The sequence below is a fragment of the Camellia sinensis genome, chromosome 8 (genome assembly GCF_055761805.1).
Source record: "Camellia sinensis isolate YWXY chromosome 8, ASM5576180v1, whole genome shotgun sequence".
Taxonomy (NCBI): domain Eukaryota; kingdom Viridiplantae; phylum Streptophyta; class Magnoliopsida; order Ericales; family Theaceae; genus Camellia; species Camellia sinensis.
The window spans coordinates 114808546-114880634 of record NC_138968.1 but is presented as its reverse complement, the minus strand read 5'-3'; positions in this window follow the sequence as shown (position 1 = coordinate 114880634).

The window sequence follows — 72089 nt, the reverse complement described above, 5'->3', positions numbered from 1 at the left end:
AGCTTAGATTAGCTAGTTGGTGTTGTATTATTTATTCGGACCCTTCGTCGAAAGGGCCAACTGTTGTAATAAGTGTAAGTGTGCGTGTGTGTGATGCATGTCTTCCAACCCCACGTCTTTCTCCCTTTTATTTACCAGCTTATGATGGTTAGTTTTAGGGCATGTTTCAATTAGCATCCTTATGCTCGCATGATTGCATCCATTCATCTGTCTTGCATGCACCGGGCTCGGCGCATCATACTAACTGCATTGTATTTCAATTCCAAGTTGAATACATGTTATCTGTAACATCTCATATGCCATTTTAGAATAGCCGAACCTATCTTAGTTGCATCCTGCATGTGTTGCATTAGGCATCTCAGCATAGTTAGGATTCATGGATGATTTCTACTTATCTTCTTTCTTTGGCTCGGAGTACTCGGTGAGTGTTTATGCTTTAGCATCCTTGCATGTGTGTGAGCGACTACCATGATAGTATGCTTGCCATGAGGCTAACTGATTATGTGATATACCTGCCTGAATGCCTGTGGGTGAAGGTTGGATTACTTGAATTGGGACAATTCATTGATTGCGAGTTTTAAGCCCACTTGTGGGTGGCAAATCACCATGTTTTCTAAGCCCACTAGAGGGTGGCAAAATCCGTATTTTAGCCTACTTGCGAGTAGCAAACCGTTTTCAAAACGAATATGCAATGCTTTGTTCCAACTCAGGCGATCTAGTCTATACTTGTATGCTGTGTGCATCACATAGTAATCTTAGGCTAATACACCGGAATAAGAACGCATGTGTTTTCAAAACTCGATATCATGTTTAGTAATGGCCGATCTTTGATCGGGAAAGTGGGGGTGCTCTTTGTATGACCTTCCCCAATCGTACCCAAGTTCCCGAGCCGAGGCAACTTTGGTGATGACGGACACGTGGCCTTAGGCACGAGTCAGGGTTTCCTAAATTTCCCGAAAATAAAATATTTAGGTGGCGACTCTGTATCTGGCAAAGCAGTCCATGTTTGGCACTTCTTTCTAAAAATCAATTTTTCAAAACGATTTGCCAGATTTGGACTCTTTGGTGATTTATCGGCCTCGCATTGCACTTTGCGGGATTAGATTCAGAACCGTGACATTTGAGTCCGAACTGTAGTAAGCCCAATGAACAAAACGGGATTTTCCCGGGACGTTCGGGGGCATCCACACAAGGCATGCCATGGACCAGGAACTGTGTCATAATAGAGAAACATGTGACAAATACAATCTTCCATGGAGTTGAATATCTATCCCAAAATAGTACGGTTATCAATATCCCATTGTGCACGGGTAATTGGAATTCCTTGGGGACTTTTGTATAGGTTTACCAATTTCTATTGAAAAACTAAAATCAAATAATAACATGATTTTCTTAAATTTTAGGGGGACCATGGCCACCCCTTAAGGGGACCAGTTAAAGTTAAAGTTGAAATGTTAGCATTTTATTCATATATTATTAATAAGATTGATGAAATTTGTAATGTGAGTTATATGTGATATTATTTTTATTTTTATTTTATTAGCACTTATCTATATATTATATAAGTAAAAAAGAGTTTTTAGTGAGGAGTTATGTGAGAGTTCCAATATCTCATACCAATTTTCTTAATTTTAAACAATTAGGAAAATCTCCATTGACAAGCTTCCATTAACTATATAAAAATAAAACTCTAATTAGTTTATGATTTATTTGACACTCCCACATCGGAAAATAAGGAAAAAGTGAGTTATTTCACTTTTATAAAGTAAATATTATACTCCCATTTAATATTGTAGTATTGTGCATGTTTCAATTCAATATAGTTTAAAATTTTTTAATTAATAATTTGTGTAAGCTGGTTAGTCTTTTGACCTAGCAAATTAGGCTGAATCATTTTTGGTCTGATCGATTAGTTGGTTTAACCGTGATTTAGTGGTTTTATCAAAATATATTGGTTAGATTTGTTTGATTCGAAATAAACTAAAAATTAATTTGATTAAAGATTAAATGACTGAGATTGCTTGATTAGAAATAAACTTTTCATCCAAACAATTGTTAACTTTTATTTTATAATCACACATCAGGAAAAAAAAGGAAAAAGTGAGTTGTTTCATTTATATAAAATGAACCTTGTGCTCTCATTTAATATTGTAGTGTTGTGCATATTTCAATTCAAAATAGCTTAAATTTTAAAATTAAAATAGCATTTATATAACGGTTCCAGTTTAGACCCAACCCTTTACATGTCCTTAGATATGGAATTCCATACCTTTGACTGTTGTTTATAACCTCTTACTTTCATTGCTAGTTGAGTTTGGTTTTTTGGGAGTTACATGTCTTGTTTGAAACAGGTTGGGAGTTAGTTTTCAAAGGAGTTGCTGTCCAATTTTCTTCTTGTTCACTCGAGCGGTGTTTTGGTCACTTGAGCGGTCTTTGAGATCTCTCAGTATTTTTACAGATTTGCAAAACTTTTGAAAGTGGGGTATTTTCGCTCAAGCTGTATTTCTTGCGCTCAAGCAGTCTTTTGCAAGTTTAAACTTCTGGAAGGGAGTCATTGTGCTCCCGAGCGGTGTCACTTATTGTGTCTGATGCTTGAGCGGTGTTTTGGTTGCTCGAGCGGTCTGTGCGTATATCAGATCGGAAAATGGGAGATTTTATCACTTTTTCACTTCCTCTCTCTCTCTAAAACTTCCCAAATCCTAATTTCTTCACAGTCTCTCTCTCTAGTTCTTGCCTTAAAACCCCAAATACTCCCATTCCATTGATTTCTCCACCCTAGTTCCTTGGGGAAAAATGTATGGCTCGTAAAAAGTTTTTTTTAATCAGAGAGGATATGGTTTTTGACTTCGCCAAACTTTAACCCTTGCTCTCTTCTTCTTCTAATCTGGAGGTGAGGATTTCTTCAACCTTTGGTATGATTTTTAGCCTAGTTATTTGTTCATTGAAATGATTTAGTAATCCATTGATTTCTCCACCCTAGTTCCTTGGAGAAAAAGGTAGAGCTCGTAGAAAGTTTTGTTTTAATCAGAGAGGATATGGTTTTTGACTCTGCCAAACTTTAACCCTTGATCTCTTCTTTTTTTTTTCTTTAAGATAAGGATTTCTTCAACCTTTGGTATGATTTTTAGCCTAGTTATTTGCTCATTGAAAGGATTTAGTGATTTGGGGATTTTGGGTTAAACCTAGAGTTTGATTTTGAAATGTAAAAGAGAGGTTTTCAAATGGGTACTTGAGAAAGGTTGTGGGGATGTGTTTGTGGTTGTGACATGTTAAAAAGTAGAATTTCTTTACTTAAAGGTGATTTTAAAAGTAAATGAGGTTTGTTATTGTTATTTAGTTTATGAAAGAAAATGGAAAATATGTTAAGTTTTGAAAGGATGAAATGAATGTATCTGTTGATGATGAGGGTGGAGTTAGATATGTGATATCACTCCATTTTGAAAATGATGAGATTATATCTTTTGTTGAAAATTATCTGTTGAATAGAAATATCTGTTCTGGGCTATCGGTGGAAGATAGCTTTGATTGTTATAGAAATTACACGAGGATTAGGTGAATTCAAACTAATTATTCATACATCTTGCATTGAGCATTGTTTCATACTTAAGCATTAAAAATGTATTATTTTGAGAAAAATTGATGAATACCTTGGTGAATCTGGTTAGGGAGTGTGATTGTGTTATTTTATTGGCCTGTGTATCATTGGTGAAAGTCCAGAAACCCGCATGGTTAGGTGCCGATCCTTCTGGTTGGTATCGGTAAAATGGCTTTGGTAGTGCTTGCATAGCCTACTAGCAAATATGTACCTAGAGATTCCTAATATTTTGTATACACTGCCCTGTTTTCTGATATAAAAGGATATTTTTTGTAACGCCCTCAAAATTAACCCATTATATATATCATTGACATGCATTATTTAAAGAAGACAATTTATTAATTCATTCATCAGAGTATTACTAAATAAAGCATTACATGTAACATTGAATAAAATGCCTTACAGGCTTACATCTTTCCAAGCCAAAACTTGGATACAAAAATATAAGTTCTAACTCAAAACAAGAAAAGCCCTAGGCTTGAATGTTTACATGTACTAATAAATAAAGACAATTAACTAAAGGTAGTCTTCTTCAAACCAGAAGCCAAACCCTCCCAAGCTAAGTCCTTGGAGGTAGTTTATCACCTGAACCTGAAAATGATGTTCCCATAAAGGGTGAGCCACAGCCCAGTAGAAATATTCTAAACCACATATAAGAAATGAATAAAGCAATAGCATTCAACAGATGGTTAACCAAGATAATCAATTACTTCATTTTACAGCCTCATGACACTGTTGTCTAAGATACATTTTACTTTCCAACTTAATCAACATGGCTCAGAACCTGGCCGAACTTACAACAGTGAATTATATATATCATATTCACATTCTTCCAATATCAACAAACAAATGAGACTCATGCTCAATTCAAAACACTTCATACTTCCAGATTGATACACATTTTAGCGCTGTATCAATAAAACACTTCTATATAAATAAGCACACATAAAAGTGATGCTAATGGAGTCCATCCCCTATCTCCTCCCAAACAAAAATCCGGTTTAGAGGTCCATCCCCTATCTTCCCCTAAACCGTGGAGTACATCCCCTATCTCCTCCCACACAAAACAATGTATGCAAATGCAATGCTCAATCAATACACGTATCTTCTGTATCAATGCAATAGTCAAAATTAATGACTTAACCAATGTGATTAGTTTCAGTTATTCCTATTCCACATGCAATGTCTACAACAATCACGACTATCCTCCACCGATAGCCCAAAACAGTTATTTCTAAATTGAAAATAACTATGTCAACAATTCAATAGACAAATAATTCAAATTAACTGACTACGCCATTTAATCAATGAATTCCTCAATTCCATGAATTAAACTATCTTTTCCCAACTCCATGAATTATTTATACAAATTAATTTAATAATACAACTAGGGTTTTTCCCAGAATTTACCAAAGTATCCCCAACATATCAAAATACCAAAACTTAGAACAAAACCTATAAAATGGAGTAGGAAATCCCTACCTCAAAGAAAACAACCCAAATGGTGAAGACAGAGATGAGTGCCCAAATACCAAAGTGCTCCAAATCGCCAAATGCTCAGATTAAATGGAAGCTCTTGACTCACTCTATCTTTTTAATGAAGGATCTAGGGTAGAAATACTCCCTAAATGGATCAAATCTAAGAGAGAAGGTGAGTAGGGAGAGAGAGAAGTCGGACCTAGGGTTTGGAATCAAAAGAAGATGAAAAGGACTGATCAAAACCCGCTGCTGTATATATAAACTGGACAGGCTCGCTCGAGCGAAGCCTTTGTCGCTCGAGCGACCAGACACAGAAAATCTACGCTCGAGCCAAGGAAACCTTGCTCGAGCCAACAACCTAAAAGCTCGCTCGAGCGAAAGAAAACTCGATCGAGCGAAGAACTCAAAACCTCAGGTCTGTAAACAGACTCACACTCGAGCGAAGGAACCATCGCTCGAGCGAAAAACAAACTAACTCGCTCGAGCGAAGAAAATCGCGCTCGAGCCAAGAATGCAGAGCTACAGGTCAAAACTGGACGCCATCTCTCGCTCGAGCGACCAACTCCTCGCTTGAGCGAAGAACCAAAATCCTGGACAGCAACACTAGGTTTCTAAACCCAACCAACCTGAAAGAAACCTGCCCAACACATCCTATAATTCCAAATGAGAAAATAAAGGACAACAACAACAATTATACAATGACAGAATCTACGGAACCTGAGTCCGGATACAATAATCAAATGGGAAAAGACCGGGGTCGCTATATTTTTCATGAATATATATATATATATATAAAATCCTGGCATTGCATTATTTTGAGATGGAAATGTAAAACGTTTGACAAATGGCATGCACATGCATTCACCTTATGACTTCGTTAAGATTTATACATTGTTTTAAAGTATCTTTACCAGGCATTAGCTCATCCTATGTGGAAAACAACTTTGAAGTACTGATGATATGTCTTCACCAAGGACATAGCTTGGGAGCACTTGGAGCCAAGAGGTTCTTTTGTTTTCTTTTGATGTAATTATTTTTGTATAAGCCGTCACTACAAGAAATTGCACTTTTGGCGACTACTTTTAGCGACGACGTCAATTTTTCATAGCCAAAACTATATTTTTGGCAACACAATGATCAATTTCGGTGGTAAAAGTAGACCTTTACCGATGCAATTTACTACTGTTGCTAAAAAAAATAACATTCACTAGGCGCCAAAATTATTGGTCAAAAATTTTAGCTACAAGGCTTATTTTTTAGCAACACAATAAGCATCGCTATTTGTATGTTTACTTTTGGCAACGACAAGTTTCCGTGGGCAAATAGTTAAATATTTAGCAACGATAACACTATTCATCGGTAAAACTTTTATTGAATTGAGGTGATTTAGTGATTTGTGTTTTTATTATAACTTTTCAAAGTGTTTTAAATATTCTAGTTATTGAATTGTAAAATTAAAGTAATCATCGAATTAGATCACAAAATGAACTCATCAAGCCCAAACACACTCCTAAGTTGAGATGGTTAATTTGAGATAATCTAAACTTTTCCAAAGAATGTGGTTAGATTATCAATTTTAATATGTTTGGTTTTATTTTCAAAAACTTATTTTAGAATTTTTCTAAAAAAAAAAAAAAAAATTGGTGAAAAAATAAAAAAATACTTATTATTTTTGTATAATTTTATCTTTTAAGAGGTCATAAATAATTTTTAAAATTTTAAAAATATATTTTTGATTTTTATACTTCTTAAATTAGTTTTAATTTTTTTTGTATAACTTTATTTTTTATTTTATTATTATTATTATTTTTTTTTGTTGATCTGCCTCTACAATATAAGTCGATTACCCTCTTTCTCTCACTCACACCTCTCAAATTGTTTCTCACTCACGCCTCTACCCTTTTCTCTGTAGCTTTGTCTCCATCGCCATCACCGCAAGGGTTGCTAGAGCATCACTACAAAGTACCCCCAGTTGCTGGAGCATCATTGGTTTGTCTCTCAGGTATGCCCTCTATTTCGTCTCTATCTCTCTCTCTTTCTTTCTCTCCCCCTCTCGATTTCTCTATCTCCTTCTCACTGTCTCCCTCTCGATTTCCCTCTCTCTCTCTCTCTCTCTCTCTATCTCTGTTTACAAACACACACACACACACACACATATCTATATATATATATATATATAAATTTAAAAGTAACGATTTGGCCAAAAGCTTGAGTAGTTATTTCGTGACTAGAAGTAGTAAATGGATAAAGTAAAAATATAAATGGTGTTCCTAAAGTAACTTATTAGTCATATTTCTGACTAAAACAAATGATGTTTTAAAACAAACATTAGTTTGACAAATATGGACTTTTGGTAATTTATAGTTAATATGCATTTTACTACCATTAGCAGAAGTTAATTTTTCACTAGTTTTTTTCATAATACTTTGTAGGGAGTAAACCTTCTTGAATACAATTAAGATCAGCACCTGTATCAATTAAAGCAATGACATTTAATTCAAAATCATTAATAACAAGTTTAACTTTGGAGTACCATTTTTGAATATGAATTTTATTAATAAGATTTAATCTATTACTTTCAGAATTGGAGTGGTGTGATCGATTATCGAACCAAAGATTATCAGGGTTCGTATGTTCAGATTCATTGTCTAATTCACCAAGGGGAAATAGCATCATTTTGCTGAAAATTATCTAAACTTTTATTGATTTTTAATACAGTAATTTCGTCTTCTAAGCGTTCATTAGTTTGTTGTAAATCTTTGATTAAATGTTTAATTTGATTAATTTCTTGTTGTAAATCGTGAAGAGTAATTTCTTTGTGTTTATTTTTAAATCGATCTAAGGTTTTGGATAAACTAATAATTGGTTTGTCAATTTTTGGTTTATGATTAGTATTGAGTAATAAAGATTTTAATTTATCCGTATATTTTTGTTTTAATTCAGAATCTTCTAATTTACTAATTAAATCAATAAGGGCAGTTTCTTCTTGATTTTGTTTAGTAGGAACAATAAGTTGTTTAACAAGTTTACAACAAGTGTCATTACAACCTAATTCTATATTATTATCAGAAGTATCACTAGGTGAATGGTAATCAGATGAAGTATGATTAGGGGATTCATTAGAAGAGATATTTGGAGATTGGTTTAATTGAAAGATTTCAAATAATTGATTTTTTGATTCATTATTGATTTGGAGTTGATTAACTTTATCTTTTAATTTTTGTTTTCCTTTATATTTATTAGAATAATGACCTTTTTGACCACAGTTATAACACGTAATATCTTTATTAGATTTATATTTTGGATGTGATTTCTTATAATATTTCTTTTTGGGTTTAGTATAGAATTGCTCAGTGGATTTAGAAGGTGAATATTTCTTTTTATATTTATGGGAATATTTGGATTTATGGTACTTATGTTTTTTGCAACGAGAGGGGGCTACAGGAGGTAAACCGTATTGTTCACAGAAATTACCTAATTAATATTTAGGCTTATGTTTATCCTTGGCAGCTTTTTGACTAAGTTTAAGATCAATACACATTTTTAAACCTTCTTTTTGAATAGTACTGATTATGTCACCATAGGTTAAATTATCATATTCAATGACGCCAGTAGGTTGACTAAGCACATCTCTATTTTTGTGAGCAAAAAGACTAGGTAAACCATTAATAAATTTTTCTTTCCAAAATGATTTAGTACAATCTTCGCGTAACATAACGCGGGATGTAAAGACATCTTTATACCATCGAAAATCACTTAAGGTAGGGCAGGTAAGATTACTAAGTTGATCATGTATGCGAGAATATTTATTAGTAGGGGTACCTATGAAATGTCGAACTATGGTATAGATTAAAGTATTAACACCATCAGGTCTATAATAACCAATAGTTTCATCAAAGATAGGTAAATCATTTTCATCTTTTTGACTTGCATGTAAAATAGATTCTCTTTGATCTTCATTAAGATATTTTTCCCACCAAGATTTGAGCATACCGGTAAAACCAGAAGTAAGTAAAGAAACAATTTCAGGTTTAGTATAATCGGGGTAATTACTAAGATAACTATTTACAACCATAGATAAATGATTTAATTTTTGGAGGATTTGATCTTCACTAAGGCCATCAATATTCCATTCGTATAATTTTTTAGCAGATACAAAAAATTGATTATTTAGATTGGTTTCTTCGTATTGGAGATCAGGTGGAGTAGGGCGAGAATACCAATTTTTAGTATTAGTAGGATTAACTTTAGGATAATTAATTCGATTAAGAGTAGAAGATTGAAATTGTTGAGCTAAAATATTAATTTCATTATCAGTGGTATCATTTTCGGATTGAGTAGAAGAAATGTCTAAAGGAGGTTGTTGGTTTAAGACTGTAAGACCTTTTTCAGTAGATGGAGAAGCGGTGTCAGTAGATGGGGTAGCTGACTTAGTGAATAATTGTTCTATAGCTTTAACAGTAGAATGGTCCTGAGTGGTGACTAAACTATTTCGTTTAGAACGATTACTAGGTAGATTGAGCAAAGGTTGATCTAAAGATGGTTTGATAGAAGTATGGTTAGCTGAGTAATCATCTAAATTAGTTTCAAGCTTATCTAATTATTTACCAATTGTTTTTAAACATTGATTAGTATAATTGTTTTGTTCAATAACTTTTTTAATTTTAGGGTCAGTACTGGTTAACTTAAAAGGAGAGGCCTGTATTACAGATCCTTAATGTTCAATAATTATAGTGGATAAAGGAGGATGACTAGAACTAATAGTAGTATTGGGAGAAGTTTTCCATTTATGTTTTGTGATGGTATTAACTTTTTTATAATAATTTTCTAAGTATTCAAAGAAAGGAACTTCTATACTATGTTCAGTCATAAACTTGTACCATTTGTGAGTAATTTTGGATTATTGATTAGAATCATATTTATGCCGATAAGCATGACGTTTAGGTCGGTTAGCTTTAGATTTAAATTCAATATGTAATTTATCTAGGTCAGGAATAAAAGGTTTACTAATAGTCATTAATTGAGGATTGATTGGAGGTATAACTTCGAAATCAGTTTGAGTTGGAGAGTCTTGAGACTTAGTGTCGTCATCTCGTAGATGTGTGTGAGTAGAATAAGCTGGTTTACTTATTTGAGAGGTTGTGGAGTCATCAATTCCTTTTAGTTTACTATGTAAAGTATGACCAACATGAATTTGACTATTTTTCCTAAATAAAGGTGTATTACATATTTCATCTTCAGTTTCAGTATCAGTAGGTATACTAGAAGTACGATGACGAGAGGATTGAGATCGATTAAATTTAATTCGAACAGAACCATCAGTGAATTGTTGAATATCTTGGATATCTTGACTAGTGGATTGTTTTTTATTATGTTTATAATTTTCATTAACTGTAATCCATTTGGTCGGGGAGAGTAATATCTTTCCATTTAATCATTTTAGGAATATTTATATTTGTATCATTATTATTACTTTGAATCAATAGGGTTTTGTCTTTTGGACTTTTGTGTAAAGCTTGAACATTTAAATTAGTTTTAATACATTTGTAATAAACACGATATATTAAAGCAATATTATGGACTTTTTCTTTTATATTTGTAAAAGAACCATTTAACTGAATATTCAAAGTTAATGCATCTAATATATGTGGATCCCTAAGACTGAGAGTAAAATCAGGAAAGCAATTAAAATGAACGGGTCCTCTATGGAGGCCAGTTTCTGTCATATCCATTAAACTATCCTTATAATCAAGAAAACGAGCATCTCTTAAAAATAATAAAACAGAAGTATTTTTACCTTGTTGAGTTAATGGTTTGATTCCAACTTGAATTAATCCTAAATGAATAAAATTATGACCAGTGCGTAAATGACGTTTAATAGTATTAGCATCAAGTAATTGACATGTTTCTCTGGGGCGTTCTAAAGCATATACTTGTTCTAAAGTTTTAACATGGAGATTAACATTAAACATGGACTGTAAAAAAGTAGTTTTATAAATTTCTTTAACTGGTAGTTGTGGTATATTCCAACTTACATCAATTTTATCATTTTGTAGTTCAACATCTTCTTCATTAATTACCAATCCTTGATTACGTATGGAGGGCAAAGTTGTAGATCTAGAACTGATTGAAGAGTTACTTCTAAACAATTGACTCATTTTACCTTTACTTAAAATGGTTTACAGGGAGCCTAATACATTGTCTAAATTTATCATGTTTTCGCATACGATGTGTTCACACATACCCATTTCGGAAAACCCCAAAAATCCAACACTGCCTAACCAAAGGACTTACCTAGGACTGGGACGAAAGATGGGTGGCTAATAACAAAGTGGAAAGACACAGATAGAATTTTGACAGATGAAGCTGACCAGAAACAATTTAAGATAAGGGAAGTAGAGTAGATGTAGAAATAACAACACAGTAAGCAACTGAAATCAACATAACTTGGCTCTGATACCAAAAGGAGGCGAAAGCAGGTCAGAGAAAAATAGGAAGAAGAGGAAGCACTTAATGAATATACAAATGAATATACAACAATAACTTTAAACAACAACTAACCAAATAACTTGAAATATCACTTACAAATACAAAATACCTTTCAATTGTTTACTGGAAGGAACTGAGAAGAGTTGCTTCAATATACATAACTTGAAAGCTTGAAAGTAAAATTACAAAGATGATTATGGAGATAGGGTTTTTTGAGGTGAATGAGGAACTCTCAATTTCTAACTCTGATTACAAATGACTAATGCATTACAATTTATAGAAAGAAACTAACTATGCAGCATGTGATTCGAGCAGCTGGCAGTACAAGGAGAATGACAGACTGGCAAATACAAATTCATCCTAACGATAGATATAAAACTACATTCACCACACCTTTTGGTCATTATGAATGGAATGTCATGCCTTTTGGATTAAAAAACGCCCATAGTGAATTTCAAAATATAATGAATGATATTTTCAATCCCTTTTGTCATTTTTCCATTGTTTATACTGATAATATTCTTATTTTTTCTAAATCCATTAGTGAACATTGGAAACATCTTACTGCATTCTTTTATACAATAAAGAGTCATGGTTTAGTCATATCTGCTCCTAAACTAAAGTTCAATTTTTAGGATATGATATTCACCCGAATACTATTTTACCTATTAGTCGTTCCATTCAATTTGCATCTAAATTTCCTGATGAAATTTTAGATAAAACTCAATCACAACGGTTTTTAGGATCACTCAATTACATTGTTGAATTTTACAAAGACCTTAGGAAAACCTGTCAACCTCTTTTTGATCGATTAAAGGATAATCCTCCTCCCTAGTCCGCTACACATACTGCTATTGTCCAACAAGTTAAACAATATGTCAAGTCTCTTCCTTCTCTTGGTATTCCTACTGAAAATTCATTCAAAATTATTCAAACTGATGCCTCTGATATTGGTTATGGTGGCATCTTTCTCCAAAAAGTTACTCCTCAGTCATCTGAACAAATTGTTCGCTTTCATTCTGGTGTCTGGAATAAAGCACAAAAGAATTATAGTACTATTAAACAAGAAATTTTATCTACTGTTTTATGTATTAGTAAATTTCAAGATGATATTTTAAATCAAAATTTTTTACTTCGTGTTGATTATAAATTTGCTAAATATGTTTTAGAAAAAGATGCTCAAAATCTTGCTAGTAAGCAAATTTTTGCCCGATGGCAATCTATTTTAAGTATTTTTGATTTTGATATTGAATATATCCCCGGTTGTCAAAATTCTATTCTTGATTTTCTTACCCGAGAATTTTTACAGGGTGGATAATGCTAATTCCCTCTATTTCTTACCACAAACACTTCATTAAACATTACAAAGCCCTTGTTAAACATACTGCTTCTCGCCTTGCTTTTCTCAAATCAACCCATACTCCCACTAAACGTGCTCAGTACATTCAATACCATCGTATTAAAGCTCAACGACAACAACTTGCTCATTATATTAACTGCTTAAACTCTCATATTGATCAATTAGATGTCCTCAATGGATGCTAATTGATATTTCCCGATTTCATAGATGTCTCGTCCACGGCCTCCTTCCAAAGCCTTAGCCCCATCTAGTCAACCTTTTGTTCCTCCTTCCTTGGAGTTAGTCACCAAATATCATCCTGCTGAATTGGTCAACCGTTACCAAATTCTTGGTAATATTCCTAAACCCAGTTATACATCTGCATTGGCCACTGATCCATTTGCCTCCTCTAGTCAAGCAGTCACTCCATATCCGCCTAACCCTATTAAATCTGCTCGTTCTGATTATGTTCTATCTACTACTACAAATCTTTTCTTCAAAGAGCCCAGTCACAAATATTCCAGTGTTCTTGATCTAGTCAAATCCTATTTTCCTCCTGGATGGCACTTTGTTCCCTTGCATCCAGAAAAGTCAATCACATTTTATAAAGATATCCTGTTTAACCATCAATCCATTGTCATTAAACCAATTTATGATCGAACTTACACCAGTAAAATTGCGTACCATTCATTATATATTCACAATATTGTTTCTTTAAATGAATGGGGTTCCCCTTTCCAACTTCGTGATTTACCTGGTCATTCCCTTCAATATAGTTATTATGATTATATTGATGCTTGGTTCAAAGTTCTTTTATATCAAAATGAGAACAATAGTCATTCCTGGTTTCTTCAATTTGATCACAAATTCAAGTCAGAATTCGCTACTTGGTTTCTGCGATGGTGGTCTTATTAGTATGGAGCCATTATAGATATTTTCCCTTTAATTTTGATTGAACAAGTAAACCAGTTTATTCTACTCACACACATTTACGAGATGACGACACTGAGTCTCAAGACTCTCCAACTCAAACTGATTTCGAAGTTATATCTCCAATCAATCCTCAACCTAAAAACCGTTGTAACTGAGTTTTATCTAAAATTTCATCAGGAAATTTAGATGCAAATTCAATGGAACGACTAATAGGTAAAATACTATTCTGGTGAATATCATATCCTAAAAATCGAACTTTAGTTTGAAACAATTTAATCTTAGGAGCAGATATGACTAAACCATGACTCTTTATAGTATAAAAGAATGCAGTAAGATGTTTCCAATGTTCAGTATTGGATTTAGAAAAAATAAGAATATCATCAATATAAACAATGGAAAAATGACTAAAGGGATTGAAAATATCATTCATTATATTTTGAAATTCACTAGGGGCATTTTTTAATCCAAAAGGCATGACATTCCATTCATAATGACCAAAAGGTGTAGTGAATGCAGTTTTATATCTATCGTTAGGATGAATTTGTATTTGTTCGAAACCATTTTTTAAATCAAATTTACTAAAAATGACAGCTTGACTCAATCTTTTGATTAAATCTTTTTTTATTAGGAATATGGTATCTAATCCATTCTAAAACTTTATTTAATGGTTTATAATTAATAACTAATTGAGGGACACCTCGTTCTAATTCAGCATTTTTATTTACAAAAAAGGCAGGACAAGACCAAGGGGACTTACTGGGACTAATAATCTTATTTTTTAATAGTTCATTGATTTCTTTTTTACACATTTCAACTAATTCATGATTCATTTGAATAGGTCGAGATTTAGTAGGAATTTGTTTTTCATTAAAATTTTTAATGTAAGGTAATGTGACTACATGTTTTTTCCTATGCCAAAAGGCAGTTGGTAAAGTAGAACAAACAGTTGTTTCTAATTTAATTTTAAATTCTTCAATTTGAGATATATTAATAGGATCAGTTAATTGTTGTTCAATTTGATTATAATTAACTTCTTCTTTGAGATATTTTAACTGTCGAGTTAAACGATTAATAGATTGAAAGATAGAATAGTCTTTTAATTGATTTAATTCTAAAACTGCAGGGGGAGATAAAAATTTAAAAGTAACGGTTTGGCCAAAAGCTTGAGTAGTTATTCCGTGACTAGAAGTAGTAAATGGATAAAGTAAAAATATAAATGGTGTTCCTAAAATAACTTTATCAGTCATATTTCTGACTAAAACAAATGATGTTTTAAAACAAACATTAGTTTGACAAATATGGACTTTTGGTAATTTATATTTAATATGCATTTTACTACCATTAGCAGAAGTTAATTTTTCACTAGTTTTTTCATAATACTTTGTAGGGAGTAAACTTTCTTGAAGACAATTAAGATCAGCACCTGTATCAATTAAAGCAATGACATTTAATTCAAAATCATTAATAACAAGTTTAACTTTGGAGTACCATTTTTGAATATGAATTTTATTAATAAGATTTAATCTATTACTTTCAGAATTGGAGTGGTGTGATCGATTATCGAACCAAAGATTATCAGGGTTCGTATGTTTAGATTCATTGTCCGATTCACCAGGGGAAATAGCATCATTTTGCGGAAAATTATCTAAACTTTTATTGATTTTTAATACAGTAATTTCATATTCTAAGCGTTTATCAGTTTGTTGTAAATCTTTGATTAAATGTTTAATTTGATTAATTTCTTGTTGTAAATCGTGAAGAGTAATTTCTCTGTGTTTATTTTTAAATCGATCTAAGGTTTTGGATAAACTAATAATTGGTTTGTCAATTTTTGGTTTATGATTAGTATTGAGTAATAAAGATTTTAATTTATCCGTATAATTTTGTTTTAATTCAAAATCTTCTAATTTATTAATTAAATCAATAAGGGCAGTTTCTTCTTGATTTTGTTTAGTAAGTACAGTAAGTTGTTTAACAGGTTTACAACAAGTGTCATTACAATGGACTTCTCACCAATGGACTTAATTAGTTAAAGAATGGAATGGTAAGTTAAAATGGGTAAACAAAATTGAAACTAAAATTGTGCAAGATAAGAAATTGGTTTTGTTTTGATGCGTTCAATCGGACGTTAATTGAACACAAGGAAAATTGGGGCATTTCATACTCAAAGTGATGAAATGTGCCAAGTTTCCTAGGTCACCATTGCCCTTGATCATGCATGAAAGGGTGATGGTCTTTTTGGTCTCATTTGTGCATTTATTAACTTGTACATCTTGGTTCCTTAGCCATCATGCAATGAAATTGCTTGATTGATGGTTTGAGGACCAAGTGTATCACTCATTTAAGATGTTTTGATGATAAGGAGGGATACACAGTACAAACAACCTGTGAGAATACCCTCTTTTTGCCTTGTTTGCTCTCTGTTGCAAGAAAAAAAAAGGTGTCATCAGTGGCCGGCCGGCCACTGTTGCTGGCCGGCAGGCCATCACTGTTGGACGGCAACCTCTCAATGGTGGCCGACTGGCCACCAATGAATTTTGGGCAGTGTGCTTGTGAAGCATGGCAGAGTTGATCTGGAGAAGGAAAATACTGCAAGAATTGTGCAAATAGAGGCTTTTGAGGGCAGACAGTGGATGTTCTTCGGGTGAAAACCGAGCATGCAGGGGCCTCCCTCGTTTTCCGGGGCTAGTTAGCTAGTTAATTAGTTAATTAGAAATTAATTATTTATTTGTTGTGAATTAATTAGTTATAGCTAATTAGTTTGTGTTGTAATATTTAATTAGCTTAATTAGTTGTAGCTAATTAGTTTGTGTTGTAATATTTAATTAGCTTAATTAGTTTTAGCTAATTAGTTTGTGTTGTAATATTTAATTAGCTTAGATAGTTAGTTAATTATTCATTCAAGTTTTGTAATAATTGGCTTACTTAGCTTAGCTTAGTTAGGTAGTTAGCTTAATTCATTCAGACTCTCCTACGTGAGAGCGTGATGTAATAATGTGTATGTCTTCCAACCCCACGTCTTTCTCCCTTTCATTTATCCACTTATGATGGTTAGATTGTGGACATGTTTCAATTAGCATACCTTATGCTTGTATCTATTCATCTTGTATTGCATGCACCGAGGCTCGGCGCATCATTAAAACTGCATTTTCATTTCAAATACTTCGTTCGATACGTGCTTAGACCACATGTTATCAAAATTGACCTATATGCCACATTAGTAGCCGAGCCTAGTAATTGCATATTGCATGCGTTGCATTAGACATTTAACATAGTTAGGAATCATGCATATTTTTCTAACTCATATCTTTTTGGCTTGGAGTACTAGGTGAGTTTTTAGTGCTTTAGCATACTTGCATGAGTGTGAGTGATTGCCATGTCTAGCATGTTTGCCATGAGGCTAAATGCTTACTTGTTAAACTGTTTCAATGCTTGTGGATGAAGGCTTGTTGCTTGAATTGGAATAATTCAATGAATGTACATTTAAGCCCACTTTGTTAAGTGAAAAATTCAAAAAACTTTAAGCCCACTTGAGGTGGCAAAAAAAAACCTTTTTTGCAAAACAAACATGAAATTGAACTGTTCCAATTCGGGCAAAACTAGTTGTCGACCCGACTTTCTTCGCGCGCCCCCCTTTCAGAGAGGGCATGAATTGGTCTCCTACAGTTTGGACTTCTGTCACGGTTCTGAATCTAATCTCATAAAGTGCAATGTAAGATTGATAAACACCAAAGAGTCCAATCTGGAAAATCATTTTTGGAAAATTAGATTTTGAATCAAATAATGCAAAAACTGGACTGCTTTGCCAGATTACAGAGTCGCCACTTAAATATTTTATTTTGGAAAATTTAGGAAACCCTGACTCGTGCCAAAGGCTACGTGTCCGTCATCACCAAAGTTGCCTCGGCTCGGAAACTTGGGTACGAGAGGGGAAGGTCTTGAAATGAGCACCCCCGCTAGCCCGATCAAAGATCGGCCTCTACTAAGTATGATATGTTGTTTTATAAACACCTGTGTTCTTATCCGGTTATTAGCTAACTTTACTATGTGTAGACCGCCCGAACTTCCTCCACACGCCCCCCTTTCGAATAGGGTGCGAATTGGGTTCATGCTACTATAGTTCGGGAACTTGGGTACGAGGGGGGGAGGTCATAAAATGAGCACCCCCACTCGCCCGATCAAAGGATCGGCCTCTACTAAGCATGATATGTTGTTTTATAGACACATGTGTTCTTATTCCGATTATTAGCTAACTTTACTATGTGATGCGCATAGCATACAAGTGTAGACTATATCGCAAGAATTGGAACAAAATAACTCATGTTTGTTTTCGAAAAGTGGTTCGAAAAGTGCTACTCCCAAGTAGGCTAAAGCACGGATTTGCCACCCTCAAGTGGGCTTGAAAACATGATTTGCTATTTCGCAAAGTGGGCTTAAAACTCACATTTTGATGAATTGTCCCAATTCAAGTAATAAAGCCTTCATCCATAGATATTCATGCAGTTAAATCACTTAAGCAAATAGCCTCATGGCAAACATGCTATCATGGCAAAACTTACACTCATGCAAGGATGCTAAAGCGTAAACACTCACAGTGCACTCCAAGCCAAAACAGAGAACTAGTTAGAAATCAATGCATGATCCTAACTATTCAAGATGCCTAATACAACACATGTAATAATGCAACTAAATAGGTTCGGTTATCTAAGATGGCATATGAATGCAACAATTTGATACATGTATTCAAAGAGGTATTGAAATACAAAGCAGTTTGAATGATGCGCCGAGCCCGATGTATGCAACACAAATGAATGATGCAAACATGCGAGCATAAGGTATGCTAATTGAAATATGCCCCTAATCTAACCACCGAAAGCAGATAAATAAAAGGGAGAAAGACGTGGGGTTGGAAGACATGCACACACACACGCACACTTATTACAACATTGCCCTCGCGAAGGAGGGTCCGAATAAATAAGCTAACTAGCTACGCTAATTAAGCTAATTATTACAAACCAACTAATTAACTATGCTAAGCTAATTAATTATTACAACACAATTGAATAATTAGCTAACAACTAACTAGTTAAAGCAAGTAAACTGGCCTCGCGGGCGAGGGAGATATGCATGCTCGGTTGGCGTCTGCTCGAAAATCCATTGCTTTGCCGTCAATTGCCTCTGTTTGCACTCGCCTTGGTTTTTGAACATTGAACCAACCTCCACACTGTTTCTGCTCCAAAGCAGGATCACTTCTGCACAAAACTGGGCTTGTGGCCGGTCAACCACAAAAAGTGGCTGCCAGCCACTTTAACTGGCCGGTCGACTAGTTGGAGTGGCTGGTCAGCTACTTTAAGTGGCCAGTCGGCCACTTATTTTCCAAGCTGCTGGTTTTGCTGCAACAGAGAACAACAGAGGCACAACAATGTATTTGCAAGGAAATGTGTGTACTACCACCCTCCTTATCATGTCTCAAGCTCAAAGGAGTGCGATGCTCGGTTTTCAAGCCCTCAAGCTCAATGAATGGTGGCCCAAAAAACCAAGCTTGTACAATGTTGATGAATGCACACATAACACACAAAGAGCCTCCGCCCCATCATGCATGATCTAGGGTGTTGGCGACCAAGAAATGCGACATGTTTCATCACTTTGAGTATGAAATGTCCCACATTTCTCGTGTTTGGATTAACGTCCGATCCAAACACATAATAGAAACGTCCCACAAGTTTTACTTTACTCAATTCTTGTTTACACATTTTACATTACCAAACCATTCTTTAATTGGTTGAGTCCAATGTGCAAGTCCTCTAATGGGAAGATGGCCTAAGCCATAAGCACCTTGAGCATGAAAGAAGCCTCATGCTTTTGGTTAGTAGAAACCCTCAAGAGAAGGCTAAAATCATTAGGCATTAGAGCCTCAATTCCATGCTTAAGCCAACAAGGGGCTTGAGACCACTTTCAAAGCAAATGAAAGAGTGAAACAATGGAGTGCAATGACATATATTTCAGCACTGAAATGACATGCTAAATGACTTAAAATCATGCAAACAAACCATGCACAACACATTAAGAGTCAAGAGCATTGAATCTAGTGAAGGACACAACACTAGAGGCATGCATTACAAAACTCAAATGACCAAATCAACCCAAAACAGAGCTACACCACGCCAAAACAATGGCCTAATCATGCTGAAATTAAGGCACAAAAGGCAAGAGAAGCATGCTCATATGTTGGCTCATAAACAAGGCATAAGGCATCACTCTCAAAAGCAATTAAAGAGTGATATATGTGAGAGTATGACAGAGGTATATGCTCTGAAATTACATGCAAAATGATGCTACGGCAAGTAAACAATTCAAGCTAAGCATGCTAGAGGGCCCAAAACTCAAAGCTAGTAAAGAGTATTACACTAAAAGCATGCAATATCAAGCTCAAACAACCAGACCAGCCATGGACAGACCTAAAACACATCAAATTAGAGGCTGAAATGTGCCAAGATGATAGCATGAAAAGCAAGAAAATCATGCTCATGTATTGACTCATAAACAAGGCATAAGACACAACTCTTAAGAGCTATGAAAGAGTGAGATATGTGAGAGTGTGACTACATTATATGCACTAAAATTATATGCTAAATGATGCCAAAGCACATAATGATCACATACACAACATGTTAAAGGCCTCAAAACTCAAAGCTAGTCAAGGCCTCTTACACTACAACCATACAAAGCAAAGCATATATGACCAAGGCCATCCAAATCAGAGTTAAAGCATGTTAAAACATGAGTAAAAACATGCTGAGATAGAGCTAACACAAGCTAGGATGATAGGCTAAAGCATGAAGCATGTTAGGCCAACAAGCATGATTGCACTACAAGTGTAAGAAGTATGCAAGAGGTGACCAAACCAGCCAAAAACATAGTTATAACATGGAAAATCAGTGGCAAAAACATGCTTAAACCAAGCTTCAAAAGGGTAGAAAAGCATGCTCACTTTGTAGGCCATCAACACATGTAAACAAGAGATGAAGAGGGGGGGACCACCCCCTCCTATTTTGGACCTCAAAACCACCTTTCCACCACTAAAATTCCTCAGGATTTCTGTGGTTAAAAGGCCAAAACAAGTTTGTTTGAAAAGCTTTAAAGAATGGCACCAAACTTAGCAAATAAAGCTACAAGTGAGGGTGGGCCACCCTAACTCCAAAAGGACCTCAAACAACCATTTTTAGAATAAAAAATATAAGTTTTTGTAGTTAACAACTAGGCCAAAATAGCATGCAAAGGTGGCCCAAACTAGTGTGCAAAAACAAACTTAAAAAGAGTAAATGCTTACCCTTGAAGCACTCCAGCAAGACAGCTTCAACTCTGAGCTAAAACCAACTTTTTGAACCCAAACAAAGCCTTCAAGAATCTCAGCAACAAGGTGGTGATGTTTGGCTAAGAGGTTGTGTGCAAAATTGCAAAGAAAACTCACTTTCAAGCAATATAGAGAGAGAGAGAGCTCTAGAGAGAGAGTCAATTTTTGTCTTTAAAAATTCTAAACATCTAAATGGGGGGAGGGACCTCCCCTTATATAGACAATGCAAGCCAAAGCTTTCTTTACAAGCTAAAAACTTGTTTAAATCCCTAGCTGGCACGGCTGGCACACAAAATATCTGAAAACGTAGAAAATTGGCTGCCGGCCACTTCAACTGGCCGGTCGGCTACTTAACTAGCTGACCGGCCACTTCAACTGGCTGGTGAGGAGAAAAAGTGGCTAACAAAAGCCAAAAGTGACCGGCAGGGCCTTTCTCCCCTCCAGGCAAGAGGCACCAAGGTCTGGTCCAAAAACAAGGCCAAAAGGCAGAGGGTTAAGAAGCTCAAAGACAAGGCACTCAGCCGAGAACTTCGGGCACTCAAAACGAGCACAAACATGCACAATCATCGCGCGGACAAATGATGACGTTTGAGTTTTAAAGTCGGTCAAAAATGGGGTGTTTACAGTTGCCCCTCTTTGACAGAACTCAAAAGTCATGAAATGACGGGAGTGAATGTCAAAGCCCAGAGACGACCTATTTTTGACAAGGCCAAAGACTTAGACAAACAAGTAAGATAACAGTATAGATGCACCCACAGGTAGGGGCAAAATGCAAATGACATGCACAATGCCGAACATAACTTATGATCATGCAAAGAGGGTGTAGACGCGCCCGCGTGGGGCCCTCGCTACAGCTCGGACTCGATTTGTGTCACGGTTCTTAATCTGAACCAAAGAGTCCAAATCTGACAAATCGTTTTGAGAAACCGATTTTTGAAAAGAAGTGCCAAACATGGACTGCTTTGCCAGATACAGAGTCACCACCTAAATATTTTATAAGGGGGAATTTAGGAAACTCTGACTCGGTGCCAAAGGCCACGCGTCCATCATCACCAAAGTTGCCTTGGCTCGGGAGCTAGGGTACGATTGGGGAAGGTCAGCTATGAGCACCCCCTCTCGCCCGATCCGAAGATCGGCCTCTACTAACCATGATATCCTTTTTTGAAAACGTTATGTGTTCTTATTCCAGTTATTAGCCTAGAATTACTATGTTATGCGCACAGCAAACAAGTATAGACTAGATTGCCTAATTTGGAAATAAGCATTGCATATCCGTTTGTCTTAAAAAGCACTTTGGAATTTGCTACTCGCAAGTAGGCTAAAATACGGATTTCAACGAGTTTTTCCAACTCAGACAATCCAACCTTCACCCACAGGCATTCAAACAGTTTATCACATAAGCATCTAGCCACATAGTAAGCATGCCGTCATGATAGCATTCACACACATGCGATATGCTAAAGCATGAAAATACTTACATCGTACTCCGTGCCAAAACAATAAACTAGTTAGCCAACATGCATGGTCCTTGTTCATGTCTAATTGACTAATGCAACATATACAGGATGCAATTAGAGTAGGCTTGGCTAACCTAAATATGGCATGTGAAATGCAATCAATTGATGCACGTATTCAATTTGGAATTGAAGTACAAATGCAGTTAGCATGATGTACCGAGCCCGGTGTGTGCGAGACAAATGTATGGATGCATGCATGCATAGCATAAGGTATGCTAATTTAAACATGCCCTAATTTACCATCATAAGCAGGTAAATAAAAGGGAAGAAAGAAGTGGGAATTGGAAGACAGGCACACACACGCACCCACACTTATTACAGATTCGCCCTCGCCCGGAGGGACCAAATAAATATTACAGATAATTAACCTACAAGCTAATTAAATATTACAGGCCATCTAATTAGCTAAGCAAATTAACTAATCTAGGGAAAATAGATAAACCGCCTCCACAGGAGAGCCCAATGCAAAGCATGCTCGGTCCTGCTCGGAAGTACACTGCCATGCATAGGCCGCCTCTGTTTTCCTTGCTCTGCCTCTTTGAAGACTGCCAAAGTCTCAGAATTGCTTCCCTGGACATTGGGAGACACCACCGGCTGAGTAGAATGGCCACCGACAGTGGTATGTGATCACCGGCTGTTGGTGAAGCTATCGGCCACCAATGGATTGCCGGTCGGCACTAAAAACTGCCGGTCGGCAGAGAATGTCTGCAGAACCTGCAATTGACAGCAGCAGAGGGCAAGGCATAGCATAGCAATGCAATTCAAGCAATGTATGCACCAATCCTATCCCTCATCATGTGTATGACTCAAAGGGACATGGTCCTTGGTTCTCGGACCACCAATTGCGCATTTCAATGCGTGATGGCCCAAGAGACCAAGTTATGCATTTTCATGTCAAATGAAATGCAATGCACAAAATCAAACCAAGGGGCTTCTACCTCCATCATGACTTGGTCAAGAGGTAGAGCATGCATGCCAATGCAATGCAATCCTAATCATGTGAGCTAGCATGCAACATGAGCACACAAGCAAGTGATATACACTATGTACACAAACTAAGCAAACAAGCAAACAAGCATGCCATAACTATGCAAACTACTAAAGCATGCAAGATGCAATCTAATCATGCGACATGCTAGCAACTTGACTAAGGGAATGCATGCCAAGTGCGAGTGATTTCGAGCATGCAACACATGCAAACATGGGATAATGTAACAACACTTGAATGGCATGCAAGGGATGGACTTACACTAATTGGACAGCTCTAAGTTAGGTCCAAAACAGTGGCCAATGTGCCCAAAATGAAGGACTAACACACACGCGCACATGCATGCAAAGGGTGTCCAATACTTCAAGCATTTAAAAGCAATTCTCAAGCACACTAAAGAGGATGCGAACATGGACAAATGACATGCATTAAGCTCTGAAAATCATGCAAGAACATGGTGCCAAACCAAGCAAACAAGATAGGCTAAGCATGTAACAATGGTCCAAGATTCAAGGCAAGCTAAAGGGGGTATTTGACCACACTTAGCAAGACCAAACATGACATGAATTTAATGACCAAAAACTGAGTTTTAGCACGTAAAACAAAGCCCAAAAAACCACTTAGATGGCATCTAAATGGCTTGAATTCAAAAGCATGCACAAATGCACTTTCAAGGAGCATACCACACAAGCTCATAAGGCATCAAAGAGGCATCCGAGGCAAGCATACAAGCATGCTAAGGGGACTGAAATGATGCTATAAATGGTGCCAAACCATTAAAATAAAGCAAGTAATGCATGCTACATACTCACACACTTAAGGCCAACAAGCCAAAATGCAAAGGGGCTATACTAAACATGTCATGGCCGACCAAAATGACTAAGGACAGACCTCAAACATGGCAAAATAAACACAAAAGCTTCACAAAGCCAAGCCTAAAACATGCTAGAACAATGGTTTACAACCTAAGGCATGTTAAGGCCTAAACATGGCATTACAAGGTAGGTATGCTAAGCATGCATGGTGTACCAAAACCAACATACAAAAATGCTATTTCATGGCAAAATAAGCATAAATAACAGCCAAGGCATGGTCAACATGAGGCTTAGCTAGGTGCTCATTAAAGAGGCAAAAATGGCCATTTTCAAGGACAACAAGGAGAGGGGGTGACCCTCTCCTTCTTGGGACTTCAAGGCACCATCCTTACCACTGAAATCCCCCAAGATTTCAGTGGTGAGGAGGCCCAAACACCAAAGTGCCGGAGCTCACTCAAAACGGCACAAAATGGAGCCCCTCAAGGCTTAAGAGGGGTTAAACACCTCCAAACCAAAAAACAATCTAAACAAACTATCTAGAGGGCCTAAAAACAGAAATTTTTTATATTATACACTAAGCTCAAAAACAGTTCTAAGAGAGGTAAAAATAGTATGCAAGAATGGGGTAAAAAGAGGTAAGATTGTTACCCTTGTTGACCTTCTTCACAAATGGTGGACCAGCCCCTTCCTTGAGCTCAAAACAGCTCCCAAGCTTCAAGAACAAACCTCTGGCCCTTCAAGAACCAAGAAAAGGTGTAACACTATGTGTTTGTGTGCAATAGTAAGACACTGTAACAAGCCCGCGAGGGGGACCTTCGCTGCTACAGTATGGACTCGCGATTTTCCGTTGTCGCGGTTCTTAATCTGAACCAAAGAGTCCAAATCTGGCAAATCGTTTTGAGAAACAGATTTTTGAAAAAAGTAGTGCCAAACATGGACTGCTTTGCCAGATACAGAGTCGCCACCTAAATATTTTTTAAAATGGGGAAATTTAGGAAACGCTGACTCGGTGCCGAAGGCCACATGTCCGTCATCACCGGAGTTGTCTCGGCTCGGGAGCTTGGGTACGATCGGGAAAGGTCAGCTATGAGCACCCCCTTTCGCCCGGTTCGAAGACCGGCCTCTACTAACCGTGATATCCGTTTTTGAAAACTTTATGTGTTCTTAAACCAATTATTAGCCTAGAATTACTATGTTATGCGCGCAGCAAACAAGTATAGACTAGATTGCCTAATTTGGAAATAAGCATTGCATATCCGTTTGTTTTGGAAAATGTTTTGGATTTGCTACTCGCAAGTAGGCTAAAACACGGATTTCAATGAGTTCTTCCAACTCAAACAATCCAACCTTCACCCACAGGCATCTAAGCAGTTTATAACACATAAGCATCTAGCCACATGTTAAGCATGCTGACATGGCAACATTCACACTCATGCGATATGCTAAAGCGGAAATACTTACATCGTACTCCGTGCCAAAACAAAGAACTCGTTAGCAAACATGCATGATCCAAGTCCATGTTAAGTGCCTAATGCATCGCATACAAAGTGTTGCTAGAATAGGCTCGGCTATCCTAAACATGGCATGTGAGAATGCACAACTATCACATATTCAGTTTAGAATTTGAAGTACAAATGCAGTTAGTGTGATGTCCCGAGCCTAATATATGTAGCACAAATGCATGAATGCACGCATGCATAGCATAAGGTATGCTAATTTAAACGTGCCCTAATCTACCATCGTAAACAGGTAAATAAAAGGGAAGAAAGAAGTGAGGTTGGAAGACATACACACCACCCACACACACTTATTACAGATTTGCCCTCGCTCGGAGGGACCAAATAAATATTACAAATTAATTAACTACGCAAGCTAATTAATAATTACAAATTAATTAATTTAATTAACAAATTAAATTAAGCTAAGAAAACAGATAAATCGCCTCGGGAAACGCGCCGCCATGCATAGGCTGCCTCTGTTTTCCTTCCTTCACTCCTCTGGAGGCTGTCAAAACCTCAGGACTGCATCCCTGGACACTGGGGAGTGCCACCGGCTGAATGGAATTACCACCGGCAGTGGTGTGTGGCCATCGGCACAAAATGAAGCTGTCGGCAGAGGAATTGTTGCCGGTCGGCACATTACACTGCCGGTCGGCAGAGTGTTCCTGCAGAATCTGCAAATGACAGCAACAGAGGGCAAGGCAAAGCATGGCAGCACAAATCAAGGCATATATGCACCAACCATGTCCCTTATCATGATAATGACTCAAAGGGGCATGTGCCTCGATTCTCGGACCACCAATCACGCATTTCCATGCATGATGGCCCAAAGAATCAAGTATGCAACTTTGATTTCAAACGCAATGCAAGCCAATCAAACCAAACAAGGCCCAATTCCTATCATCGAGTCAAGGAACAAGGCATGCATGCAAGATGCAATGCAACCTAAGCATACAAGCTAAGGATGCAACATGGCATGGCAACTAACTTATGCAAGCATACAAGCATATATATGGCAATGCAAATGGATGCAAAGATGGTCTTAAACATGAATTAGGCAGCTCTAAATAGGCCTAAAACAGTAGCCATAATGCTATAATGAAGGGCCAAATATACATGCACACATGCACCTAATTGAAGGCCAACACTTAAGCACAAATTGAACAACCCTCAAACACATTTGAGAGGGAGAATCATGGATTATTAACATGCAACATAAGCTCTGAAAATGCATGTTAGGATGGTGTCAAACCAAGCAACAAAATAAGCTAACATTCACATGCAAAATGGTCCAAGTGTTCAAAGCAAATCAAAGGAGCATTGAACTACACTTAACAAGACCAAACATGGCATGAAAGGAAGGACCAAAATCAGAGGTTTAGCATGTTAAAACAAAGCTAAAGGACTACTTAGATGGCATCTAAGTGACTCAAAATCAAAGGCATGCATAAACACCAAAACATGGAGCATTGCTACGCAAGCTTCAGAGGCATTAAAGATGCGTGCAAGGCAATCAAACAAGCATAGAAATGGGACTGAAATAACATATAAAGTGACCCCAAATCACCAAATTGATGCAAAGATGTCATGCTACACATGCACATACTCAAGGCCAACAAGCCCAAATACAAAGGAGCTATATCTAGCATGCCAAAATCAACCCAAACAACCTAGGACAGACCTAGAACATGGAAAAACATGCACAAAATCTTCACAAGACTAAGCCTAAAACATGCTCCAACAAAGACTAACAACCTAAAGCATATTAAGGCATAAACAAGGCATTACATGGCAACTATGCTAAGCATGCATGGAGTACCAAAACCAACTTAAAATCATGTTATATTATGGATATATAAGCATGAAAAACAGCCTAAACATGCTCAACACACACTCAAGCATAATGCTCTCTCAAGAGGCCAAAACATGCCCTTTTCAAGGACAACAAGGAGAGGGGGTGGCCCTCTCCTTCTTGGGACTTCAAGGCATCACCTTCACCACTGAAATCCCTCAAGATTTCAGTGGTGAAGAGACCCCAACACCAAAATCCCGGAGCTAGCACAAAAGGGCACAAAATGAGGCCTTTCAAGGCCTAAGGGGGGTCAACCACCCTCAAACAACAAAACACTCTTAATAAACAATAAAGAGGGCCTAAAAACAGAACTTTTTTATGTTATATAATAAGCACAAAAACAGCTCTAAGATAGGTAGAAAATCAATGCAAAAATGGGGAATAAAGGTGTAAGTTTCTTACCCTTGATGATCCCTTCACAAATGGTGCTCCAATGGCCTTCTTTAGCTTGAATCCAACACCAAAACTTCAAAACCAATCCCTTAGAAACTCAAGAGCCAAAGGAAGGTGAAACACTATGTGTTTGTGTGCAATAGTATGGACTAAACACACTAAAACACACACAAGAGGGAAAAAGAGAGAGATAAGGTGTAACAAACCCTAACCCTAGATCTCAAACCCTAACAATGGCTGTCTAAGCTCTCAAAATATCTCAAAATGTCTCCCCTTTTCAGCCAAGAGCTCTCTCTCTCTCTATATGGCACTTCTTGTCTTGTAAAGCTTACAAGACAAGCTTCATAAGAGGGAGATCCCTCCATACACGTGTATGGAGGGGAGCAAAAGCAAGACAGGTGTCTTAAAATATCTGCAAAAGTAGATGCATAGTAATCGGCCGGCCAAAAATGCCATCTTGGCCAAAAAGAGTGCCGGCCGGCACTAAAAAGGGCTGACCGGCAACAAATAGTGCCGGCTGGCAATATACATTGCCGGTGGCAGCAAAAACCAGCCGGTGGCCACTTGCCATTGCCGGTGATGGGTGGGGATGGTCTACAAGCCCTACCCTGCCCTTCCAAGGCAAAACACAAGTGTTCGGTGTGAAACCAGACACTAAACGGTCGAGTTCGGAGATCCTGAGGCAAGGCACGCGAGTCGAGGCCTCCGGGAACTCCAAACGAACACAAACATGGATGATCACCGAGTGTTCAAACGGTGACGTCCAAGTCTTGAGGACGGTCAAAAATGGGGTGTCTACAGTTGCCCCTCTTTGACAGAACTCGAAAGTCATAACAATGACGGGAGTGAATGTCAAAGCCCAGAGACGACCCATTTTTGACAAGGCCGAAGACTTAGACAAACATGCAAGACAATCAAGATATGCGCCCGAAGGCAGGGGCAAAATGCAAGACAATGCACGAAGCCGAACATAACTTATGATCATGCAAAGAAAACTGTAACGAAGCATACATGCGACAGTTTTAAGCTAGCATACACCAAACTACACTACAATGCAGAAAGGATGTAAGAGAATTATGTAATTCTCAATACGTCTCACTCGGAGGATACAATACCTGTCCGGTTCGTCTGGTTGCACCAACCTCAAATGAACCGTACATACAATATCGTGCCTGAAAAGAAAACAAACTTAACAGGTACAATATTGTTAGCAACATGCATGACAATGCAAATGTGGATGCAAAACGAAATGCAATATATACAAAACAAGCCCACGAGGGGGACCTTCGCTGCTACAGTACGGACTCGCGATTTTCCGTTGTCGCGGTTCTTAATCTGAACCAAAGAGTCCAAATCTGGCAAATCATTTTGAGAAACAGATTTTTGAAAAAAGTAGTGCCAAACATGGACTGCTTTGCCAGATACAGAGTCGCCACCTAAATATTTTTTAAAATGGGGAAATTTAGGAAACCCTGACTCGGTGCCGAAGGCCACATGTCCGTCATCACCGGAGTTGTCTCGGCTCGGGAGCTTGGGTACGATCGGGAAAGGTCAGCTATGAGCACCCCCTTTCGCCCGGTTCGAAGACCGGCCTCTACTAACCGTGATATCCGTTTTTGAAAACTTTATGTGTTCTTAAACCAATTATTAGCCTAGAATTACTATGTTATGCGCGCAGCAAACAAGTATAGACTAGATTGCCTAATTTGGAAATAAGCATTGCATATCCGTTTGTTTTGGAAAATGTTTTGGATTTGCTACTCGCAAGTAGGCTAAAACACGGATTTCAATGAGTTCTTCCAACTCAAACAATCCAACCTTCACCCACAGGCATCTAAGTAGTTTATAACACATAAGCATCTAGCCACATGTTAAGCATGCTGACATGGCAACATTCACACTCATGCGATATGCTAAAGCGGAAATACTTACATCGTACTCCGTGCCAAAACAAAGAACTCGTTAGCAAACATGCATGATCCAAGTCCATGTTAAGTGCCTAATGCATCGCATACAAAGTGTTGCTAGAATAGGCTCGGCTATCCTAAACATGGCATGTGAGAATGCACAACTATCACATATTCAGTTTAGAATTTGAAGTACAAATGCAGTTAGTGTGATGTCCCGAGCCTAATATATGTAGCACAAATGCATGAATGCACGCATGCATAGCATAAGGTATGCTAATTTAAACGTGCCCTAATCTACCATCGTAAACAGGTAAATAAAAGGGAAGAAAGAAGTGAGGTTGGAAGACATACACACCACCCACACACACTTATTACAGATTTGCCCTCGCTCGGAGGGACCAAATAAATATTACAAATTAATTAACTACGCAAGCTAATTAATAATTACAAATTAATTAATTTAATTAACAAATTAAATTAAGCTAAGAAAACAGATAAATCGCCTCGGGAAACGCGCCGCCATGCATAGGCTGCCTCTGTTTTCCTTCCTTCACTCCTCTGGAGGCTGTCAAAACCTCAGGACTGCATCCCTGGACACTGGGGAGTGCCACCGGCTGAATGGAATTACCACCGGCAGTGGTGTGTGGCCATCGGCACAAAATGAAGCTGTCGGCAGAGGAATTGTTGCCGGTCGGCACATTACACTGCCGGTCGGCAGAGTGTTCCTGCAGAATCTGCAAATGACAGCAACAGAGGGCAAGGCAAAGCATGGCAGCACAAATCAAGGCATATATGCACCAACCATGTCCCTTATCATGATAATGACTCAAAGGGGCATGTGCCTCGATTCTCGGACCACCAATCACGCATTTCCATGCATGATGGCCCAAAGAATCAAGTATGCAACTTTGATTTCAAACGCAATGCAAGCCAGTCAAACCAAACAAGGCCCAATTCCTATCATCGAGTCAAGGAACAAGGCATGCATGCAAGATGCAATGCAACCTAAGCATACAAGCTAAGGATGCAACATGGCATGGCAACTAACTTATGCAAGCATACAAGCATATATATGGCAATGCAAATGGATGCAAAGATGGTCTTAAACATGAATTAGGCAGCTCTAAATAGGCCTAAAACAGTAGCCATAATGCTATAATGAAGGGCCAAATATACATGCACACATGCACCTAATTGAAGGCCAACACTTAAGCACAAATTGAACAACCCTCAAACACATTTGAGAGGGAGAATCATGGATTATTAACATGCAACATAAGCTCTGAAAATGCATGTTAGGATGGTGTCAAACCAAGCAACAAAATAAGCTAACATTCACATGCAAAATGGTCCAAGTGTTCAAAGCAAATCAAAGGAGCATTGAACTACACTTAACAAGACCAAACATGGCATGAAAGGAAGGACCAAAATCAGAGGTTTAGCATGTTAAAACAAAGCTAAAGGACTACTTAGATGGCATCTAAGTGACTCAAAATCAAAGGCATGCATAAACACCAAAACATGGAGCATTGCTACGCAAGCTTAAGAGGCATTAAAGATGCGTGCAAGGCAATCAAAGAAGCATGGAAATGGGACTGAAATAACATATAAAGTGACCCCAAATCACCAAATCGATGCAAAGATGTCATGCTACACATGCACATACTCAAGGCCAACAAGCCCAAATACAAAGGAGCTATATCTAGCATGCCAAAATCAACCCAAACAACCTAGGACAGACCTAGAACATGGCAAAACATGCACAAAATCTTCACAAGACTAAGCCTAAAACATGCTCCAACAAAGACTAACAACCTAAAGCATATTAAGGCATAAACAAGGCATTACATGGCAACTATGCTAAGCATGCATGGAGTACCAAAACCAACTTAAAATCATGTTATATTATGGATATATAAGCATGAAAAATAGCCTAAACATGCTCAACACACACTCAAGCATAATGCTCTCTCAAGAGGCCAAAACATGCCCTTTTCAAGGACAACAAGGAGAGGGGGTGGCCCTCTCCTTCTTGGGACTTCAAGGCATCACCTTCACCACTGAAATCCCTCAAGATTTCAGTGGTGAAGAGACCCCAACACCAAAATCCCGGAGCTAGCACAAAAGGGCACAAAATGAGGCCTTTCAAGGCCTAAGGGGGGTCAACCACCCTCAAACAACAAAACACTCATAATAAACAATAAAGAGGGCCTAAAAACATAACTTTTTTATGTTATACAATAAGCACCAAAACAACTCTAAGATAGGTAGAAAATCAATGCAAAAATGGGGAATAAAGGTGTAAGTTTCTTACCCTTGATGATCCCTTCACAAATGGTGCTCCAATGGCCTTCTTTAGCTTGAATCCAACACCAAAACTTCAAAACCAATCCCTTAGAAACTCAAGAGCCAAAGGAAGGTGAAACACTATGTGTTTGTGTGCAATAGTATGGACTAAACACACTAAAACACACACAAGAGGGAAAAAGAGAGAGATAAGGTGTAACAAACCCTAACCCTAGATCTCAAACCCTAACAATGGCTGTCTAAGCTCTCAAAATATCTCAAAATGTCTCCCTTTTTCAGCCAAGAGCTCTCTCTCTCTCTATATGGCACTTCTTGTCTTGTAAAGCTTACAAGACAAGCTTCATAAGAGGGAGATCCCTCCATACACGTGTATGGAGGGGAGCAAAAGCAAGACAGGTGTCTTAAAATATCTGCAAAAGTAGATGCATAGTAATCGGCCGGCCAAAAATGCCATCTTGGCCAAAAAGAGTGCCGGCCGGCACTAAAAAGTGCTGACCGGCAACAAATAGTGCTGGCCGGCAATATACATTGCCGGTGGCAGCAAAAACCAGCTGGTGGCCACTAGCCACTGCCGGTGATGGGTGGGGATGGTCTACAAGCCCTACCCTGCCCTTCCAAGGCAAAACACAAGTGTTCGGTGTGAAACCAGACACTAAACGGTCGAGTTCAGAGATCTTGAGGCAAGGCACGCGAGCCGAGGCCTCCGGGAACTCCAAACGAACACAAACATGGATGATCACCGAGTGTTCAAACGGTGACGTCCAAGTCTTGAGGACGGTCAAAAATGGGGTGTCTACAGACACAAACACACTTATACACACACAAAGGCAAAATGAGAGAGAGGTATAGAGATAGAATATATATAAATCCTAACCCTAGAACTCAAACCCTAAAATGGCTGTCTAAAATGTCTATCCTCTTTCAACAAGAGAGAAGACCTCTGTTTATAGAGCCTTTTGTCTTGTAAAGCTTACAAGACAAGCTTCTAAAGAGAGAGATCCCTCCATACACGTGTATGGAGGGGAGCCAAATGCAAGACAGTTGTGTCAAAATATCTGCAAAAGCAGATGCACAGTAGTCGGCCGGCCAAAGATGCAATTGACCAAAAAAAGATAGCCGACCGGCCATCTATAGTGTCGGCCGGCCAAACATTTGGCTGGTGGCAACAAAACACAGCCGATGGCCTCAAGCCACAGCCGGTGATGGGTGGCGATGGTTTACAAGCCCTACCCTGCCTCTCAAAGGCAAAACACAAGTGTTTCGTGTCAAACCAAGCACAAAATAGTCGAGTCGAGAAGTCCTGCGACGAGGCGGGCTGCCAAGGCTTCCGGGAACTCAAGACGAACACATATATGGATAATCACCGAGTGTTCAAATGGTGACGTCCAAGTCTTGAGGACGGTCAAAAATGGGGTGTCTACAGAGGGCTATAATGGAACATTTAGATGCAAATGCTATGCAAAGAAATGCGACAGCAAACTCGAACATAAGCAAGTAACGTGAACCAAACCACATTTCATGTAGAAAGGGTGTAAGAAAATTACGCAATCTTAACTGCGCCTCACGCAAGAAAGGCAAAGAGCAAAAATCGTCGAGCGCACCTAAGAAGGCGAACAAGATCCCAACGCGTGGCACACGCGGGGAAAGAAGCAATGATAACAAGTGAAACACATTCAAATATTATGCAATTAAAGCAAAGAGCGGTATAAACCTTGGAATCCGTCCAGATGCGTCTAACCAAAGCGTCCTAAAGCGCCACGCGCGAGAGGGAAGAGAGAGCGGTGCACACACCGAAGGGTGGTATAAGCGTCGGACACACGGTCAAAGCACAGCATCAGGCACACACCCCAAACGCTTCCAACCGAAGCAAGGTATAAGCGTTGGGCACACGCCCCAAACGCTTCTAACCGAAACAAGGTATAAGCGTCGGGCACATGCCCTAAACACTTCCAACCGAAGAGAGCAAGATGGTACAAATATCGGGCACACGACCTAATGTCTCTAACCAGCAAAGCGGTATAAGCGTCGAGCACACGGTCCACACGCTTCTAACCGAAGGGGCGGTATAAACGTCGGGCGTACCCAAATGTTTCTAACCAACAAAGGTGCGGTGTAAACACTGGGCGTTCCCAAATGTTTCTAACCGAAGCAAGGTGGGGTGTAAGCATCGGGAGTACCCAGATGCTTCTAACTGAAACAAGGTGTTCGAAGGACAGGATCGATCTTACCCGGAATCCTTTTGAATGAACCGTACATACAATATTGTCTGACTGCGCCAGCCTTGAATGAACCGTACATACAATATCAGGCCTTTCGGAGGAGTTACATTGGAAAAAGATACACCTCGTTCATGCCAGCCGATGATGAATCACGCATCGAAGACATGAGTTGAAACTTCCACAGAGACATTTTGAGCTGAAGAGTGGACTTTTCTTGCACTTCCTCGAGGGCCAAGGACCCAAAACAGCCTGAAAACACACAGGGGGAATACTAGGCACCTACCGGCCACCATAAAGCATTGACGGCCACTTTCCACATCTGCCAGCCAATTAAGTGGCCGGCCAGCCACAAAACCTAGCCGGTCGGACAGTTTAGTCTTTTCGGGATAGTTTTGTCTTTTCGCACGGAGGACTTTAAAAACCCAACTCCCAAACACTTTTGCTCACACACCCACTTCTAAAATCCCTTGTTCTTCTCCCCTAGACCCTTTTTCCTCTTAGATCCGGGCTGTACACGCATTTTCCAACGTCCCCCGCAAAGTTGATTCGCCAACACCTTTCGATTCTTTTCGTTTTGAACCAAACAAAAGTTGTTTTCGGAGCCTTTTCCTCCATTTTCACCATTTGAGGTTTGTTTCCCTCAACTTTGTCTTGAGTTTGGTGCCTTTTTCCCGGGCTTAGACTTTTTTGACTTTTTCGACTTTTTCTTTTCCCGAGAGTTGACATTTTGCATTTTCGCCCCATTTTGCTCATTTTGACCTCATTTTGAAGATGGTAGACGACATCTCATGATGGGGGTTCTCTGAGGAGGGAGAAGGAGCTCGTGCATGTCCCATTGCTGCCGAGAGTCTAGCAATTCGGCCCGGCGACATACCATCCCGAGGTACATGAGCTACCACTCAGCATGGTGCGCCACTTCACTGGATTTGCACGGCACGCGCCCCGCAGATATTCTACTACAGGAGCCCGAGTCTCACCTGTCCCATGACGCTCTTGAGGTATACACTGCACTCTCACAGTTTCTACAATGTACTTTACATTTCTTGCATAGCTCGCACTTTTGCACTGTATTTCATCTGCTCATTCTGAACACATGTACATACTGTATTCCTGCCCATTCTGAACACATTCACACACTGAATTTTGCTCATCCACATAGGTTGACTCTCGTTTCACCTGCGGGTACGGGTCTACAGCAGCGAGGGAGTGGTATTTGGAGCTTCCGGATGGCGTCTAGCAGATCATCGACGAGGCATGGTTTGGCCTATTCTGCTTGGGACTCTCGCACCTCTTTGTGAGTAGGACCGTCTTAGGGGCATTGGTAGAGAGATGGTAGGACACCACCAAGTCCTTCCATTTCTCTACCGCCGGGGATATGACCATGACCCCGTACGACTTTGCGATGCTGACGAGCCTTGAGGTGGGAGGCCAACTGATCCCGTATGACTCCGATATGGGTGAGTGGGAGGCAGCTTGGACTCATCTACTGGGAGCACACCCGCCCATCTTTCGATCATCGGGCTTGGTTCAGTATACCTAGTTCGTCGACCATTTCAGAGGGAGAGAGCTTGCAATGGTCGAGAAGACAGAGCAGCACGCTCGGGGCTTCCTCATGTTCCTCTTCGACACTACCTTGTTCACTGACAAAGGGAACATAGTCGGGCTGTACTTGCTGAGTGCCTTAGTGGACCTATCCCAGGTGCGACACTATGATTGGGGGGGCGCCAGCCTCGCTACCCTTTATTGTTGTATGAGCTCGACCTCCCGCAGAAGCGGGAACATATTGGGTGGCTATTGGAGAGCTTGCGAGGTATGCTTTACTTTTCAGCTTTACATTTTCTGCCATGCCTTCTGTCTTGCATTTTCTGTACACTGCACACTGCACACTGCACACACATAGTTCAATCTTTGCTCTACACTTGTACTTTCTATATACTGTGCCACACTTTGCTTTCTGCATTTTCTGTATTCTGTATTCTCTAGACATTGCACACATACACTCTGCTTTCTACATTATCTGTGTTTATCTGTATTCTCACTGCCACCCTCTTGCTTTTCACAGCTATGGGTATGTGCTTACTTCCCAGTGCTCGCTCCTGAGTCGGAGGTTGAGTCACCATATGAGGTACCCTATTCACGCCGATACGACAGCCGATGCCAGCCGAGGGCCCGGGAGACCCTCCCTTACTTGCGCCAGTACTTTGACACAGTGAGGACGACAGAGGTAACCCAAAACTCACAGTTTTTTTTTCTACTTTCATCTTTAATTTGCTTTGCATATCTAACGGCAACTTATCAGTCTATGCACTTACTGTCTGCAGATCACATGGCAGCCCTGGGCGGTGATGCTAGAGTTTGCCCAATTTCACTTTACCGGAGCTCGGGGCGCCTGCCGATATCAGATCTTATTCGAGGGGCTAGTGGGCCGAGCGTGGTTTTTAGGTAAGCGGTTCATGCGATAGACTCTGGGCTCACCGCTACAGTCAGTTCCTCTGCCTCATCCGCCGTCTATGCGAGCCACAGAGAGCTTCTCCCCTCAGGAGCTCACTGACGTGATATGAGGCACAGATGCAGATAGGTACACTGGACCAGGAGACTACGCGACTTACATCCAGGCCTACCTCATGCCTCCATTGGTAGGTGCCCGTGCTCCGATGGGGAGGACAACTGATATCACTTCATCGAGTAGGACTCGGGCTGCAGATATTCCTTCGACGAGCAGGGCTCGGGCAGTAGATACCCTCTCGACGAGCAGGTCTTGGGTACCGAGGAATGAGACTAACGGGATGCCCTCTACTAGGCAATGCGTTGGATGGCCGGATCCCCCGACTAAGCTGACAAGTTATCGGTATGGTGGGGTACCTTATCAGATTCCTCTTGAGCCTCCGTTGTCGGATCATAGATATGTCAAGACACCTGACTCACCACCGGTATACCTTACAGCTATTATGCACTTCAGTTGCACTCAGATTCTTATTCATTCATTCACTGATTGTTTCAACTTGCATCTGCAGCCCTCCAAAGGATATGTCGAGGGGTTGCTTGAGGCGATGGCCGCACTTGAGGGTATGGTCATGCGGAGGGAGATGATGCTACTCTCCCACGGAATTCCAGTAACTCTTCAGTTTTCCTGCATTTCGATTATCATATTTCTTTTGATACACTGAAACTGACATCTCAACTGAGCATTTCCCATACTGCACTGATGCATTGCATGCATAGATCACATCTAATACACTACATTCTCATATTGTATTTGACTTCTACATGTACTCACTCTACACACCATACTTGCATCTGATACATATGCTGAAGCTAACACATTCAAATTGCCTTTTTAGGTCACACCTCTTCAGACAGGACCAGCAGAGCCTCCTTCAGCAGCAGGGAGAGAGGTTTCGGCGGGCGGCCGAGGGAGACGTCAGGAGCCTGCCAAGCGTGATGACGACTATGAGTCCGATGAGGATGAGGAGCCAGCGAGTCCTCAGTCAGAGTCATTCGAGGGCAGAGGCGATGGCACTGGCTCAGGTTTTGAGGGTGGTGATGATGCCGAGGAGGGCTCCGAGGATGGGAGTGGAGACGGCTCTGGTTTCGGTTCCGGTTCCAGCTCAGATTTAGACGGTGGCGTTGATTTAGGCGGTGGCGCAGAGTCTACTCAACCGAGGAAGATTATGAAGAGAGCTTCTCAATCCTGAGCTGGGTGGCATCGATTTAGATGTTTTTTTGCTTTATTTTCTTTTTACTAGTAGTTTTAGCACATTGTACAGCCTTAGGCAGTTTTATTTTTTTAAAAAAAACTTGTAATTCTGTCAAAAGAATACATGATGGAATGAAAACAACTTCCTTTTTGATCCAAAAGTGTTGCATTTTATATTCTATGCATCGCATCACACCACTTTACACAAAATGGGATTTTGACAGAAAAATTGAGCATTGCCTCGACAATTGCTTAGTCAGGTAGTGAACCAACCTAAACAAAATAAACAAAATAAGACAACTCAAAGAACAAATACTGCAACAACTCAATTAACAAAACAATAACTCAACGATCAAGATAGATACAACTCGATAAGGAAATTGCAACAACTCGATAAGTATATGTGACAACTCGATAAACAGACTTGAGCATGATTCAACAAAGCCGCAGCAGAATGCATCCAAAGTGGAACCAAACACAGGCTTTCAGCATCCTCAACACACAGGCAGACCGAAAACCCTTTGCTAGGGACAGAAAGAGGCTGTTAGCCACTTTTTATTTCTGCCAGCCACTTATTCTCGTTGTCAGCCATTGAAGTGGCCGGTTAGCTACTAAAACTGGTCGGTCGGCTACTTAAACTTGCCGGTTGGCCAGTAAGTTTCAGAACATCTAGAATGCTGCCACTTGGCCTCCACTCACTGCCTTATCCTCTATAAAAGTCCTAGCTTCGTGACTCCTTCATTTCAGCTCCATTTTTGCCCCAAATGGAACCACTTGTTGCCCAAAAACTCTCCGATTGGCTCGCAGCTTTAGATGGCTCAGAAAAGATGAATTTTTGAGGCTTCGGGGTAAATGCACTATTCACGTTGAGCCGCACCCCACTGTGTTTTTTGTTCCTTCATGCCGCGGCTAGGTTTTATAATCCAGTAACTCATGTTTTTAGCTTTGGGGGTCAAGAGATATGCCCCACTTTTGAAGATTTCCAAGCCTTAATGGAATCCTGACGCAACGAAGAAATCTTGCCCCAATTCCGTTTCGGCCACATCCAAGCCTCGGTTGCCTTTTCACTTGGGGGCCACCAACATCGTCGAGGCTCTCTCGATCCAGCACCTCAATAGAATTCACTTCCAGCTCTCTTGGTGTTTTTGCGGCAAGAAGATAACATGCTTGTGCCAATTTTTAGGAACCACAAATTTGTTCAATGCCGCGTTCAGTTGGGAAGCGAAGTAGCTGATGATAGGTGCTTGGCACGGCCTGCATGGTATGTAGCCAAGTTCGTCCCATGATGAGATTATATGGTGAAGGAAGCTTGACAACCAAAAATTCCACATCCACTAATCGGGAGCCCGCTCGGGCTGGAAGCGTGATTTTTCCCAACGGATATTCTGGATTAGCGTTGAAGCCGAATAACAGATAATGGGCTGGAGACAAGTCTATCTCAGTGAAGCCGAGTTTGATGAAGGTCTTGTAGTACATAACTTCCGAAGTGCTCCCCTGGTCAATGAGAACACGTTCAACAGTGAATCGGTTTACGCGTAGTTCGATGACCAAGGGATTAATGTAGGGGAGCGTTACACCGGCCAGATCTGAATCATCGAAGGTGATACTCGCAGCTTCATGGGGCCATTTCGCGGGAGTGATCTGCTTATGGGGATTAAGATGCGACTACATTGTGTGTACGGCGGATGTTGTCGGCAAGCTGTATATCACATGGATTACGCCGAGCGGAGGTGAATCCTGCCGTAAAGTAACTGTTTTGGTTGAGTTGTTCTTTCGGACGTGTTGCTTAAGTCGACCGTCTTGTACCAACTCCTCAAGGTGATCTTTCAAAGCATAGCAGCTGTCGGTATCATGACTGTGGTCTTTGTGATATTCGCACCGCCTATCCCGTCTCCTCGTGTTGGGAGGTCCCATCATCTTAGGTGGCCATTTGAAGAACGACAGATGTTGAACTTTAGACATAACCGTGCTGATCGGCTCCGACAACTCAGTATATTTCTTGTCTGTGTGCCTTATGTGCCTGCTATCCACTTGAAGTTGCTCATTAGCCTGATGAGGACATTGTTCATTTGATCAGCGTGAATCTCGTCTTTTGTCTTGTTTAGTCCGATTTCGTGGTTCAAGGCTCCGTGATGGTACAGAATTTATTGGCTGAATGATTTTAGATGGGGCCATCTTGTTGGCCTTGTGCTCGGCTTTGACCCGCAAAGCGTCATCTTCCACTTTGCAGTATTCCTCGACTTTCTTCATTAACGACCAGACTGTTTTAGGGGGCCTCCTAGTCAAGGAACTGAGGAGGGCATTATTAGGATGCAACCCCATTTTAAAGGCGGTGATGGCCATGGAGTCATTGCAGGCATCATCAACGAGATTAAAGCATTCCTAATAGCGCGCCGAATACGCACGTAAACTTTCCCCTTGCTGGATTTGCATTGCCCAGAGAGAATTGGCTTGCTTCAGCTGTACCTCATTGGTGATAAACCTTGCCCGAAAGGATTTTTGAAGTTGATGGAAGCTCTTAATTGATGCTGGTTCCAATTTGTAATACCATCTGACGGCCAACGGTCCCAAACTGCTCGGAAATATTCGGCACATGAATGCCTCGTCATCTGCATGCAGCGTCATGGCTTGCTTATAATGATGGATGTGATCAGTGGGATCCGATTTCCCGTCGTATAGGGTGAACGATAGAGCTTTGAACTTTTTGGGTAGTACCGCCCTTGCAATCCGTCGCACAAAGGGATCATGTTGGTCCTTTTCGTCTGAATCATTTCGTCTGTCCTTATTTCGTGCATGCGAACTTCCTTCAGAAGAGCTGGAGACTTTGACTCGTCCCTTTTTTGCAGGTTCTAGGGATGATGAGTCAGAATCACTACCACCATCATGCCTCCGAACTCGAGGTCGTCAACCAGACTTTCTCAGAGGTCGGCCTTGGTCTTAGCGCGTAGCCTGTTGGGATTTTTCCACCTCCAGGGCCAAATCCTGTCGAAGATGCTCGTTCTCAGCCATCATGTTTTCCAACCTTTATTCGTTTTGCTTCGCTTGATCCATAATCGCCTGCATTGTCTCATGCGCTAAAGTCGAAGGTGACTCGAAGTTCAAGGCCCTTCGTGCGACAATATTCTCTAGTCCAAGCATGTTGCTTGGAGTGGTATCATCTCGTGGTGTAAGGTCGTCAGCGACTACCAGAGGATCTTCCGTCACGCCCACCATGGATATGCTGGAGTATTCTCACAGACGGCGCCAATTGTGGAGAAGTGGTTCGGAAATACTCTTCGGATCCTGGAGGGCGCTCGTGATCCTCAGCTAGTTACCTAAAAAAGAATGAACACTCCGATTGGGGGTGCCGAAATTAGCACTCCAACGGATAAGTCAATATCCACTCTCTTGGGTGTTTATATCTTAACTTCTACTTACTTGTTGTCACATACCCCGTGTTAGTTGACACTCTCCTTATTTATAGTCATCCTTGACGTTGACGGTTGGGCCCACTTTTCTTCCAATGAATAATCCCTCATTCGGCTAACTGTTCGTACTCGACCAGGTCTACAGCTGATTATTCAGCTGATCTGGTTATTCGGCCTTTATCTCTCCGGGATGGAGCCGTGTAATTCACAACTTGGTTTCTCTCTTCAATCTATTCGGCCTCCGTGCGTAATAGGACTTATTCGGCCCCCATAGTGCTTAATCTCGCACTGCCGACAACCAGAATACCTTTTCGACCTTCCATGACAAAATCTAAAGATATCAAAACCGTTTTTCAAAAACCATAAGTGTTATTCATAACAAAAAACTCCATCTATTTTTCATGATTTGTTAGATTCATCTTGTTATTAAACCAAAAACTTACATTTCTAATTAAAGCCAAAACAATTCCAATTCAATAAAACCACCCAAAAGAAACTCGTTTTTCCCTCCAAAATAATTTCCTCAGCATTCTTCCAGTGACCCATAACACAGTCACCCAACAACACCTATCACACCCATGGTGATGACACAACTCCAAAACAAAATTTCTGCGATAATAATCCTTAGAAATTTCCCAAATGCCAATAACGCCATAAACACGAGTAAAGAAATTTTACAACCACCAATCACATAATGGTGCAAAAGTGCTTACAAACCAAAGTTCCCACCTGTAACCCCAAACTGGCTTTGACAAGCTCACAATAACTTCCCCTCTATCTATACGAGACTTAACACTTACAGGCCACACTACGGCATCGTTTAACCACAGAACCCTCAAATCCAACTCCAATCTATTCTCGAGTGACTATATGTCAACAAACCCAAATACCAACCAACTGACTAACCACACAACAACCTTATACTAGCCCCCAAACATAGAGATACCACTTAACTCCGCCTAACTCAACATCAACACCAACATATTGCCCAAATTCACCAACTCCGAGATGTAGTTCCACACGCACTCTAACATATTCATTGAATCACACCGGATTCCTCAAAGTCAACCCATACTAGGTTAATTTCAAATAACCTACCACACATATGCCTATATGGAAAGTGCATCCTCACTTTATGTATGTGCCTAAGTTGGACTCCTAAAGGCCAAAACACACGACTCACACCCTTAGATTTACTCATACATATGTCCATGGTAGCCAAATATCTCACATCATATACACCAGGACCGATAAGGTCAAAAACAAACTTGACATAACATACCAATCACTCCACACAATCTTACTACATCACTTGGATCCTACACCAAAGCCGCAATAGCAAATCGTCCCAACACTAGGGATCCGGCACAAGGTTCACAAACCACTAACACATATAACAAAAGTACTTCCACGCTAGCATACATTAGACCACTCAACAATGCATTAAACATACTATTGCCACATTAAAATATCCCCACAATTGTTGACTCTAAAAACGGCAAGGCAATAGGCATCCAAAACTTTCCCCTTCCATATTTGCCTACTTCTGAAACGACGGGCTCGTGGACACCCAAAACCATGTTTTCCACATTCGTTGACTCTAGAAATGGCAAGCTCGTGGACACCCTAAAATCTTTTCCACATTCATCTGGTGATATAAACAAGATAGGGTAATTGGGCACCTTGACTCCCCATGCGGGTGCCAAAATACATGACACAACTCAAACCAAGGACCCGACTTATGACCTGGACTCATATGCTATTTAATCCCTCCACATGTTTCAAACATCAACAATTCCAAGCCACTGGTATAAATAATGAATGTATATGATGCATGGTTTTACAAACCTCAATTTCCCAAAGGTAGTTTCAATTCACAATAATTCAACAATTTTAAACATATCCAGTTAGGGTAGTTCTCCAAGTCATACCCATCATCATTTCAAGACATTGAGATAAAAGTTTCCCAACATTTCACATTCTAACATAAGCATCAAATCAATATATCCAATTTCATGATTAGAAGGCCAATTGAACCCAATCCCCTTTATTGAGCAAACTTGAAAGCTAGGTTTTATATATATATATATATATATATAATTGGGGCATTTCCCTTTCAAAGCATTTAAAGGTCAATTATCATCACCCACAACATAATCATCAACACAAAACATAAACCCTTTAAGTATTTCATAAGAGATGGCCCCTACTTGATCAAACCCATTAAATAACACACGACTCTTCACACTACAAGATATCTATATAAATAACATGAAAATACAACATATTTATCTCAAATCAAAGATATAATGCGTTAAAAGTACCCCTATCTCAAGGTTGATGGAACAAAAATGAATACCCAATTTCAAACTTCGAGAAATGAGAAAATAATCGGTAGAACTTTTGATCTAGGCTTGTTCTTCAACCCCCTTTGAAGATCTAAGGTAAATCTTGGTAGAAATCAAAGGGAAATCAAGTGTTTAGGGATTAGGGTTATGGAAATGGGTGAGAGAGAGAGAGAAGAGATATGGAAAAAGTGAGAGAAAAAGTGTTTTGGATAGACGTTTAAATGTGTTGTCCCGAACAGACCGCTCGAGTGAACTTTCCACCGCTCGAGTGGTAAACACAAGGTCTTAGAAGTTTTGCAGAGCTATAATGAAAACACTGGAAGTCTTATTTATACACTCGAGCAACCACCTCACCACTCGAGCGGTCTCATCTATAAATAGGTAAGATATTGAGAGCTTCGCATCTCTGCTTGAGCGACTGAGCGACTGCTCATGCGGTGTCCCAGAACAAATTGTTACAAGTAGCCTCAAATTGGGCCTAGGATCATTCTTGTATGTATTAGTTTCATATTAGGGTCATATTTAATTTATGTACTACATGTAAGACGCTAAAAGTAGGCGACCTAGTAAGTCCACTTAATCTGCATAACATGTGCATGTCCTTTAAATAATCAAAGTCTATTTGTTCTTGTGGGGGCCGAATATTGGGAGTCGTAGAGAGGCCGAATAGGCGAACTTGGAGTCGAAACATATAGCACTCGGCACCGCCTTGCACGCTCGAATCCTATCCTATTCGGCCAAATAGCCGGTCGAGCAAGGGGTCGAGTGAAAAGCGGTTTGCTACAAAAGAAGCCGAATGGCGAATTGAAAGTGGACCCAATCCCAAGGCCCAAGAAAGAAAAGATATAAATAGAAGAACATCAGCCAGGAAGAGGTACGTGAGAACCATTATGCTTAACTTAAAATACAAGTAACTCAGAGTGTAGAGACTGACTTACCCGTCAGAGTGCTAATTCCGGCACCCCTGACTGGAGTGTTTGTTCCTTTTCAGGTAATTAGCTGAGGATCATGAGCGTCCCCCGGGATCAACAGAGTATTTCCAAACCGCTTCTCCACAATTGGCGCCGTCTGTGAGAATACTCAACCACATCCATGGCGGGCGTGACGGAAGATCCTCTGGTAGTCACTATCGACCCTACACCGTAAGATGAAACCACTCCAAGCAATATGCTTGCTAGAGAATATTACCGCAAGAAGGGCTTTGAACTTCGGTTCACCCTCGACATCAGCACAAGAGACAATGCAAGTGATTATGGAGCAAGCAAAGCAAAATGAACAGAGGTTGGAGAACATGATCACTGAGAACGAACGTCTCCGTCAGGATTTAGCCTTAGAAGTAGCGAAGTCCAAACAAGCTGTACGCCTAGATCCGGAACGACCTCTGAGGGCTGGTGGTCCACGACCTCGAGCCCGACAACAAGACACTGATAGCGACTCTGACTCATTGTCCCCGGAGCCCAAAAAGAAGGGTCGAATCGAAGCTACCAGTTCTTCTGAAGAGAGTGTACGTATAAGGCATAAGCGAAGAAAAAATAGTTCAGACGAAGAAGACCAGCATGATCCCTTTGTACGACGAATTGCAAGGGCAGTCCTACCCAAAAATTTCAAACCTCCATCGTTCACTCTCTATGATGAAAAATCAGACCCCACCGATCACATCCGTCACTACAAGCAGGCCATGACATTGTAGGCAGATGACGAGGCCCTCATGTGCCGAATATTTCCCAGCAGTTTGGGACCATTGGTTGTCAGGTGGTATTATAAACTCGAGCCGGCTTCAATCAAGAGCTTCTATCAATTACAGAAATCCTTCAGGGCCAGATTCATCACCAACGAGGTCCAGCCGAAACAAGCCGACTCTCTCTGGGCAATGCAGATCCAGCCAGGAGAAACACTAAGAGCGTATTTGGCACGCTACTAGGAGTGTTTTAACCTTATTGATGATGCTTGCAACGATTCCATGGCCATTACTGCCTTCAAAATGGGTTTGCATCCTAACAGCACTCTCTGCAGCTCCTTGACTCGAAGACCCCCCAAAACGATCTGGTCGTTGATGAAGAAAGTTGAGGAATACTGCAAAGTGGAGGATGACGCCTTACGGGTTAAAGTTGGAAACGTGGCCAACAAGACGGCTCCTTCTGGAATTGCTCAGCCGTTAAATTTTGTACCACCTTAGAGCCCTGAACCACGGCATCGGGCTAAACGAGATAAGAGACGGGATTCTCGCCAATCAAGCGACCAATGCTCCCACCGAGCAAGTGAACAACTGCAAGTCGATAGCAGGCGCAAAAGGCGTGCCGACAAGAAATATACTGAGTTGACAGAGCCGATCAATGCGGTTATGTCCAAAATTCAACATCTCCCGTTCTTCAAATGGCCATCGAAAATGGCGGGACCTCCCGACACACGAAGACGGGATAGGTGGTGCGAGTATCACAAGGATCATGGCCATGATACTGAGAGTTGTTATGCATTGAAGGATCATCTGGAGGAACTGGTACACGATGGTCGGCTACAACAGTACATCCGAAAAGGCAGCTCAACCAAAGCAATAGCCTTAAGACAGGATTCTCCTCCACTCGACGTGATTCACATGATATACAGCCTACCAATGTCATCCGCAGTGCACACGATTCAGTCGCATCCCGACCCTCAAAATTAACTCACTCCAGCTAAATGGCCCCATGAAGCTGCGTGCATTACTTTTGACGATTCAGATTTGGCCAGAGTGACACTCCCCCACATCGATCCCTTGGTAATCGAGTTACGCGTAAACCGATTCATCGTTGAGCGCGTACTCATTGATTCGGGGAGCACATCAGAAGTTATGTATTACAAGACATTCACTAAACTTGGCTTCTCCGAATCGGATCTTTCTCCGGCACCTTATCCACTATTCAGCTTTAACGTCAATCCAGAATACCTGTTGGGGAAAATTACATTACCTGTTCGAGCAGGTTTTCGAACAGTGGAAGTGGAATTCTTGGTCATCATGCTGCCGTCGCCGTACAATCTCATTATGGGGCAAACTTGGTTGCACACCATGCAGGCCGTGCCGAGTACGTATCATCAGTTGCTACGCTTCTCGACAAAAAATGGCATTGAGCAGATCTGTGGCTCCCAGAAATCAGCACAAACATGTTATCTCCTCGCTGGAAAGATGCCAAAGGAGTTGCAAGTGAATTCCATTGAGGTGCTAGATCGAGAGAGCCTCGACAATATTGAGCGGCTCCCAAATGAAAAGGCCACGAAAGGCTTAGACCGAGTTGAAATCGACGGAAGCCCAGACAAGTTCTTCATGGTCAGTGCCTCCCTAAATCAAGCCGACAGACAGCAGCTAATTTCTTTCCTACTCAGCAACCTTGATGTCTTTGCGTGGACTTCATATGAGATGCCGCGTATAGATCCGTCAGTTTCACAGCACCGTTTGAATGTTGACCCTAAGTGCAAGCCGATCATTCAGAAAAGTCGGCAGTTAGCCGCAGAGCATACTGCCACCGTTGTTGAGGAGGTTGACAGGCTGCTTGACACCGGGGCAATCAGGGAAGTGACCTACCCTACATGGCTCTCTAATACAGTGGTGGTGAAGAAGAAAAATGGGACTTGGCGAGTGTGCGTCGATTTCACGGACCTAAACAAAGCCTGCCCCCAAGGATTGTTTTCCTCTACCCAGAATTGACCAACTTGTAGATGCGACGGCACGCCATCAACGTATGAGCTTCCTCGATGCTTACAGAGGCTACCATCAAATCGCCATGCATCTGGAGGAGCAAGACAAAACTGCGTTCCTCACCCCAAGAGGAACCTACTGCTACAAGGTTATGCCTTTTGGGTGAAGAATGCAAGGGCAACCTACCAAAGATTGATCACTGCCTTGTTCAAGGAGTAACTCAGCCACACTATGGAAGTGTACATTGACGATATGGTGGTCAAGTCCAAGGAAGAGCAGAATCATATAGCCGATCTGGAAGAGACATTCGGCATTGTACGCAAATATAGAATGAAGCTGAACGCTTCCAAATGTGCGTTTGCGATCGACTCTGGCAAATTCTTGGGTTATATTGTCAACCACCGAGGAATCGAAGCCAACCCAAGGCAAATCACAGCAATCCTAGAACTAGGCTCCCCTCGATCAGTCAAGGTGGTTCAGAAGTTAATGGGGATGGCCGCCGCACTCAACGGGTTCATCAGTCGTTCCACGGACCGTTGCCGACAATTCTTTCATACACTACAGTAGGGCAAGGCTTTTGAATGGTCCGTCGAGTGAGAAGCTACTTTCAACGGCCTCAAGACCTACCTCCGATCTGTTCCACTCTTGATAACACCCTCGGCCGGTGATCCGCTCATTTTGTATCTGGCAGTTTCCGACCGGGCCATCAGTACCGTACTGATAAAGGAAGAATGGAAGGAGCAGCGGCCAGTGTATTATGTAAGCAAGGAAATGGTTGACGCCAAAACATGCTACCTTCCGCTGGAAAAAGTCATTCTGGCCCTCATCATGGCAGCGAGAAAGCTGATGCATTACTTTCAGGGGCATACCATTAAGGTGCTAACGGACCACCCCCTCCGGTCGGTACTCCGTAGTGTAGAAGCATCAGGGCGCATTTCAAAGTGGGCTCTTGAACTCGGCCAGTATGATATTCAGTTTCTGCCTAGAACCTCCATCAAGGGATAGGTGATTGCCGACTTTATGGCCGAATTCACTGGGGACTTGCCGACTTCACGTTCGATGAAATTTGACCTAAGCCGAGCTGGAGAAGTTATGTTGGGGATATTTGGCAGTTATACTGTGATGGATCATCCAATCAACGGGGCAGCGGAGCTGGAGTAGTAATCATGGCTCCCGACGGCACAGTAATTGAGCAGGCCGTCAAACTCGGCTTCGAACCAACAAATAATGAGGCCGAATACGAAACCCTTCTGGCCGGTTTGAGGAATGCAAATCTTCTGGGTGCTTGTCGTCTGCTAGTATTTTGCGATTCAAAACTGGTAATCAATCAGCTAAAGGGGGAGTACGCGGCCAAAAATGACCGTATGGCGGCTTACATGAAATCGGCTAGCACCTTGCTGGCAAAATTTGACCATCATGAATTGAATCAGATAACACGTGATTAGAACACACACGCAGATGCCCTAGCTTGCCTAGCCTCTGCCATTAACTCAGAGATTAAACGGACCATCGAAGTAGGTTTCATCCCGGAGCCGAGCATTGGCCCTTCGGAGAAAGTCCGGGTCAATGTCATAGAAGCTGGACCGAGTTGGATGGAAACCATTGCTGCATTCCTGTCTTCCGAACAGCTCCAAGAGGACAAGAAGGAAGCGCACAAGCTGCGATACTACTTGGATCCGCAAGGACAGCTTTATAAAAATTCCCTTTCTGGTCCACATTTGGAATGTGTGCATCCGGACAAAGTCGAAGAGCTTCTGACTGAAATACATGAAGGCAGTTGTGGCGGCCATTCTGGCGGGCACTCTTTGGCTCATCGAGCCATGACTCAGGGGTATTACTGGCCGACAATGAGAGCTGACGCTGAATGTTACGTGAAAAAGTGTGAACAGTGCTAGCAGTTCTCTCCTTTGACCCACCTGCCTGTTGAAGAGCTAAGCTCCATAACCAGTCCTTGCCCGTTCGCCCAATGGGGACTTGACATCGTCGGACCACTGCCTCGTGCCCCGGGTAACAAGCGATTATTGATTGTCGCGATAGATTATTTTACAAAATGGGTAGAAGCAGAGGCACTAATGCACATCCGAGATACCAACGTAAAGCGTTTTGTGTGGAGAAATATCATAACACGATTCGGCATTCCCAGAGCACTTATCTCAGACAACGGCACCCAGTTTCATTGTGGCGTCTACCGAGAGTTGTGCAGTAAGTATGGTATCCGGCCTCACTTTTCCACGCCGGCTTATCCGCAAAGCAACGGTTAGGCTGAAGCCTTCAACAAATCCATCCTGGACGGCATCAAAAAAATGCTGGAGAAAGCTAAAGGCAAATGGGTCGAAGAACTGCCGAGTGTGTTGTGGGCTCATCGAACTACGCCGAGGCGATCTACAGGGGAAATGTCGTTTGCTCTATGCTTTGGAACCCAAGCAATCATACCCTTGGAGATCGGCCTCCCAACCTTGAAATTGAAAGTTTTTGATATGGGCTAAAACGACATGATGCTGGCCTTGGATTTGATTCTGATTGAAGAACGAAGAGACCGTGCCCTTGCATCCATGGCGTAGTATCAGCAACAGCTTGCTAAGTCGTATAATCAACGTGATCAGTTGCGCTGCTACATACCTGGAGAGTTGGTTCTGAAGAAAGTACTCCCAGCTACCAAAAAATCGACTGATGGAAAATTGGGTCCTAACTGGGACAGCCCCTATCAGGTCGATTCGATCGCGGGAGTAGGGGCATATCGGCTCAAAGACATGTTTGGAAGGAGTCTGCCACAGCCTTGGAACTCAACGCACTTATGCAAATTCTATCATTAAACCCGACCTGTGGGGAATGATATTAGTTCTGAATGGCTCACCTTGTACACATTCCACTTTTGTAATGCAAAGACCCCTGTTTACTTACTGCGAAATCTGTTCAAAAGTGTTCCGATAAAGCCTCCGGATTCGGAGCGCCCTTCGTAGATATCACGATTGGCCAAATTAAGTCTCTGAATTCGGAGCCCCATCGGTGCATAACGTCCTTGGGCCGATAAAGCCTCCAGATTCGAAGTGCCCTTCGTGGATATCACGATTGGCCAAACTAAGTCTCCGAATTCGGAGCACCATCAGCGCATGACGTCTTTGGGCCGATAAAGCCTCCAGATTCAGAGTGCCTGTAGACACCCCATTTTTGACCTACCTTAAGACTCAGATGTCATTTTTGAACCACACCTTGTTGCCTCTTCCTAGAGGAACACTGTGGTCTGGGAGACCACTTTTTTGGTTACATACCACTTTTGGTGCTCGTCAGCTAGTTTTCGGGACTTTTGGCCGCGTGTTTCGCCTCCTGATTTCTCGTCTTGCATCATCTTTGGTTTGTTTTTGGTACAAACCTTGTTTTCCTTGTTTGGAAGGTGTTAAAAGGGTGGGAGACCAGTATTTCTCCTTGGAGACCACTTTTCCTTTCTCCAGCTAGTTTTCTTGTCAGATAACTGGCTTTCTTGGTCTTTGGACCATCTTTTCTGGTCGGCCACCACACCACCACCTTGCATTTAATGTGTTGACCTCTCCCACCTGTGGCCGACCAGTGTTTGCTCTGGTTGACCACATAAAGTGGTCGGCCGACCACTTTTACTGGCAGGCCGACCACTTCAAGTGGTTGGCTACTTTTTGGTACCTTTTTGGAGATATTTTGGGACAGCTGGCACAGCTGGAGAGCATTTGAGCCATCCTCCATACACGTGTATGGAGGGATGGCATTCATGCTTAGCTTCTCCAAGAAGCTTTGGCTTTCCTCTTCTATAAGAGGGAGGCTCCTCCTCCCTCCTCCAAGGTCAGAAAAACCAACTGAGAGAGATAGAGATAGCTTTGTCTCTATATTGCTTCGTTTCTTCATTTTTGTGCATCAAAAGTGTAGATTTATCTTATTTTAACACACAAACACACACTCAAACACCTTGCTTGGGTTGCTGAGGCTTCTTGAGGTTGTTTTTGGTGTTCTTGGATTAGTTTAAGCTCAAAAAACTTGCTGAAGTGGCAGCCTTGAAGTGGTTCTACAAGGGTGAGTTTCTAAGCCTTAAAACCCCTTTTCTTTCTTAAACTTTTATCCCTTCTTGCATAAGTTTTTAAGCTTACCTTATAACTAGAAAAAGTTTGGTTTTTGCATGCTTTTGATCTTTGTTTAAGATCACTTTCGTGTTCGGGGTTGTTTACCCCCTCTTAAGCCGTGTTTGGCCTTGTTTTTTAGCCTTTTTTGTGAGCTTTAGGACCACCTTGTTTTGGCCTTCTCACCATTGAAATCCCCCAGTGGTGAGGATGGTGTTTTAAGATCCTAAGAAGGACAGGGCCCCTCTCCTTGCATCTTCAATACATGCCTTTATATGCCTTATGTTTGAGCACCTTTGTTAAGTGTTTGTTGACCATGTCTTAGCTTGTATTTGTGGTTATTTTGCTGAGGCATACCACTGTTTTTACTTGATTTGGCCACTCCATGCATGGTTAATACACTTGTAGTGCAAATCACACAATCTAGTCTTGTATGCCTCATGTTTGAGCATGTCTTTCTAGCTTGTTTTGGAGCCATCTCAGTGGGTTTTTGGTGTTGTTTTAACATGCCTTTGACCTGTTTTTGGTTGGTTCGGTTGGCTCTTGCATGCCAAATACACGTGTAGTGTAAATCCCTTAAACTAGCTTTGTATGCTTCATGAAGTAGCATGTCAATTTAGCTTGGTTTGAGTCCATTTCAGCATGTCTTTGGTGATATTTTACCATGTCATACCTCTGTTTAGGTTTGGTTTGGTTAGCCTTTGCATGCTCCATGCACTTGTAGTGCATTTCCATGATTTAGCCTAACATGCCTCATGCCTTGACGTGTCATTTTAGCATGCTTTTGGCTCAACTTCATGAAGACTTTGTTCATGTTTTAGCATGTTTAAGGTCTAATTTATGTTGTTTTGGTCATCCGTGGCTTGCTTTGTATAGCCCTGGTTCAATGTAGCTTGTTAGCTTTGTGTATTGAATCCACTACCATGCATTACTTGGACTATTTTAATGATTTAGCATCATTTATTACGTGATTTCAGTCCATGTAGTGTGGCCATACACTTGCATCTTTCACTCATTCAATGCGTTGGAGGGTTTCCCCCTTTATGTCTTAACATGAACCATTGCGTATGTCTTCATGCCTTTGCTTGCGAGCCACCATTTCAGTGTTTATTTGGGGTTATTATGCCATGATATAACTCTGATTTTTGTTGCTTAAGTCATTTCATGCTTGGTTTTAATAGGTGTAGTGTAACCCACCTTATTTGCCTTGTATGAATCATGCTTTATGCCCTTCATGCTAGCACATTTTGGCTTACTCCCATGCATGTTTTAGACTCATTTTAACATGTTCTAGGATTGTTTTGGGTTGCCTCAATCACATGCTTCATGTTTTGTATACTTGTAGTACAAATGCTCTTGCTTGCCTCAAGCTTTGAGCACCATTGCATGCTTCACTTGTGTTGTGTACATGATTTAGCATCATTTAGTGCTTCATTTCAGAGCTTATGGCATGCTTATATTCCCACTTCATTCATGCTTTGAATGTCTTTAAGTGTTGTGCATTATGGCCTTGTTTAGCCTTAGCTTGTATGCTTGTATGCCTAGGCCCTTGGGCCCTTATCTCAGCATGTTTTGGTCCATGATTGGACCTACTTGAGCTCTGTCCATGCTTAGTTCATGCATTTGTGCCATGTATTGCATGCCTCCTTTGTGTGCTCTTTTCTAGCTTTCATGCCTTAGGACCCTAGCATGCTTTACTTATGTTGTTTGAATGATTTGGCATCATTTCTTGCTTCATTTCAGTGCACCTAGTGTTGTTACACTTCCACTTTTGTCACCCATTGAGCACTCTTGAGAGTTGTGCTCTTGGGCCTCTTTGATGGCCAATACATTGTGCATGCATTCCTTGCTCTATGTGCCTTCATTTCATCACTTATGGCCACTAATTTGGGCATGGCTGAGGCCTACCCCTTTTGGTTTAAGTCCATCTAGCATTACGTATGCCATGTTGTTTGCATGCTTACATTACATCGCATTGTGCATGCCATGTTCATCACATTGTGTATGCCATATACTTTGCATTGTGTATGCTTAGATCATATTCCATTGAGTATACCATGTATATTGCATTGAGCATGCCTTGCTTGGTATATTACATAAGTTGCCCTTGTTGCATTGCATTGTGCATGCATGCATTACATTATGCTTAGAACCTTATGAATGCCTTGCATTGAGTATGCCATCTAGTTCTTAGCATTTAGCATTGTGTATGCTAGTTGTTGCATGCATTAGCATTGTTCGCATGCCATTAGCTTTGTTAAGTTAATCATGTCACATTGCATTGAGTATGCCATGTAGTTCATTCGCATTGTGTATGCCATGCTTGTTTGCATTGTGTTTGGAGTAGGTGTTAGTCTAAACACGGGAAACGAGGGACGTTTCATACTTAAAGTGATGAAACGTGCCTTAATTCCCGGTCGCCGACGCTCTTGATCATCCATGGTAGAGTTTTAGGCTTTATGTGTTTACTTGTGCATTCATTTTCATATTGAATTGTGCAACTTCGCCTCTCGACCATTACGCATGAAAATGCGCGATTGGTGGCCCGAGGGTCGAGAACCTACACTCCCTTGATTTCATGACGTGATAGGGAGGGTGGTTGTGCACACATATCTTGCAAATACATTGCCATGCCCTTTCTTGCTCTCTGTTACAGCAAATTGCAGTCTGGCAGCAACAACTGGTCGGCCAGCCAAAAAAAGTAGCTGGCCGACCACTTTTCTTGGTTTTCAACAACAAAAAGTGGTCGGCAGGGGTTTGGAGAGACCAAAAGTGGTTGGCCACCCTCCCACTGGATTCCCAAAGTGGATCTTCAGCTTTCTGAAGCTTGGTGCAAGTTTCTGAGAATGGATGAAACAGAGGCAAATCGGGGCATCGCATTGGATTTCCGAACGAGGCGATCGAGCATGCATCCAACCTTCTCCCTCTGAGAACCTCCTGATTTATTGCTTTCCTTAGCTGCCATGCTTAGATAGCTAGGTTTTGCTTTGGTTTGTTCCTTTTAATAGTTAATGCGTTAGCTATTTCAATTCGTTTTGTAATAATTAGTTAACTAGGATTAGTTAATTAATTTGTTGTGTAATAATTAGTTTAATTAGCTTAGGCTAGCTAGTTAGCTCTTTATTCGGTTTCTCCCTCGAGACAGCCAAGTGTTGTAATAAGCGTGCGTGTGTGTGATGCATGTCTTTCAATCCCCATCTCTTTTTCCCTTTTACTTAACCGCTTACGATGGTTAGTTTTAGGGCACGTTTCATTTAGCATACCTTGTGCTTGCATGTTTGCATCCATTCATCTGTATTTCATGCACCGGGCTCGGCGCATCATACTAACTGCATTGTATTTTAATTCCAATTTGAATACATGTACCAAGTTGCATTTCACATGACATTCCTAGGATAGCCGAACCTATCTTAAATGCATTTTCGCATGTGTTGCATTAGACATTCTAACATGAAGTAGGATCATGCATGATTTCTAACTAGTTCCTTGTTTTGGCTCGGAGTATACTGTGAGTGTTTACGCTTTAGCCTACCTGTGGGTGAAGGTTGGATTACTTGAATTGGGACAATTCATCGAAATCCGCATTTTAGCCTACTTGTGAGTAGCAAATTTCAAACCATTTTCCAAACACACGGATATGCAATGCTTTGTTCCAAATTAGGCGATCTAGTCTATACTTGTTTTGCTGTGGGCATCACATAGTAATTCTAGCTAATTAACCGGAATAAGAACGCATGTGTTTTTAAAAACACGTTATCATGCTTAGTACAGGCTGATCTTTGATCGGGCGAACGGGGGTGCTCATTAAATGACCTTCCCCAATCGTACCCAAGTTCCCGAGCCGAGGCAACTTTGGTGATCACGGACACCTGGCCTTTGGCACGAGTCAGGGTTTCCTAAATTCTACCAAAAAATAAAATATTTAGGTGGCGACTCTGTATCTGGAAAAGCAGTCCATGTTTGGCACTTCTTTCTAAAACTCAATTTTCCAAAATGATTTGCCGGATTTGGACTCTTTGGTGATTTATCGGCCACACATCGCACATTGTGAGATTAGATTCAGAACCATGACATTTGAGTCCGAACTGTAGTAGCTAGAGAGCAAACGAATTTCGCGCCTTCGCAGCGTGGAGCTCGGGAGTCCTCGGGAGCGCGTTTACAGTTTTTGGCGACTCTGCTGGAGATTTAGAGAACTTGACTCGAACTCATGATATCGTGTTTTGTCTACACTTATGTGTTTCTTTGCATTGCATTTGCATTGGTGCGCCTAGGACACCGTGTTTGTCGTATGCTATTCCTGAATGGTTCGCCGGAGGCTCGCTTTGAGAAGCGTGCCATAAGGCTGACCGGTTGCGGGCTCTGCCACGACGGGAACACAAACTCCGATTTTTACCGAGGTACCCTTTTTGACCATTCGATCTAGTGCATATTCGGAATCCATAGTGACTATTCCAAACTAGGACAGGTTGCTTACCCGATTATAGGTTGTTTGAAACCGCTGTATGCGTAGTGAAACCCTAGCTCCTGACAAAATAGGACAGGGAAACCTTACCCCAACATAGGGCTGTTTTGGCTCTCATTTGCTTGCTATGTGCTGTCAGAGTGTGTCTCTACAGGTTGCACGTATCAGCTTGCAAGTCTGGGTATCAGGCCCCAGGGCATCAATATTTGAGAATCAGTTATATCTGCGGGTATCAGATTTAGTTCTGGGACAGCTAACAGCAATCAGTGTTTGAGAACAGTGTGCTTCAACTCACAAATATCAACTGTGTGTTATGTTTATTTAAAGCCATTATGATGTCCATTTTTCTAGTCGTTTATTTATTTATTATGCTTTATTTATCATTTTGCAAGGTAGTTTAGCACAATCGTATCTGACCAGGCAGATATTCCCCGAGCACTATGGGTCAGAGGTCGAAGATTCAATCGATCCAGGGATCTGATAGACGAACAAGCAGTGTTTCTTTCTTTACCCCCGGTTGCTAGGCGGAGGTCAAGTAGGCATAGTGTATCAGTACAGAGGTTATCAGATTAGTGGTTCTTGAATAGTCAGGCTGAGGTCTCAGTTCCTACTACAGAGTCAGATATACCAATTGTCTAGTCCAATCCAAACAATATGGCAGGCTTAGAGAAGATGATGCGTCAACTTCAGGAAAGTATGAAAACCATGCAGCAGGATGCTACCCATCAGGCATAAGTGTCTGCACGTCAAGCTGAGGTAGTAACCCAATAGGCATGTTTGATTGCCAGACTACAACAGCAAACCGGAGCATCCACTTCACACCAAGCTCCTCCCCCACCAAGAGTTCCAATACTCGGGGAGACAGCACCCGTTCAGGATGATACGGACATTCTGACAGGGCCGGCTCCGCCTCAAATCCTACCCTAGCTATCCAAAGCACCTACCAACCTACCAGATTCTCCTTTTGAGTTCGAGGTGGACCCCACAGCGTTAAAAGTGAGCAAGCTTGAAAAGCTGTTCAAGAAATCCTAGGGTGTGAAGTCCATTCCAGATATAGAGGATGGGTATACCGACTCGGCCATGACGCTGCCAGATTGGCTTAAGATGCCGCACATCGACCGCTTTGATGGATCTGGGGATCCTATGGTGCACCTGCAGTTGTTTTCAGATATCCTCAGTCGATGGGCCTTTCCAGATTGCAAAAGCTTTCTTTGTTTGGCTGGACCCTGTCGGGTGTAGCGGCCATTTGGTACGCAAAATTGGAAGACTCCGTCAAGAGGAATTGGGAGGAGATGGCTGAGGCCTTCATAGCTCAATACTCCTATAACACTCAGATCGAGGTCATAACTTGTGATCTCGAGACCACAAGGCAAGAACCCAAGGAGAGTTTCTCCGATTTTGTAACTCGCTGGAGAGCCAAGGCCTCGATGATGACCATCAGGCCCGTTGACAAGGATCAAATTCGGATAGTTATGCGCAACCTCCAACCCAAGCTCATGCAGAAGATGATAGTTCTCCCCCTCCCCACCTTTGCAGACCTACACGAGATTGGGGTGCAGATCGAGGATGCAATGAAACAGGGTTTTATTGACCAAGACAGAGAGCAGCCCAAGAGGGCATTCAACCGTGGTACAAATACAGGCACAGGCAGTGCTGCAGCTGGCAGATCTTCAGATGTGGAAATGGTCACCACCACCACTCCAAAAACCCTCACAGCTACCCCATTCACTGGTGCATCCAGTAGTAGTTCACAGACAGCTAGATATGCTCCCAGAGGCCAAAGAACCTTCACCCCACTATACATGCCCCTGTCCAAAGCTTTGGGGGTTTTGATCAAGAAAGGGAACTTGAAGCCCCTAGAGCCGCGGCCATTGCCAAATACACTTCCTCCCTCTTATAACCCGGCGAAGTACTGTGCCTGTCACCAACAGAATGGTCATGACACCGACCAGTGCTTTAGACTGCGTCACGATATCCAACATCTTGTTGACAATAAGGTGATCGCACCTCTGGAGAAACCAAACGTCACAACCAATCCACTCCCACCACATAACCAAGCTCCACCTCCCAAACGCATTAACCTAATCCAAACTGGGGTTATGTCATACGACCCCAGCATATATATCACCCCTTCTCACCTACCTAAGTCGGAGGTGCTCATTCCGGAAAGCACGGATTTGTGCATGATAAGCACCTTCCAAAACCAACCCGAGTCGGTGGTGGTGGCCATCGAAGATAGAACAGGGATCATTTTGGAAACAGAGAAGAGTGAGGATTCAGAGTCTGAGGGGTCTATGAGATTTGAGTACAACCCGTGCGGTTATATCACATCAACAGATCAACCTAAGCCAGAGATCGAATTTCCAGTGGAGGCAGAGATCAGTGTAGTTAGGGAAGATGAACCTAATCAAGGGCTAGACGACCTAGCAGAATTTGAAGAGGATATCGCCAACCTTCAATTCTTCAACGAACAGGACTCGGGAGACGTGGTTGTCAACTGGTTTAATCTAGAAGGATCAGCGAAAGCTACGGGATGGCTCAACGACGAGTCCGATGTTATTGAACAACCTTAGTTAGAGCAGGGACTGCCAGAAACGGAGACATCAACAGTGGCTAGGTTGGTCGGGAATCAGGAGCAACCGCCGAAGAGCACCGGTGATAAGAATTTTGCTCGGGATCAAAACAGTTTGAGTATAGAGGATGCTGAGTAGCAGACTGCACTGAAACAATTTGAGCAAGAGAAGATCAAAGATCTGGAGAGAGTTAGAAAGGCCAAAGCCCCTGTGGGGACGAAATGCACTGTGAGTACGGGAACAGAATGTGCTGTGGGCACAAGAACAGTTGTAATAAAACCAGATAGTTGCTTGTCGATGGCCGACAGAATGTGGTGGGAGGACGACAACTTGTGTCTCGCCCACATAGACGAAGATTGGGGGAACAACCAACCGGATGATACTTGGTACCTTGGAGAGGTGGACCACATGACCAGAAGTGGGCGGTATTTCAAATCCCCACATCTAGATCAACCAGAGGCATCCGGGAAGGATAGGGAGGCAGAGAAACAGAAAGAAAAGTTACTCGAAGAGAAGGCGGTGCTACAACAGTTGAAGAAGATACAAGCAGACATTTTCATCTGGGGACTGCTTATGGCTTCAAGAGTACACAGACAAGCTGTCCTTTCTGCAATGGACAGAGCCAAACTTTCAATCGACACCATACCTGAACAGCTGGTAGGGTTGGTTTTTCCGGGAGGAACTTCCCCGACGTTAACCTTTACTGATAAGGAACTACCGCCTGAGGGCGCAAACCATAACAAATGACTCCATATCTCTACGGAATGTAGAGACAAGTGGATACCGGTGGTTCTTGTCGACACGGGATCCGCCATTAACATGTGCCCGTCATGGATAACATATGCAATCGGGTTGAAGCCCGCGGACTTTGTACCCACTGCCCAGGTGATTCGGGCATACGACAACACCAGCAGAGAAGTGATGGGGACTGTGCAGGTTCAGACTAAGATCGGTCCAGGACAACACGATATTGACTTCCATGTCTTGGACGTTCCCACAACCTTTAATCTACTCTTGGGGCGGCCGTGGCTACACCAGGTGAAGGCAGTCTCTTCCACCCTCCATCAGATGTTGAAATACCCCCACGGGAAGGGGGTGGCCGTTGTTTTTGGGAATTCGTCAATCCATCCACCGCCAGAGGTGTCTATGCCAGTATTAGAGATCGAACACGGCGCGAAGGATGTGTTCCTGTCAGGGTTCACCCTAGCCGAGGCCCGGGTTATACAGAACATTCTGGCTATTGATGAGGGGCTCTATGTCAGTGCACAATCTGTGTATCTCATGAACAAGTTACAACACATCCCCGGGATGGGATTAGGACGCAGTGGCCGAAAAGGCGCTACAACATCGGCCGAAGTGCCGCATAACCCGCATACCTTTGGTCTAGGTTATCTGCCTACGAAGGAGGATTGGGTGAGGAAAGGCAAAGAAATGGCCGGAAGGGCTAGAGCTAAGCAGATGGGAAGACATTTTGAGTTGATGCACCGACCAATCCGGGGTACCCTAAATGGACGCTTTGTCCGGGAGGGGGAGGACTTCCTGTTCTGCGGCTTCCCAGAGCCATGGTTGAATGTAGAGAGGCGGTGCTTGCCGGAATTTGAGATCTTCTTCGACTTACAATTATCTGGGAATGACGTTGCCGAGGAGCAAACAGACCCAATAGCTGAGGCTAAGCAGTGTAAAGAGGAGGTTTTCGAGGAAGTAGAGTTTGAAATGGGGGTAGCACTGGCTTGTCTACTTTCAGATCCTCCGATCGTACATGAGTTCTTGGGGAATGACCTCTCAGTGTTCATGATTGGGAATGAAACGGCTGCAAGCCCATCTTCAAATATCTTGGATGCATCCATTGCACCTTCCCTCGTCTGGCAGTATGAGGACGGATTCTCATCGAGCAGCACCGGGTCAGGTAGTGAGCCGGAATCTGATTCCACCGAGTCCGTGAGGTGGGAATCAGGTTCCATCTCGTCTGAGTCTGAGTTCGGTATTCCTGGGAGTGATAACCCAGATGCCACAGTCCTGTCCAGGTCGTCTTTTTCTTTTTTCTTTGAGTCTGTTGTAATAGAGGAAGCAAGCGACTTGGGAATGATTAATGAGAATGATGCTGCTGTGGCCTTCGATTACTTTTTTGTGCCCTTAATTTATTGCTTGAATTAGGATTTTCAAAATTTTGATGAAAATAACGAGGTAGGAATTCCTCCGGTTTTGCAATATTTGCTTGATTAAGAGCAGGAGAAATTTGTTAAACCATTGGTTGATGAAATCACCCAAATTAACGTTGGTACTGAGAAGGACCCGCGGCTGGTCCAAATTGGGTCCACGTTGTCTTCGGAGGAGCGCAAGCGCTTAGTCGCTTTATTAATAGATTTCAAAGATGTTTTCGCGTGGTCCTATGAAGACATGCCTGGAATCGATCCTGAGATTGTACAGCACCGGATCCTTCTTGACCCAGGGGCACGACCTGTCAAACAGAAGCTCAGAAGGATCCACCCTGATTGGGCTCTCAAGATCAAAGAAGAAGTCACCAAACAAATTGACACAGGGTTCCTGCTGGTATCTGAATACCCCACTTGGTTGGCCAACATAGTTCCAGTGCCGAAGAAGGACGGCAGAATTCGAGTATGTGTGGATTTCAGGGATTTGAATAAAGCCAATCCGAAAGATGACTTTCCTTTACCACATATCGATGAGTTAGTGGACTTCACTACAGGGCATGCGTTGCTCTCATTCATGGATTGGTTTTCTGGCCACAATCAGATATTGATGGCACTCGAAGACTGGGAGAAGACTGCTTTTACCACCCCATGGGGGACCTATTGTTATAGGGTGATGCCGTTTGGGCTGAAGAATGCTGGAGCTACGTATCAACGGGCTGCGACCACAATATTGCATGACATGATCCACAAGGAGGTTGAGGTGTACGTGGACGACATGATTGTCAAATCCAAGGAAAGAAAAGGCCACTACACCGCCTTCCAAAAATTCTTTTAATGAATCAGAGAATATAGGCTGCGGCTGAATCCTCAGAAGTGTACGTTTGGTGTTACAGCAGGGAAAATGCTGGGGTTCTTGATCACACAGAGAGGTATCGAAGTCGACCCTTCCAAAATCAAGGCCATCTTAGAAATGCCACCACCAAGGACTGAAAATGAGGTGCGAGGCTTTCTAGGTAAAATGTAATTCAGAAGATGGTTTATTTCTAAATTAACCTTGACTTGTGAACCACTCTTTGGTCTCTTGAAGAAAGGAACGAAGTTCCAATGAGACGGCCAATGCCAAGCAGCTTTCAAGCAGATCAAACAATACTTACAGAATCCACCTGTGTTGTCACCGCCTGAGCCGGGGAAACCATTGATTCTATTTCTTTCAGTGACTGAAACTACAATGGACTGCATGCTTGCACAAGAGTCTTAGGACAAAGTGGAGAGAGCTATCTACTACCTGAGCAAGAAAATGCTAGAGTATGGGACCCGCTACACTCCACTGGAGAAGGCATGTTTGGCCTTGGTATGGGCTACCAGGAATCTGCGGCACTACCTGTTAGCTCACTCCATAATACTGGTTTCAAGATTAGATCCCATCAAATATCTTTTCGAGAAACTAGCGCTTATGGATAGGCTAGCTCGTTGGTTGCTTCTGCTTTCCGAATTCGATCTGAAGTATGTGACGCGCAAGTTAGTGAAAGGGAGAGCGGTAGCAGAATTCCTAGCCGATCACCCAATTGAAGGGGATAAAGCAATTGAGTATCTATTCCCAGACGAGGCCATCCTGCATGTCGAAGATGAAACTTGGACGATTTACTTTGATGGAGCGTCAAACCAATATGGGATAGGGGTGTTGCTGATAGCACCCGACAATTTCCCTATAGCCCTAGCATTCAAACTCCGGTTCAAAGTATCGAACAATGAAGCAGAGTATGAGGCATGTATTGTCGGTTTAAAAGCTGCCCTAGAACTAGGGGCAAAACGGTTGGACGTCATCGGGGACTCGAACCTTATTGTATCTCAAGCTAAAGGAGATTGGAAAGTCAAAGAAGAAAAGATGAAAATCTATCACCAAGCCTTGGACGTGCTAATTCCTCGGTTTAAGAAGCTAAATTTTGCCCATTTGGTAAGAGAGAACAACAGGTTCGCAGATTCATTAGCAACTCTATCTTCCATGATAGACATCCCTTTCGGAGTCCGGATGCGTCCGATCATCATCGAACAGAAGTTTGTGCCAGCCTACGAGCTGCTTACTGCCATAGATGAAGTACAAGATGAGAGTCCTTGGTATTACGATGTCTGGAACTTCTTAGAAAAAGAGGCATACCCACCAGGGGAAAATGCCAAAGATAAGAGGGCAATTCGAAGAATGGCTGCTCAGTTCATTGTCTGCAGGGGTAAACTGTACAAAAGAGGTCATCTGGGAATGCATAAGCTGTGTGTTGATGCCGAAGAATCGAAGCGCCTGATGGAGGCCATCCATGGAGGAGAGTGCGGAGCGCACATGAACGGGGGGATGCTAGCCCGGAAGATCCTTAGACAGGGTTACTATTGGTCTACCATGGAGGAGGATTGTATTGGTTTTGTTTGGTGATGCCACAAATGTCAGATCCATGCAAATCGCATGAACATTCCGCCCTCAAGGCTGTACAACATTACTTCACCATGGCCATTTTCAGTCTGGGGGATTGATGTGATTGGAGCTGTCACTTCAAAGGGGTCCAATAGGCACGAGTACATTTTGTTAGCGATAGACTACTTTACAAAGTGGGTTGAGGCCCAATCTTATGTGGTGTTGAAGGCTTCGCATGTCGCTAAGTTCATTAGGAACAACATCATTTGTCGCTATGGGGTCCCGAATGAGATCATTTCAGATAATGGCTTTCACTTCAAGAAGGAGGTGATCGACTTGTTGGACAAGTATAACGTGGCTTTCCATAAGTCATCTACATATCGGCCGCAAACCAATGGAGCAGTCGAGGCCGCCAACAAGAACATCAAGAATATATTGCAAAAGATGGTGGAAACCTACTGGGACTGGCCAAATAAGTTGCCATTCGCTCTGTGGGGCTACCAGACTTCAATTCGAACTTCTACTGGAGCAACTCCGTATTCCTTGGTTTATGGGATGGAGGTTGTTTTGCCTATCGAAGTTGAGGTTCCGTCGTTACGAGTACTGGCTGAGTGTTTGATAGCTGAGGCAGATTGGCAGCAGAGCAGGTTCGAAGAACTCATGTTGTTTGATGAAAGAAGGCTGAAAGCACTATAAGGGTTATCAACAAAGAATCGCCAGGGCTTTCAACAAGAAAGTAAGTCCAGGAATTTTGAAAGAAGGGGATCTAGTGCTCAAAGACAACCGAGCTCCCATTCATGACCCTAGGGGCAAGTTCAGACCCAATTGGACTGGTCCTTACATCATTAAGTCTATCTGGTCGGGCGGAGCTGTCATTCTGATGGACCTAGATGGCCTAGAGTTCTCCCAACCGATCAACATGGACAAGTTGAAGAAATATTTTCCCTGAGTGGCTCGCTAGACCGAAAACCCGAAAGGGCGACCTAGGCAAAAGTTAGAGCATGGAAAATTTGAAATTATAAAAACTGAGATCACAAGGTTGAAAACCCGTAAAGGGCTGCCTTGGAAAAAATTAGAGCGCAAAAGGAGAGTGTAAATACTCGAGTCAACCCAAGCCGAACTACGTAAGGCTTGATTCCCATTTTTGGGATACGTAGGCAACTTCATCCTGAAGTCCAGCCATAAACACTCCCCCAATCAACTTTGTCCATTTGATCATCTCGGTCATCTTTGTCTATTCTACATTCGAGAGCTCGGTTGTGATCTCCGGTGCGGTGCTATACAGACTAGGGGCAACTTTTCAGTTGTCAGAACCCAGGGTTGTCCATCTCAGTGACAGATCTCAGGCGTGTCCAGTTCTGATCCATATCGAAAATTGTTTTGAAAGGTTTTAATAAAATTTGATTTTTTCAAATTAATCTTTTTACAACTTAGACCATTTTTGGACCAAACGGAAAATTTTCAGTACCCACAACCTTCAATTTCATTGATTTCAATACAAAGTTCTCCTACTCTTGAATACAAATTGAAGTTGCTTTTTGGTTACATTCATAAAGAAAAACTTGAAAGTACAGATAAAGTAATAAATTCGGGAAATAGATAACTCAGGTGTTCCTGCGCCCCCTCCCAGAGCTGGTTGAAGCCTCTAACGCCAAAGTGGGCCCAACCTGTGCCTCTTCATTGAGCCAATCTATACACTCGTCAGAGAGGGTGACTGAAAGTGGAAGCGGGGGCCAGAAGCTCTCTAGTCCTCCATGCTGTGGCATACCGAGCAAGCTGCGTGCCTCGGACCGGAAACGCAGTAGGGTACTCTATCCCCTCCTCTGGGCAAATGTGATCATGTCTGAACTGATGCCGAAACCGGAAAAGAAAATAGAACACACAGTGTGTCATACCAATCAGCTGGATCCCAGGCTGGTGAGTCATGCTGTAGCACATTGCCGGCAGATTAAGCCAAGGGCACCGCCAAGCAATGCGGTCTGCGGACAAACTGCACATCCATTCAAACCACCATCCCTCATCAAGGGCATCGACTAGACGTCGTCGGAAGAAATAGCCGCGAGCTGAGTATGCTGGGCAGGAGTCCACAACCTGTAATTTGTCCATCAACCACACCCGGGGAGGGATGAAAAATGAGAGATTAAAGAATAGAGAGGTGTACGATGAGAGAAAAGTAAGAAAAAAGGGTTTTGAGAGAAAAACTGAGCCTGAGGGCCGAGTGATGTGAGAATCACAAATAAGAAAGGGTGGAAAATATTACCTGCAACAGCAGTGGACTCCCCACGAATCTAGTGGTCTCTTGGCGGCAGAAAGCGTCCAATCCCATCAATGTCTCAGCCAATGTCATGGCGATACAGCTCTTGCCCTCTCTTAAGCCCTGGGCAACTTCGATCAAATGAGTGCTAAACCCACCGAAGCTTGGGGCTAGCAAGAAATGAGATAACATGCACAAGCAAAGCGCATGTCGCCGATAACCCTGCCAGTCATGGTTGCCGCGGTCACCAGCATCAGAAAACTGACGAATCAAGCTGGGGATATCCAGCACTCCATCGCGAGTCAATGACCGAGCGTCATGCAAAGTGAGCCCACACATCCATCCTAAGGCTTAGACGTGGCCAAAGCGGAATTGTGGCAAAATCTCTTCATCATGTTCGGATTCCATCAAAACTTGGAAGTATTCGAAAGTAGGACATATCTCTTGCCCGCCAAAGCAAAAGATGTGTGTTACCGGATTCCAAAACCTTGCCGCAGCATAAGGGAAAGGAAAACGCAGCGGAGTGCTGCTCAATGTGAATAGTGCATTTATGCCAAGGCCCCGGAAATTCAACTTTTCCGAGCCGTCCAAGGAAACAATCCAATTTGTGAGATTTTGGACAACAAACGCCTCCATTTTGGTGCCAAACTGAGTTAGAATGAGGGAACCACGAAGCTGGAACCTTTATGGAGGATAAGGCACTGTTTGGAGGACAAGTGTCACAAAACTGGAGGTTCCCAGGATAAGTGGTCGGCCGACCACTTTTTCTGGTCGGCCAGCTACTTTTTTGGGTTCCAGACACAAAAATTGGTTGGCAGGCCTTAGAAGTGGTCGACCATGTGCAAAAAGCTGGTTTCCAGCTGTTTCTTGTCTCTAGAAGGGAGTCTCTAGCTTTCCTGCTAGCTGAGAGTACCGAAGGTCCAAGTTTACCTCTGTTTCGAATGCATTTTGTCGATTTGTTTGTCTCAAAATGCATTCACTCTTCAAGTTGTTAAGTTTTGCTTATCGAGTTGTTAGGTTTTGCCTATCAAGTCGTTAAGTTTTGCTTATCGAGTTGTTGCTCTTTATTTATCGAGTTGTTGCTTGTTGCTTATCGAGTTGTAAACTTGCTAAGGTTTTGTTTCTTAGTGAGTTAAGTTGTTTAGTTTGTTGCGTCGGTTCACTACCTGACCTGGTGATACACAGGGTTTAATCTCCATTCAAATTCATTTTTTTTTGTGCAAAATGGTGCAATGCGATGCGATACTAAGAATACAAGTACAACACTTTTTTTATAAAAAAAAAAAAACAAAACAAAAAGTCATTTTCATTCCATCATGGCTTCTTTTTTTACAACATTTTATAAAAGGGTACAAGTCTTGAAGAAAACAAAACTGCCTAAGCTGTACAATGTGCTACAACTACATGTAAAAAGAAGCATAAAGCAGGATCATCTGCATCAGTGCTAACAAGCTCAAGATTGAGAGGCCATTTTCCTCCTTTTCGGCTGAGCAGCTTCCGTACCGCCACCGCCAGCGCCCCTGTCTGAATCGGAGTCACCACCCTCAGAAACCTCCTCGGTGTCACCTCCATTCTCAGAACCCGAACAGGAGTCATCATCCCTACCTGCAGATGTCTCTGAGTGTGAATGTGCTAACTCCTCCTTGCTAGACTCCTCCTCATATTTGGCAGGTGCTCTGCGCCCACCTCGACCCCGAGTCGATGCTCCTCTCCTAGCTACTTGAGAAGGCCAGGATGGCCCGGGCGGTACAAGTGCGACTTGAAAAGACAGTTTGGGGTACATCAGCCAGAGTATGTATATCAGATGCATGAATGATGTATAGAATGAGTGCATGCAAATATAGAATGTGAATGTGATGTGACAGATGTGCTCTGCACACGCAGTGAACCAGTATGGTGAAATGTTCAGTTTTGCATGTCATCAGAAGTATGATAAACGCAAGAAGACTGGAAAATACTGAAATACTGTAGGAGTGCAGCAGTGTCTCTCTCCATAAAACCATGCCCTCGAGCGAGGCCACCACTCCGAGCAACCCATCAGTGTACTCTCTGGGAGGCTGCAGACACGAGTTCAAGCCATCAGTGAATGAATGAATGTCTAAATATCTTAATGATAAATGAAAACTGTGAAGCATACCGGTGGTGAGTCAGGGTCACTGACGTATCGGTGATCCGACCGCGGAGGCTCTAACGGGATCTGGTATGGTGTCCCATACTCCCAACCTGTTAGCCCAATCGGAAGATTTGGCCACCCAGCATACTGGCAAGTAGAGGCATCCATCCAGCCCCACCTTTCGATGTGCCAGCTCCGCTGGTTGAAGGAATGTCTCTAGAGGCACGAACATCTGACAGTGGAGGCATCAAGTATGTATGGTGATATGTCGCATAGTCCCCCTCCTCCAGGAAAAGTACCGCGTCGATACCCAACATGAGGTCCTTCGTCTTTCGGGGTATGAGATCCCCTGAAGACCGCATCTCTAGTGGAGGCAATGAGGGGATGTTCAAATCAGAGTTCCCCATCGTCTGGCGCATGAAGCGCTCTCCGAGGAACCACGCTCTGCTAACTGGTCCCTCAAGCAGAACCCTGTATCGCGAAGTGCCCCATGCCCCAGCGAACAGAAACCGAGGATTCCCTGGCATGGCTATCCAAGGTTGCCAGTTAACCTGCGGGTAGCAAGTGCATGAACTAATTAGATGTCATGAATATGCGAGATGAATCAAAACTGAAAGCATGAAGAACTGAGAGTTCTGGATTACCTCCGTCGTCCGTACAATATCGAAGAACTGCCAGAGGAGGGCAAAGTCTACCGGGGCCTCAGCCGGCATCGGCCCTCAAATCTATGCGAGTAGGAGATCTCAAGGGGTGCCTCAACCTCGAGCTTAGGAGCCAACGTCGGGAAATATGCAAAAACCCACAGTTGTAAAAGGCAAGACAGTGGCTATCAGAATACAGAATGCTGTGTGCAGAGTATAGAATCAGAATACAGAATGTTGAGTGCAGAATGCTGTGTGCAGTATACAGAATGCTGTGTGCAGAGAACAGAATCAGAATACAGAGTGTTGAGTGCAGAATACTATGTGCAGTATACAGAATGTACAGAGTATACAGAATGCAGAGTATAGAATCAGAATACAGAGTGTTGAGTGCAGAATGTTGTGTGCAGTATACAAAAAGTACAGAGAATACAGAATGCAGAGTATAGAATCAGAATACAAAGTGCTAAGTACAGAATGCTACGTACAGTATACAGAATGTACAGAGAATACAGAATGGTGAGTGCAGAATCAGAATACAGAATGTGAGTACAGAAAATACAGAATGCTAAGTGCAGAGAGCTGAGTGCAGAATATATAGAAAATGCAGAATGCTGAGTGCAGAATGTAGAATATATAATGTGATGTGTGCCGTGTGCAGTGTACAGATAATGAAAAACAGAATTGTAAATTAAGAGGGCAGAATGTACCTCCCAGGCTCGCCAGTAGCCTCCAACTATGGTCCCCCGCTCACGGGAGATCGCGCTCATATAGCAGTAAATGGTAGCTAGGGCAGCGCCATCCCAATCAAAGCGTCGGACCTGTGATAGGTCCACTAGAGCGCTCAGCAGATAAAGCCCAACTGTGTTCCCCCTGTCAGAGAACAGTGTGGTCCCGAAGAGGAACTTCAAAAATCCCCGGGCATACTGATGTATGGCCTCAGTGATCTGAGGCATAGTCCTCCGGTAATGCTCGGCGAACCAGGTGTACCTGACTCTGCCTGACGATCTGTCGATCGGTGGATGGTCTCCGAGCAGATAGGTCCAAGCGGCCTCCCACTCACCCATGTCTGCGTCGTATGGGATCGGCCGGCCTCTCACATCAAGGCCCGTCAGCATAGAGAAATCAAATGGGGTCATCGTCATGTCCCCAATGGCCGAAAAATGGAAGGAGTTGGTGGTGTCCCACCATCTCTCTACAAGTGCGCCCAGGAGGGTCCTGCTCGCCGGATGACGTGACAATCCCGCACAGAATGGGCCGAACCCTGCCTCATCTACAATATGCCGGACAGTGTCTGGGAGCTCCATATACCACTCCCTCGCGAGGCTGAACCCATAACCTCGTGTGAAACGGGAAGATACCTGCATTCAGAATGAACAAATGTATTCAGTTTCAGAAATAAAATCCACGAGCTGCGGTTTCAGATTGAAATGTATGGGTTGCGTGCAAATAAAAATGTAGGAGCTACGGTTTCAGATTGAAATGTATGGGCTGCGTGCAAATTCAAATGCATGAGCTGCGTATTCAGATTTGAAAAAAAAAAAAAAAAAAAGTGAGCTGCGTGTTCATAACAAAAACTTTGAGCTGCATGTTCAAATTCAAATGCATGAGCTGCGTGTTCAAATTTGAAAAAAAAAAATGTGAGTTACGTGTTCACAACAAAAACTTTGAGTAGCGTGTTCAAATTCAAATGCGTAAGCTGCGTGTTCAGATTTGAAAAAAAAAATGTGATCTGCGTGTTCACAACAAAAACTTTGAGCTGCGTGCTCAAATTCAAATGCATGAGTTGCATGTTCAGATTTGAAAAAGATGTGAGCTGCGTGTTCACCACAAAATTTTTGAGCTGTGTGTTCAAAATTTCAAATTTCAAAATATGTGAGCGCGTGTTCACCACAAAATTTTTGAGCTGCATGTTCAAAATTTCAAATTTCAAAATATGTAAGTTGCGTGTTCACCACAAAATTTTTGAGCTGCGTGTTCAAAATTTCAAATTTCAAAAGATGTGAGCTGCGTGTTCACCACAAAATTTTTGAGCTGCGTGTTCAAAATTTCAAATTTCAAAAGATGTGAGCTGCGTGTTCACCACAAAATTTTTGAGCTGCGTGTTCAAAATTTCAAATTTCAAAAGATGTGAGCTGCGTGTTCAAAATTTCAAATTTCAAAATATGTGAGCTGCGTGTTCACCACAAAATTTTTGAGCTGCATGTTCAAAATTTCAAATTTCAAAAGATATGAGTTGCGTGTTCACCACAAAATTTTTAAGCTGCGTGTTCAAAATTTCAAAAGATATGAGCTGCGTGTTCAAATTTCAAATATGTGAGCTGTGTGTTCACCAAAATTTTTGGGCTGCGTGTTCAAAAATTTCAAAATTTGTGAGCTGCGTGTTCACCAAAATTTTTGGGCTACTGTAGACGCGCCCGCGTGGGGAACCTCGCTACAGTTCGGACTCGATTTATGTCACGGTTCTTAATCTGAACCAAAGTGTCCAAATCTGGCAAATCGTTTTGAGAAACAGATTTTTGAAAAAGTAGTGTCGAACATGGACTGCTTTGCCAGATACAGAGTCGCCACCTAAATATTTTTAAAATGGGGAAATTTAGGAAACCCTGACTCGGTGCCGAAGGCCACATGTCCGTCATCACCGGAGTTGTCTCGGCTCGGGAGCTTGGGTACGATCGGGGAAGGTCAGCTATGAGCACCCCCTTTCGCCCGGTCCGAAGACCGGCCTCTACTAACCGTGATATCCGTTTTTGAAAACTTTATGTGTTCTTAAACCAATTGTTAGCCTAGAATTACTATGTTATGCGCGCAGCAAACAAGTATAGACCAAATCGCCCAAATTGGAACAAAACATTTCATGTTTGTTTTGAAAATGGTTTGCTACTCGCAAGTAGGCTAAAATGCAGATTTTGCCACCCTCAAGTGGGCTTTTAGAAAAGATGATTTTGCCACTATCTAGTGGGCTTAAAACTCACAGTTTTAATGCATTATTCCAATTTAGGTAATTCAAACTCCATCCACAGGCATTCAAGCAGTTATATCACATAAGCAGCTAGCCTCATGGTAATCATACTGTCATGGAAACACTCACACGCATGCGATATGCTAAAGCATAAAAGCTTACCTAGTACTCCGAGCCAAAACAGAAACTAGTCAGTAATCATATGCATGATCCTAGTTCATGTTAAAAAATGGCTAATGCATCACATGCAAAAATGCAATCTAGGCAGGCTCGGCTAACCTAAGCATGGCATATGAAATGCGATCAACTATCACATAGTCAATTTTTGAATTGAAGTACGAATGCAGTTAGCGTGATGTACCAAGCCTAATGCATGCAGTACAAATGTATGGATGCACGCATGCATAGCGTAAGGTATGCTAAAATAAACGTGCCCTAATCTACCATCATAAGCAGGTAAATAAAAGGGAGAAAGAAGTGGGGGTTGGAAGACATACACCACACGCACGCACACTTATTACAAATATGCCCTCACTCGGAGGGACCAAAATAATAATACAAATTAATTAACTACGCAAGCTAATTAAATATTACAAATTGCTTAATCAATTAACAAATTAACTAAACTAAATAAAAA